Source organism: Bidens hawaiensis, unplaced genomic scaffold (genome assembly GCF_021521415.1).
Source record: "Bidens hawaiensis isolate Kalapana, Puna unplaced genomic scaffold, B.hawaiensis_p1.1 tig00006250_1, whole genome shotgun sequence".
Taxonomy (NCBI): domain Eukaryota; kingdom Viridiplantae; phylum Streptophyta; class Magnoliopsida; order Asterales; family Asteraceae; genus Bidens; species Bidens hawaiensis.
This window is the reverse complement of record NW_027491413.1, coordinates 410,198-482,286: the sequence shown is the minus strand read 5'-3', so window position 1 is coordinate 482,286 and position 72,089 is coordinate 410,198. Positions and strand designations below refer to the sequence as shown.

The following is a 72,089-nucleotide window of genomic DNA, read 5'->3' as shown; positions in this document are numbered from 1 at the left end:
TGTGGTGTTAGTGATATGGTGTAGACGGTGATGGTGTTTGTGTTTATGTCTGTATATATATATATATATATATATATATATATATATATATATATATATATATATATAGTAGTTGTTGTTGTTAGGTTTAACTTTTTTTTAAATAAGGTATTTTCCACATAAGATGGCATGATCTGTGCGTGCGGTGTTGTTAAAGATGAGGATTTAGTTTTCGCACAAGATTGTGTTTTAAATTGATAAAAATGATTTCTACTAAGACTAAACACACACAAAATAGGCAAGTGTATTATATATGTAGAATAGTATTGGTAAGAACCAAGTATCGATCCGTGAACACAAATGTGTCTAATAATAAATCTTTGTTTTACTTCAATCGGAGAGTTTAATCATTTTGAGGTTGATTCTTAAACTTTTTACAAATAACTTATATTTTAATATATAGGTGACGAGAAGAGAAATTCTAAATGAGTAAATCAATTATATGAAGGTTACCATCTAAGATCAAGAATCAACTCTATTCTTCCTTGATAATTAATAAGTAAACATGTGATAAACTTGCCTTAATAATATGTTGGAATCGGTCTGCCCAAGACACATATTATAATTGATGTGGCTAATACGTTATGATTTAAGTCGGGTCATACCCAATAACCAGCTAGACAAACACCATAATATTTATTGTAGATATGATCTAACAAATAAATATTAACAGTACTTATGATATTTAGAAAATGGGTTTCTAAATATTTGCAATTGAGGAATCGATAAATTATATGGATAATTTATTTAGAGAGATTATCTTATGACATTATTTAAGTTGGCTAAATAATATATATATATATATATATATATATATATATATATATATATATATATATATATATATATATATATGTGATAATGGTTATGATATATTGCATGAAACTTATGACATGTTAAAAGTGTTAAATGTCACAAAGTTTCAATACACCTGCGACTAGTACATGGAGTATTAGTCTCGCGGTAGTACATGGAATATTAGTCATGTGACTAGTACATTGAGTATTAGTGTGTTGCCAGGAAAGAAAGAGAAAATATTTCTGGGACCAGCCATTTTGTTGGGAAAATTCCTACCCTTTTGTTTAAATTTACTTTCTCTTTATATTATTTCTTGGGACACAACACATGGGATAACCCAATAATATTACATGCAATATTGAAGTCTCTCTCTCCTCTCTCTCTCTTCTCTCCCAAAATCGGTTCAAGGAAGAAGAAACACAAGAAGGGTTTTTGTGTGCAAAGTGTTATCAAATCCTAACAAGCAAGGTGTTTGTTGAAGGCTTTGAGGGGTATACAAGCTTGAGGCTCTTCTCCATTGAAGGCTAGGCGTTCAAACCATCATCTTCCTTGCATCTTGAAAGTTTGTATTACATAAACCCCCTATGGTTGTTGATTTGGTAAGCATGTAATTTCGTATATGGATCCGGGTCTTGGGTTTTACATATAAAATGGGTTTTATATTAATCTATATAACAAAATTTGAAACTAATTTATCCGCTGCGTTTTTCATATAAATGGGTTTATATTACTTTGATAATTTTGTTAAAACCCAACAATGGCATCAAGAGCCGCTTATACGGATACACGCTTCAATAGATCTAAAAATTTTCGGGTATTATGGTGTGGTTCGCCATATGGCCGAAATTTTTGGGGCTTTTGGTTACCCCTTGGTTTTTTCAAGATTATACTTTACATGCATGTTATAATCTTGATGAATTAAGTCATTCGGATGATTGGTTGTTTTGTTTGGACAAAACCCGAAACTTTTGGTTTTCCTTATCCTTGGCCGAAAGTTTGAGGTTCAAAAGGGGAACCATTTTAAACATGTAATACTTGCATATTTGGATGTGCATTTGGATGTTCATAACCTAGCTATGACCTTGTGTTTGGATGTTCGTTTGTGTTGTGATTTATTCTATATTCAAGTTGGTTGTAATATTCTTTTATTTGGGTTTGTAATCTATTTATTCATTTCATATTGGTTTGTAATAATAAGTAGATTAGTTGTATTTCTTTTACTAGAGAAAAATGTATTATGATATATTTTTTGTAAACGAAGAAGCAAAAAAGTTAGGGTTTTGGTTTTGGGCCTCAGTGGACCTCATAGTCCAAGATGGGATTCTAGCCTAATAACCAAAGCCCAAACTTGGAGGCCCATGGAAGCAAGGAGCTGAAGTTGGAGCCCAAAAGAAAACCCAAATAAAGTGGAGAAGTCACAACACAAAAGTGGACACTTGAGGCATTTAGATGCAGAATCAAGTGGGAGTTCACCGACACATGCCTTTGTTCACCTGGACATGACTTTGTTCACCTGGACATGCCTTTGTTCACCTGGACATGCCTTTGTGCATTTGGTCCCTAGGAGAGACTTTTGGCACACTTGTTTCGGTCAACAAGTGTGGCCAAGATTAGGAGGCTATGGTTATGAACTTGTGGTTGTTTATTTATGCTTGCACGGTTGATTTATATATTTTGTTTTATCTTATCTGGATAAGGATAATTAACAAACTTAATATCAACAACTAGCATAAAATTGGTTCCTTAGAAATCATTAGGTAATAAAATTGGTTTTACTAAAGGTTAATGATTTCACAATAAAGTGGGTTTTATTAAAAGGAACTTTGAAAATTGGTTTTCAAACAAAGTACCATACATTTGAATGCATGCGAATGCAAGGTACATAAATGGTTTTCCAATCTAGAATTTAGGAAACTTAAAATCCCTTTTAAAACAAGTTTAACACCATCCTTTTATACAACACTCGAATCACTTGGGAACTCAATGTGGGATAAAGGTCACCTAACCACATTGGAAAAAACTTGTGAGTTTGAGGTGGGTTTGCCATATTTGTGTGATAAAGGTCACCTAACCACTTGTATGTCAAATTCACATGTGTGTGTAAGTAGGACGACTTGATTTGGAAACCATGTGAATAGGGTTACCAAAGCATGGCGTATAAAGGTGTTGATGGGATTAAACATGCCAATTAAGCATATGATGTTTAAACGATCCCATAAAACTAGAAGTTGCAAATGGTTGCAATCGTCAAATGCTGACTACCTTGTTAACTCAATAGTAGGATACAGATCACCTAACTACTATGTGAATGTAACGTTGGGTTCTGGATTTTAATCATTAATTGTCTTAAAGACATAAATGGTATTAAAGATTTAAATTAATTTAATGATATAGAAAATACTCAAATTGAGCTTTGTTAAAATTATGTAGATGGCCGCAATCTACAATCCACCTAACACAATTATCCCGCCCGTGCATAACCTATCACTAAGACCTATAATTAATAAGGATCGTCTTAACTATAACAATTTTAAGGATTGGTATCGAAACTTGAGAATGGTTTTTAAGCAAGAAAAGAAATCCTATATATTAGATGATCCTATTCCCGATGAAGCAAACACTGACGATGTAGATGCCTATAACGATTGGTTGAAATACACCGAGGATTCGGTTCAAGTTTCTCGTCTCATGTTGGGAACTATGATTCCCGAAATTCAAAAGGATTTTGAAAATCATGGGGCATATGACATGATCACCCAACTAAAGGAAATGTTCCTTACTCAATTTAGGATGGAACGCTTTGAAAGGGTTCAAGCGCTTCAAGCATGTCATATAGAGGAAACACAATCGGTGAAGAGGCATCACCCGGAACCTAAAGCAAAGGTTGCTGAAGGTAAGGGACACGTCAAGGGTAAGTTCAAAGGAAAAGCTAAAGAGAAACCACCCAAACCAAAGGAAAAGAAGCTAAAGGTTAGCTTAGACGACCCGTGCTTTGGTTGTGGTGAGATAGGACATTGGAAGAGGGATTGTCCAACCTATCTTAAAGAGTTGAAAGACAAGAGGGATGCGGGGAAAACCTCGGGTACAACTTTCATGATCCATATTAATCTTAATGTTATTTCTTCTAATACATGGGTATAGGATACCAGATGTGGAACTCATATTTGCAATTTGTTGCAAGAGTTCAAAAGAAATAAGCATTTAAGAAAGGAGATACAAGTCTCTTCATGGGCAACAGAGCAAAGGTTGATGTCGAAGCCCAAGGAGACTATATTTTGAATCTTCCAAATGGTTTGGAAGTTGTTTTGAAAAACATTTTGTATGCTCCTAGTTTGACTAGGAACATTATCTTCGTTTCTCTTTTAAGACAATATGGTTATGATTTAAAGTTTGTGGACAATGGTATTTGTATTTTCATGAATAATGTCTTTTATTTTAAAACAATGTCATCTAGTGGAATTTATGAATTAGTTCATGATAACACATCCTTTGATAACACGTTGTACCAATCAAGCACCAAGAAACTCAAAATGGATTTGAGTAAGACTTATCTTTGGCATTGTCTCCTTGGTCACATAAACAAGGATCGCATAAGTACACTTCACAAGAATGGTCTTTTGGAATCAAATGATGATTCATTTGATAAGTGTGAAATCTTGTTTACCAGGAAATATGACCAAGGAACCCTTTAGTGGAACTAATGAAAGAGTAAAAGACTTATTAGATATCATACATTCGGATGTATGTGGTCCTTTTAAGGCAATGCCAAGGAATGGTGAAAGATACTTCATTACCTTTATCGATGATTATAGTCGTTATGGGTATGTGTACTTGTTAAGACACAAAGATGAAGCTTTTGAAATGTTCAAAGTCTTCCAAAATGAAGTAGGAAATCAACTCAATAAAACCATCAAAGTACTTCGTTCTGATAGAGGAGGTGAATACCTTAGTGATGCTTTTCAAGATCATCTTAGGAGTTGTGGAATCATCTCACAACTCACTCCACCCAGAACACCACAACATAATGGTGTGTCATAAAGGAGGAATCGAACTCTATTGGATATGGTTTGATCTATGATGTTTAGAAGCACATTGTCTCTATCATTTTGGGGTTTCGCATTGCTCTCGGCAGCCCGTATTCTAAATATGTCACCAACCAAGAAAGTGGACAAGACACCTTTTGAAATATGGCATGGAAGGGTTCCATCATTATCATATTTAAAGATATGGGGTTGTGAGGCTTATGTTAAGCACAACACCCAAAACAAACTTGAAAGCCTATCCACTAAGTGTATCTTTGTAGGATATCCCAAAGACTCTATGGGATATTATTTCTACAACCCAACCGAGCAAAACGTGTTCATTGCTCGAAAGGCCGAGTTCTTGAAAACTAAGTTCCTTATGGAAGGAACTAGTAGAACGGTGGAACTCGCGGAGGATCGAGAACCACAAGCCGATACACATTTGGTTGATACTAGCACTCAACAAGAGGTTGTTGAGAATGATCAAATGGTTTATCAAGACACACAAAACGTTCGAAAATCTGGTAGAATTAGTAATCCACCCGAAAGATACGGATTTTTCATGGATGGATTCTATGTGGTAGATTCGGATGAACCCACCACATACCACGATGCAATGTCGCAATCCGATTGTGACAAATGGCTTGAAGCAATGAACGTTTAGATGCAATCCATTCATGACAACCAAGTATGGGATTTGGCTGTACCACATCTTAACTCCAAACCGGTTGAAAGTAAGTGGGTTTTCAAAAGGAAAACTGATATGCATGGAAACTTGGATACTTATAAAGCAAGACTTGTAGCAAAAGGTTTTACTAAAACTCAAGGGGTTGATTATGATGAGACCTTTTCGCCTGTGGCAATGCTAAAGTCTATTAGGATATTATTTACCATAACCGCATATTATGACTATGAGATTCGGCAATGGATGTCAAAACCGCTTTTCTAAATGGACATCTTGAAGAAGATGTCTATATGGTTCAGCCTGAAGGTTTTTTCGATCCACAACATCCTAATAAAGTATGCAAGTTAAGGAAATCAATCAATGGATTGAAACAAGTATCTAGAAGTTGGAATCACCATTTTGATGAAGAGGTCAAGAAATTTGGATTCATCAAGAACGCTGATGAGGCTTGCGTGTATAAGAAAGCTAGTGGGAGCATCATTACTTTCCTAGTATTATATGTTGATTACATACTTTTGTTTGGAAATAACATTCCAACCATGGAAGGTGTAAAAGCATGGCTTGGGAGTTGTTTTTTCATCAAAGATCTTGGTGAAGCCGCCTATATTTTGGTAATAAAGATCTATAGGGATAGATCAATCCGGTTGATAGGTTTAACCCAAAGTGCATACATTAATAAAATCTTGAAAAGGTTCAAGATGGAAAACTCTAAGAAAGGATTTACATGTTCAAAGAGGAACGATATTGAGTGCGACTCAATGTCCAATCTCAAAGGATGAGCAAGAGAAAATGAAAGGAATCCCATACGTTTCGGCTATAGGATCCATCATGTATGCCATGATATGCACTAGACCAGATGTGTTATGCACTTTAAGCATGACAAGTCGATACCAACAAAATCAGGGAAGTAGCCATTGGATGGCGGTTAAGAGAATATTGAAATACCTTAGAAGGACTAAGGATATGTTTCTAATATATGGCTCTGGTGAGTGATGTGCAAAACACGGTCTATTAAAACCTAACCTAACTTAGACACTCTAGTTTTAAATTTATAAATCTAGACTCTCCTAATGCTAGACCACTAGACATGCAAGTGTACCTATCGACTGTAGTAAAGCCTAATGAAGTCCGGATATCGAACCCAAAGAACACTAGCGACACCTAAACTACACTCTGACTAATAACTTAAATAAATTGATTTAATTGATTTTTGTGTTTTTCTAATTATAACTATAAAATAAATGATACTTAAAATTAAACTGAAACAAGACATAGACAAATCGGTTAACAACTACCTAGGTAAGGAATCGTACTAGTCAACTCGTAAACTCTAGGAATTGGATTTATAATTGGTATCAAATTCTAAAAATATGAAACTTAATGAATAACTAAAGTATGCTAGATCACCTCCCGGTCTCACCAACAATACCTAAGAACCCTAAATATCATGTAAAGCTCAACGGTTTTATGGCTCAGTTCACCTCCCGTTCTCACCTAACCTAACTATGCTAAGGTACCCAAAGATTAAATTATCTCCTGGTCTCTCTAATCACAAAAAACCCTAAGGCGTAAAGGGGTATTCTATTTAATTCAGTTATAATTCGGATCTGTAAGAATATAAGGGAATCTAGGATAACTCACTTCCGTGCAATCACTACCCAAACCCGCTAAAGGCCAAAACAGGCGACACTTAATTACCTCGCGATCTCTCAAGTGATAGAATATAAGGTATCTCTAAACTCTCAATTACCGTTCCTATGGAATACGTTAACAATATACCATAAACTAGTTGTTAACACACAGTAAACAACCTAATACGCATCTATACATGAAAGACATTCACAAAGACGCATATGGAACAAAAACTGATCATAAATTAATACCAAATATGCATATGCATCACAACCATATAAAATAAAAACTTTACCAAAGCATGAACCAATCAATAAATAATCCAAAACCAAAAATAAAACGAGTCTAAAAGGTATTCATCCAAACCCAGACAGTATAATAGTTTAGCCAATCATAATAATCGATGAAACAAAGATAAAACAAGTATTACGGTTGTAAAGGGTTACACAAATGCAAGTTTCCAAACTGATTGAGATGATTCTCAATCACAATATGGATATGTTTTCGTTATGAATGTGGGGCTGTCTCTTGGAAGAGCGCAAAACAAGATGTGGTAGCATTGCCTACCACTGAATCGGAATACATCATCGCCTCATTGGCAGCTCAAGAATTTGCGTGGATAAGAAAGTTCATTGCCGATCTAGGGGGTGTCCTTACCATTCGGGACCCTCTAGAGATCTTTTGTGACAACGAGGGTGCGATTGCTCAAATCAAGGAACCTCGTGCGCATCAAAAGACAAGGCACATTGAGCGGAGATTCAACTACATAAGGGATGAAGTTGAAAAGAGAAAGATATGTATTCGCAAAGTTCAAACCAATCAAAACATTGCGGATCCACTCACGAAGCTCCTTGAAATGCCGAAGCATGAGGGTCATACTTGCGCCTTAGGACTTCGATATTCTAGTGATTGGATTTGATCTATTTTGTATTTGGATATCGGAAGAATTGTTATTTTGACTCATTCATATGATTATGGTTTATTATGAATTTTGAGTTATGTTCCATTTTAGCATGTTTAAATCTGTGAATAAGTTAATTATTCTAAATGTCCGTAGTCGTTCATATTTGTAGGAACATATATGAAGGTAAGACTATTATGAACTTGGATTGGTAGATATTCATAAGGTATGAATATAGAGCAAGGGTTTGCTGCCAAGGTTCATAGATATTTATGGGATATAAATGTTGGACTGCCCCGCCCTCAAATGAAACCGCTTGGAATCCTCGTGATTGGTGGTCATAAATAAATTTGAGTAAAGGCGAATATCATAGTATCCTCCGACCTGAGATACATAAGGCTAAGATTAGGTATGGTACGAGCTGATTATGAGAGACGTATGTAGTCAATAGGGGATTTGTCCCTATTATTCGTTGAGAGTAAGATGTCTAAGGCATGCTAAGTTAAATCAACAAAGAATGATCACTTTGTGTCTTTGAATTTGACATGACATCTGTGGCAAAAGGATAAATGATTAAATTCACCTAAATCATTTCAAGTAAGGGACTTGAAAGGGATGATGTTATTGAATGGCACTTCGTCATACGTATTAGGGGTAGTAAACCGTTGTTTGGAGGTATTTCCTACTTGCATCAATCTTCTATGTATCTTGTGCAAGTGGAAGATTGTTGGAATCGGTTTGCCCAAGACACATATTATAATTGATGTGGCTAGTACGATTTGATCCAAGTCGAGTCATACCCAATAACAAGCTAGACAAACACCATAATATTTATTGTAGATTTGATCTAACAAATAAATATTAACACTTATGATATTTAGAAAATGGGTTTCTAAATATTTGCACATGAGGAATCGATAAATTATATGGATTATTTATTTAGAGAGATTATCTTATGATATTATTTAAGTTGGTTAAATAATATATATATATGATAATGGTTATGATATATTGCATGAAACTTATGACATGTTAAAAGTGTTAAATGTCACAAAGTTTCAATACACTTGTGACTAGTACATTAAGTATTAGTGTGTTGTCAGGAAAGAAAGAGAAAATATTTCTAGTGGGACCAGCCATTTGTGGGGAAAATTCCCACCCTTTTGTTTAAATTTACTTTCTCTTTATATTATTTCTTAGGACACAACACATGAGATAACCCAATAATATTACATGCAATATTGAAGTCTCTCTCTCCTCTCTCTCTTCTCTCCCAAAATCGATTCAAGGAAGAAGAAACACAAGAAGGGTTTTTGTGTGCAAAGTGCTATCAAATCCTAACAAGCAAGGTGTTTATTGAAGGCTTGGAGGGGTATACAAGCTTGAGGCTCTTCTCCATTGAAGGCTAGCCGTTCAAACCATCATCTTCTTCATCTTCCTTGCATCTTGAAAGGTTGTATTACATAAACCCCATATGGTTGTTGATTTGGTAAGCATGTAATTTCGTATATGGATCCGGGGCTTGGGTTTTACATATAAAATGGGTTTTATATTAATCTATATATCAAGATTTAAAACTAATTTATCCGCTGCGTTTTTCATATAAATGGGTTTATATGACTTTGATAATCTTGTTAAAACCCAACATAATATACGATAGAAAGTAGCATGCATATTTTCAAGTCCATCCTTGCTTAATCTCATACTACCACGAGATTGTCAATTTAAGTAGGCAAGTAGTCTTGTAAAGTAGAAAGATTAGGATGACTTCGATTTCTAAAATACCAATTCTAACAACTTCGGGTGATTACAGTTAACTCACACAACCTCCCATTGGTTGATTTAATTATGTTATAATTACACATTCCATTAACATATGATTTCTTTAACTAGCATGATAACCTAAGCAATCGTGTTAACAATGTTATTTTAGAATTACCAAAACTAGAGAAATAGATCATAACTTATATCTCATCATTTATAAGTACAATATAAGGATCCATGTTTTATCTTAAATAAGTTATCAAGATATTCTTTTTACCATTTCTAGTCTCCAAGAACATGAGTGAATCATGAATGATTGTTAATCATCAACCTTGATGTATTGAGTTAAAGTGATAAAACATTTTCCATCAAAGGATAATTGCAAAAATAACCATGTACTTTACCAAACTAAATCACATATGTAATATAATCATCAAGTAAAACAAAGCTTCTTCATAGAAATTAGATGGTAAATGGAGTTTAGCTCATAATGAGCATAGTTATGAACATTAAAAAAGATTAAGATAACAAACACATGATCAAACTAGAACAATCTAACCAAATGGGGATGAATCTCCTTTCTTCAATGGTGATGGATGATGATGATGATGACCTCCAAGCCTTCAAGCCCTCCACAATATCTTCAATAAGAGTGCAATGTGGGTGTTTTTATAAGTGAAACTCGTATAGAATGTTTTCCTCAAGCACACCAAATGAGTGCAACATGCTCCTCTATTTATAGGTAGTCTGGAGGACCGGGCAGGGCCCGTGTAGGAGGAGGCATGCCCCCGTGTATAGGTGTCCAGCCTCATTTATGTTCTGTCAGATCGCACATGATGACTCACCATGGGCCATGCTTCAAGGGGCACGGCCCCATGTTTTTGGTGTCTTGTTATATTTGTTTTGTCTTTTCTAAAATGTGACCACGTCCTCGTGTTCAGCTGTCTAGTATTTTGTCTTTTCTTGCAGATTTTTATCTTTACTTTCACAGGAAATCATGGGGGCGTGTTTCATGAGGCATAGGGCGTGTTTTACTGTTTTCTTGGGTGTTCTTTGATTTTTCTTTGGCTTTTCATTTGTTTCTTTGTTTGAGGATTGGGTTTACCTGTAAATATATTTTAACATGATAAGTAGCTATTTGAAATGCATTATTTGATAGAAGTTGCAGTTTTTAGAGATTATTTGATGCTAAAAAGATGTATATTTTTATATACAAAATGGCACATCAACAAAACATGCCACGTCATCAAAAAACCTAACGATTTAGGGTCCGTTAAGTCCGGGATTGATATAAGAAAATAAGTTACAAACTGAGAGTGGTGAGAGACAAATCGTTAATTGGGAGTGTTATCGTCCAATGAGCGAAAGTTGGGAGTATTATAAACCAATATCACATATATGTAATAGATTACTAATTATTCGCTTTAATTTTACGCTCCATTTATATTATATCTATATGATTAAATTATTTACTTTTCTTTAATCTCTATTTATATTATATTTAGACTACTATACATTGTTAAAATATATTCTAAAACAAACTTGGTGAAATTCAAAAATCAACAACCTGTGTTTTTAAAGATTGAAAAGAATATAATTTTAAATGTTATAATTAACATATTATGTTTGAAGACTATAAATAAAAAAATATTAAAAACTCCAATATGCTTTCATTTTACGAAGCAATTTTTTTAATCATTAAATTATAAATATATGCGTAAAAGTTGATCCATTTTCTTGAATCAATCCGTTTATCTATTGATTTTTTTATACATTGTCATATAAATTTATAAATTATAAATATTTGTTTTCAAGCTATCCATTTATTTATTTTTGTTAATTTAGTAAACTATATATATGTTAAAATATAACGATAGTATATACCAATCACTTTCATATATAATAAAGTTTACCATATTTAGTTTCTTGGATTTCTTTTATCAAGGATTGTTTCTTGTTTTTTGTGGAACTTAAATTTGATTGTTAGAGGCCAAAAGTTGGTAAATATATTGTTTGGTACAAATTAATACATTTGCTTCAAAATTTGCTACAAATCAAAAATGGGTAATCTGAGTATTTTTAAAAGTTTGAGAATGCAAATAGATTTATCGTCAAACTTGTTACGGGTTCAAAGTTTTGACTTGAAAATGTCAAACAAATGAAAGTAGAATTTTTAAACGTGATTTGCGTTTCAAATTTATCTTCAATGACATATTTTTGGAAATAATCAAAAGATTCAAGATTTAGCAAATCGAGTATTTTTCCTATGACTATTAAAATTTAAGAAAATATGCGAACACTTTCGACATGTCACCTTCAGGTGTGACAATCGTCAATTTCAGGTTAACTCCGTTAACTCAACTCCGTCAATTCAAACTTAAAGATTACTGAATCTATAACGCACACCTCATTACATTTAAACTAGGGTTTAAATGACGCTTAACACTTACTACATGTGTAGTCTTTCGGAAATTGCACCGAAACGCAAACGAGTTGATGCAAACGATTGGTGAATAAACGAAAAACGTCAAAACAATAATTATGTGATAATTATGTGTTAGACTTATGTGTTATGTGATAACATTGTTATAAACGTTAACTCAATGTGCTAGAACTAGTTAATTAAGCTAGAAAAGTAACATTTGGAAGTTGAGGGACTAAAGTGTAACATGTTATTATTATTAATAACAATAAACCCTAACTCTCTCTTCTCCCTTTCACTCTACCCGACGGCAGCCCTCCCCCTCCCCTCTCTCGCGATTGGCAGCCTCACACACACACATATACACAAGATCTTTCAAGTTTGATCGAAGATTAAGGTGCTAGGAAGGTATAAACAACTATCCTATGCATTCTTCTTGCTTAATTTTGATTTTAATGGGTTAATTATAAACCCTAGGTCTGATTTTTATATGTGATGGTGTTCATGTGTCTTGTTTTGATTGAAAGATGTATTGATTGTTGAATTGATAGCTAGTATTGGTGCTATTGCATGTTAATTGTTGTGTCTTTGAGTTTGAGATCAAATAAAACCCTAACCATGTGTGTATGGTGTAATTGATATGCATGGATAGTGTTTATAGTGTCTAGAATGTTATATGAATGATTTGTGGTCCATAGATAGTTAATATGTTGAGTTTGGATGTAAACAGTTTCTGGACAGATTGTGTTATTGATGTTCAATTGACTGTAACGGGGTGTAAATGTAAAAATTGGTTGAGATAATTGATACTACAGTAAACTAGGTTGAGTCTAGTTTCTAAAGAATGTAAATTTGCAATTTTTGGACGTGTAAAAGTTAACCTTTATGATTTTACAAAAACGTTGTGCAAAGCTGAGTTGTTAGACCTGCTGTTAGGTTGTTTTGTAAATGTTATATCTCATGAACTACGAGACCAATTGGGTTGGTTCCACTTCTGAAAGTTGACTTGTTGAGTTAGGAACCTAACCCAAGTGGTCTTGCAATTATTGGATTTTTCGTTTAATGGGAATTTCAAATAACATTCTGTTGCGCATGAATTTGACTGTTATGAGCTTGCTGTAATGTTTTGATCATTATGAGAAATATATGTGGAATAAAAATAAAATAAAATATTTTCTGGAAACCTAACACATGCATTCTTTTGTGATGATTTTTGGTAAATTAATTGAGATGCTATGATTGATGGAATAGTACAATCTTTCAAGTAGAATTTCTGTCTCGGTGAAACTAGCTGCTGAATTTTGTGAAAATGCATGAAACATGATAATTGCTAGTTAATTATTTTGATTTGACCAAATTGCCCCTGTGGGGAATACTTGCTAAATAGTTGTCACGTTTTGACCAAATTGCCCTTGCGGGGAATAATTGCTAGTTAATTGTTATGTGTGACCAAATTGCCCTTACGGGGAGTAATTGCTAGTGATGTACATTATGAATACATGACACGTAAATAATTGCTCACACATGTAACGTATCACAAATACACTTGTTAAAGTCACACACGATTCACAAACGAAACACGAAACATGTTGTGTGCATAGGTATTATGTGCCGAGTCTAGAGACTCGATAATAGTTCCGACACTTAGAAAATCTCCTTGTTGTTTTAGAACGCTAGAGAGAGTTTTTCTGTGATGCGCATCTTGGTGAATTATTTTGGGAATACTTCGCAAACAGTGAGTTCACTTACCCCTTTTAAACTGTTTTCAAACGCTTTTCACTTGGGGGAGATAACATACTCCGAAAACGCATTTAAGATTTTGTTAATATAGATTATATATCACTTGTAAAGACTAAGTGGCAAACGCAATAACTAAAGTCCTTCATTCACATCGAACCGTTTAATATTGGATAATAGCGAGTCATTGTTGAGTAGTACTACTGGGTTTGACAAACCCCACCCAACGCTAAACTCGACTGGGGGTCGAGTGGGTGTAATCTTGGCTAAACACATACCATGGTCGGGATAGACCTGGTGGCAAGGCAAATGATAAACAGTCAGCTTCGGTGTCGAACACTTAGTAATACTTGTTTTATAGGCTAGCTACCTATAGATATATAATTGATTTAACACTATCTGGTAACGCAAAACGCTTAACGCAAAACGCTGAACGCAAACGCTAAACGCTTTATTTTATATAAACTTGTGAACTCACCAACCCCGTGTTGACACTTTTAGTATGTTATTCTCAGGTAGCCGAGGCGGGCGCGCGGTATAGGATCATGCATTGTTTGAAACGCTTTTGTTTATGCAACCTGATTTTAAACTGTTATTATGGGGTTTTGAGTCGTCCTGCGTGACGCAACTTTTATCTCTTGGTTTTTACGCTTCCGCACTTAATTTCATTTAAACGTTTTTATGGTTTGATTATAACTAATGATTCCGATCCTGTTAGTTCACACCTCTGACGGTAAAACTCCGTTAGTGGATTTTGAGGGTGTGACATCAGGCCTACCAATGATCTAACTTTTATCAAATTTGAAACATTTGTATCAGCATTTTTTTGTCTATCAGCATTGTTTTTTTCCATCAATGGTGATTAGAATGTTGTATGTGAATTGCCATACTCCAACCTACGACGGAACATATTGGGGCGCGACAATATTGTGTGATAGCTCAAAGACACTAAAGTAATTACACGTATCAGTATCTAAATTATTAATTTCATATATCAAGTACGCAAAATACAAACATTATCTCAAACAATACAATAAAAAACTTAAAAAAAAATAAAAATTGTTCTTTATTCATCTGCAACCTAAGGTATCATTTAAGCTTCAATCACTTGCTTCATCCCAAAAAGCTACATGCGTCATGCGTGAAAATATATAGTTTGTCAACATAAAGTTGAGCAAGTAATCACAATTTTTGTATATATATAATATTGAAAATGACAATTCCTTACGATAAATACGAATTACAACAGCTAGCTTAACAATAATAGATAAAAAAAAGTCATTTCTCTCGTCCCAAACGGTTTACCAACAACCATAACTCAGAATAAACACATAGCCACATTTGCACGTATAAACAAATTGAGCAATTGAATATCTACGCAAATAGTGGAATTGTAGTAAAAACCATAAAGCTATTTAATTTGTGAACACATAACGCCCCTAAAAATTTAAAACGGCAAAAGAAATAGGGGTTGTGATTACTAACCTTATAGAGTATGATAAGTGAAGACGAGGCGGCGATAGAAAATAAGTTAAATGCAACCGAGCATCTCGGGATACGTCGACAAAAGTCCCTAGATGTTAATGGTATTAATTATAGATGAAATAATAACAAGACTATGACGAATTTGGGATTCAATCGGGTTTTAAGTACTATTGTAAATTAAAATATTATTAATCTACTTATAATTATTATTATAAGTTTTAGGTTTTATAAAATAAAAAAATATAATGTATAATAAAGTATCTTTAACGGAATGTTAAACGAAAAATTATTTTGAACATCCAAGGTAGTTTGGTACATTAAGCGAGAGTGGAATATTATTATCATAGTTATTATATACATATATACATATTCATATATATATATATATATATATATATATATTTAAAAGAATAATAGAGAAATAAAAGTTCAAAGACAAGAAATCAATAAGTCGGAAGTTTGTTTCTCCATAAACACGTTTATTTAAGGTTATATACATGTAATACTATCAAAAATTGATTAAAAAGTATTTAGAAAAATAAAATTCTAAAAATCGGGCCTGGGAGACTCGAACATGCGCCCCAGGCCGATTTAGAGTATATGCATATGCACCTGCCACTAGGGCAGGTGTCTCCCTGTGAAAGAAATGGAAACATATATTTATATACACATCCTCGTCATGCTCTTTCCCAAATACAAAGTAAACCCTAGATTCCTAATTCGATTTAATTGTTTGTTGATTAAATTGATATGTAGTTATTTTTAATCTAATAAAAATGACCTGAAAGCACAAATTAATTACCGATTATGGGGTCGTCAAGGTGGAGAACAAAGAATAAGAAGGTTCATCTCAAATCAGTAACCAAAATGGACCTTGATGGCTTCGTATGATACAATTGAGTTACGGTTTTGATTCATGAGGTTATATGGAAGGTGTGTGCAAGTTTAATTGCAATAAGGTCGAGTATTCATAATGTAATTGGGTCTAGTAAGTCGCAGTTTGATATGGTTTTAAAAACGAGTCAATTTGTTGTCATATACCAATTTTAGAGTGTCAGTGGAGTGAGATTAAGGTAAGAAACGATCTAGAGATGCCAATTTCCTTGATTAATTCGTGAATTGAGGAGCAAAATAGAGGATGGGAAGGATTACGACTTTGGTGGTGACGATGAGGGTGGAGGGAAAACAAAAATTTTGTTTTAATTGCAGTATTGTCCTTGGTCTTTAGTTGTAGTTGCAAGAATGGTAAAATGTTAGCATAGGGGTCCTTATTGCACATACCTCATAGTCATTTACCAATTCTCATATAATACTCAAGATAATATAAAATTATAGAATTTTTATTGAGTTAAAATGTACTAATAAATCCGAGATTTTATTGATTGAATTACCCGAATGCGAATCGGGTCAAGTAATGATTACAAAATACACGAAAACGAAAAACCGAAATGTTAAAGCATTCCCTACTTTTGGAAATTCCGTCCTGAAATTAGAGATTAAGTCGTAATAAAGACGTGCGAGTACTTGGTCTTCATTTGGTCTTCTTGCTCCCAAGTGAACTCGGGGCCACGTTTAGATTCCCAACGAAATTTGACAAGCGGAATACAGCTACACTTGGTTTCTTTTTCCATACGATCTATGATTTCAACGGGTTTCTCAATAGCACGCATAGATTCATCTATTTGTACTTCGTCGAGGGGTATGTGGAGGTTCCCTTCGGCTAAGCACGTCTTGAGATTGGAAACGTGAAAAGTTGGGTGAACATAGCTCATCAGGGAGATCAAGTGGATACGCAACTCTACCAACCCTTTCAATGATATCAAACGGGCCAACGAAACGAGGAGATAGATTATTCATTTTACTAGAGCTAACTACCCCCTTCCTTGTAGATACTTTAAGGATAACTATATCACCAACATTGAACTCGAGAGATTTACAGTGCTTATCGGTGTAGCTCTTTTGATTGCTACGAGCGGCAAAAAGATTTTGACGAATAAGAGCGATCCGATCGGAAGTTTCTTGAACAAGCTCGGGACCAGTAATTTGCAATTCACCTATCTCATTCCAACAAATTGGGGAATGACGTTTTCGGCCATAGAGAGCTTCAAAGAGTGTCATGCCGATACTAGTGTGAAAACTAATATTATAGAAAAACTCTACAAGTGGTAAGTGAGTATCCCAATTTCCACCAAAATCTAGTATGCAAGAGCGCAGCATATCTTCGAAATTTTGAATAATTCGCTCGGGTAGACCATAGGTTTGCAGGTGATAAGCGGTGAGTAGATCAATACGGGTACCCAATGCGGTTTGCAACAAACTCCAAAAATGAGAGGTAAACCGACCATCGTGATCGGAGATAATGGTAAACGACGTTCCATGGCGGCAAATGATGTTCTTGATATAGAGTCAGGCTAATTCGCTTACGGGGCACTTTTATCGGAAAGGTATGTGAGCCGACTTGGTCAACCGATCAACAATCACCCAAACACTATCATTGAGACTTTGAGTAGTGGGGAATTTGGTAACGAAATCCATAGCTATGTCTTCCCATTTCCAAACAGGGATTGGAGGTTGCCCGAGCAAGCCAAATGGCTTTTGATGCTTGGGTTTAACCTTAACACAAGTGAGGCATTTAGATACGTATACCGCGATATATTTCTTCATTCTTGGCAACCAAAACATGGGACGAAGATAGGCAAACATTTTATCCACACCGGGATGAATATAGTATCGTGACTTATGAGCTTCATCAAGGATGAACATGCGAAGACCGTCACGATTGGGAACCCATAAACAATTCAATTAATAGAGTAAGCCATTACGTTTGGTTTCAATATGGAGTTCAGTGCCACACGACATCTCGTCGTATAAGCTACCTTCGGTGACGGAGATGTGTTGTGCGTCGAATATGTGGTATTGAATGTCGGAATGTATGGTGATTGGTGGCATAATGGAGCAAGACCGATTTTATATGACTCTTAAGGGCTAAGAGCATCGGCCACGAAATTCGCTTTCCTGGGTGGTAGCGGATTTTGCAATCGTAATCACTTAACAATCCGGCCCATCGTCTTTGTCTCATATTGAGGTCCACACATTCCGTGGTCGTAAGGCAGTGGTCCAAATTTTCAAGGCAAACACGACCACACCAAGTTCAAGATCGTCCGTCGTGTAATTTGTCTCTTGAACGTTGAGTTGACGCGAAGCGTAAGCAACGACTGTGTCTTGTTGCATAAGAACACAACCAAGACCTTGAATGGAAACGTCGCAAAAGACAACATAATCCGTGTTTCCCTCGGGAAGAGCAAGGATTGGAGTATTGCAAAGCATGTCATTTAGAGTTTGAAATGTTTCATCTTAATCGGAACCCCATTCTTAAACTTTCCCTTTATGGTTTAGTGTGGTAAGGGGTGAAGCAATATTCAAAAAGTTACGAATAAAATGACGGTAATACCCCGCTAAACCAAGAAATGTACGAACCTCCGATGGAGATGTGACATTCTGTAAATCAATTCGTTTTCCGTACAATTATTAAACATGATTTCTTTACTTTAATTCCCTTTAAATTAAATTAAGCTAAGTTTAATCAGATTGTGTCAAACATAAGTCTGTATATGCACAATACATTGCGTTTAAAGGATTTCATTTATTTAAATTACTTGAACTTATAGAATTTGTTCGATGAATGTGGTCGTTGGTGATATATATTTTTTATGACTGAAATAGATATTAAAATGAACCTGGAGGTTTAAATTATGTGTTATACAATTGCATTTTATAATTACTTTTATAGAATGTATCGACAACGAATACGAGACGATTTATGGGTGTGTATTATTTGTTTAAAATCCTACAGTGTGTTATATCTATCATTGATACGGAAATATTCGAACGTTTAAGATTAACATTTAACATCTAATTATGAAAGAAACCCAATCTTGTCTCCTCTCACTGCCATCGGCCATAACCCTACAACATATATACACACCTCATTTAGTCATTTTTCAAAGATCAATATTGCACTCAACCATACTTTTCATATTTTATCATGGTTAATTATTGTTTATAGTGTGAACCATTCAAATTACTCATCTTATAAACCAACATAGGACCAAAAGGAAACATACCAAAACTCCAAAACATAGCGTACGCATACACACCCCTTTGTTCTCTCCTTGCAACCGGCTCCACCACCCTACCCGCCACCAACACCCAATACCAGAACCAACCATCTCTGCTGCCGTCCTAACACTCACGAAAACTGCTCCATCTCTTCTATACCATAACGGACCCACCCGTAACATCACCATAACACCACCGTACGTACATGCATAACACGTCCATAATGACACCGCGATACACCATTGCTATCTAACGATCACCACTGGAAACCGTCACCACCCTAGAATGTACAACCTCTAGCGACCACCGTACACCACCCTAGAACCACCATCTTCATCTGCCACCTTTACTCTCTCTGGCTACGCTCTTTCTCTCCCTCTTAAGGTAAAATACACACATATACTCAAGCTAGTTCTATCTTTCCACAATACATATTTAAAAACACCCAAACATTCTACTAACATATATTATCTTGGGTTTAAGAATCAAGACGGTGTGGGAGGCCCTTCCGAAAGGTTAAACGAGCTCAAGGATCTCTCGTCTCTTTCTAAACCTTAATCCTATAACTGATCAGTGAGCTAAACCTCTTGAGCCTATCTTTGTATTTATACGTACAAAGTGTGTTTATGCTAGCTCTAACACCCAAGGATCAAAATACATGCAAGTTAATATTATGTTTAATAATGCTAATGCGTATGTTGAAACTTAATAAATATGAGTTTGGTTAAGATTTGAAAGTGTTATAAAATATGATTTAAAAACATGTGAAATATACAAGAATATTGTAAAAGATGATGTTTACATACTTGTTGAAAAGGTTTTTTTCATATTAATTAGTAATATGATGAGTATAAAAGATGAACTAAAATGGTTATTACAAAACTCTAAACATAACATATAAAGATGGAAAAAGATGGATTTTCGTTCAAAATAAATATCCATGTTAGCTTATTTGAAAGATGGAAAAATAAACTTATAGAAGTATTTATATTTAGATATACAAAGTTAAACGTGTAGAAACGAGGTTTGTTGGTTTATAACGTGATTCTTGAGAAAAATATATATTTCATGGATTTTAGTAAAATATAGACAGTTGAGAAAATATATAAAGTTGAGTATAAAAATGTGGCTTCTTGGACATATAAATAGAAAAATATGTTTCATTTGAAAATAAAAGAATTGTTGGTTTTTAAGATAGAAATAAACGTATTTTAGATTCAAAACGTGTTTCATAATTTCAAGTAAAAAAAATATATTTTTTATAATTCTTCATGTTCAAAACATGCTACATAAGTATTTTAAGCTTAAATTTGTTTACTGAATAAAGCTAAGTTTTATCTTCTAAAACGGAAAATAATAAATTTGATTTGTAATTACGGCACTTTGTCTCGAAACGTTGATTTTTACATCAATATATATATTGGAAAATATATATTAGACGAAAAGAAAATAATAACTTGTACAAGTCAAATGACCGAAACGGTATATAAAGTCAGTTCAGAGATTTCGAACGAAAATATAAATATATTATGTTTCACTAAAAACATCAATCGTAACTTAACAAAATATAAACTAGAATTAAATATAAAAATAATTTTTATATTTATTTAGTACTCGATCAAACGAATCAGTTATGCCTAAAAGCAACTGACACAAACAAACGAAATATTTGGTTGGTGAAAGAAACCGACACAAACAAACGAAACGTTTGGTTGGTGAATGCAACCGACAAAAACAAACGAAACGTTCAGTTGGTGAAAGCAACTGACACAAACGAATTAACGAAATGACTAGTTGGGTGAAAGCAACTAGCATAAATAGACTCGCTAGTCGATAACTAAAAATACATGACCTTTCGCGTTTAGGACACTAGAAGGTCACATGAACTGGATTTAATCGAAGTACTAGCATGTGCAAAACTAAACTCAACAGTTGAGTTTCATGACCCCCTTTTATTGTTTTATTAATCCTAGGGGGGGAACATATACAATTGCTTTTATATACGATAATTAGAAACAAAATACCCAATTGATGCGTGCGTGCGCGTCTTGTATTAAAATATGATAAGATGGAATGATTTGCTTTTGCACGAGATCGTGTTTTAAATTTATAAAAGTGATTTCTACAAAGACTAAACACACACAAAATAGGCAAGTGTACCTATCGTATATGTAGAATAGTATTGGTAAGAACCAAGTATCGATCCGTGGACACAAAGGTTTCTAATAATAATCGTTGTTTTACTTTAATCGGAGGTTTTAATCATTTTGGGGTTAATTTTTGAACCTTTTATAAAATGTAAATACTTATATATAATATATAGGTGACCAAGATAAGAAATTCTAAACGAGTTATTCAATTATGCGAAGGTTACCATCTAAGATCAAGAATCCACTCCATTTTAACATTGATAATTAATATTTAGACATGTGATAAACTTGCCATAGCAATATATGATAGATAGCTCCTTAAACCTTAAGTGAGCATCTTTGGCACTAAGAAGATAGCATGCGCATTTTAAAGTCCACCATTTCCTAATGTCATACCATCTCAATGATGTCAATTTAAGTTGGCAAGTAGTTTCGTAAAGTAGAAAGATTAGGATTGACTTCGATTTCTCAAATACCAATTCTAACAACTTCTAGTGGTTGTAGTTCATCACACAACCTCCCCTTGGTTGATTTATGTAGGTTATAATTACACATTCTGTTAACACATGGTTTCTTTAACTAATTTGATATCCTAAGCAAAGCCATTTTCGGATTACCAAGGTTTAGAAAAATACATCATAAATATATCATCATTTTTAAGTACAATATAAGGATCCATGTTTCGATAATGTATCAAAGTATTTCTATCTTTCAAGAACATGAACCGATCATGAACGATTGCCAATGAAATTGACAACCACCAACTTTGAATTAGTGATTTAAGATGGTGAAACATTTCTCATCAAAAGATAATTGTGATATAACCATGTACTTTACTAGACTACATCACATGTCTTAATTAATTATCAAGTAAAACAAAGGTTCTTCATAGATTTTAGATGGTAAAAGGAGTTTAGCTCATAATGAGCATGATGATAACCATTAAGATGATTGATAATAACAAATACATGATTAAACTTGGAACAATCTAACCAAATGTAGATGAATCTTTCTTCTTAATGATGGTAATGATGGTTGATGATGATGATTGATGGCGATGACCTCCAAGCCTTCAAACTCTTCACTATATCTTCAAAGTGAGTGTTAGTGTGTGTTTTTATAAGTGAAAACCGGATATAACTCTTTTCAAGGCACACCAAATGAGTTCAACATGAGCCACTATTTATAGGCAATCTGGATAGTGAGGCACGGCCCCGTGCTTGATGAGCATGCCCCCGTGCATTTTTATGACATGTGCCAGATTTGTTTTTTCTTTTCTGTGAGGTGGCAACGGCCCCGTGGTTGGTAGGCACGACCCCGTGTTTTTTAGTGACATGTGCTCAATTCTTCTTTGTCTTTTCTGTATTCTCGTCCACGGCCCTGTGCATGATGAGCACGGCCCCGTGCGTTTGCTTCTAGATTTTGTCTTTTCTTGTGTTAGAAGCATGGGAGCGTGTTTCTTGAGGCATGGGGGCGTGTTTCTTTGTTTTCTTGTGTTTTCTTCTGTTTTTCTTCGTCTTTTTGCTTGTTTCTTCGTTTGGGGCTTGGTTTCACCTGAAATTATGTTCTATATGATAAGTAGCCTTTTATGCTATGTTATTAGATAGAAATTGCAGTTTTTAGAGATTATTTGATGCCGAAAAGATGTATATTTCTATGTACATCACCAATCCTTATGCGAACAAGAGTTGAACTATGTAGTGTTATATGCCCCTTTCTTTCATACTATAACCATTAGCTAACTGATTTAGCCACAGGAATATACGTATAGTACTACTGACGTTGACATTTCCTCATATTGTTAGGTTAGTCGTGCTAACCTCCGATATCGCATCGAAACAGGGTGCATATATTCCATCTGTGAGATTTGAACAGGGCAAAAGGATATAAGTCGTGGTTTGGTAATAGGCTCAGGGTTCGTCATATTAATTCGTAGATTTAGCTAGCCTATGGAGGATCAATGTATTTGTTTCAACATATTATCGTATACTTGTTTGCGAATTGATTCAACGATTTATGAATATCGCATTTTCATACGAGTGTCAAAACCTGTGAACTCAGCAACCATTGTGTTGACTTTTTTTAAACGTATATTTTTCAGGTAATTAATAGCGCACATAAAGAATCATGAAGACGGGGCCTCAATGCATAATTAGGATACCATTTTGGAGGATTTTTCTTGTATAACCCTATCGATGTTTAGGGTCATATACGAGAAATCTCCTAATTGTTTTCAACAAATTCCGTTTGAAAGTAAGTTATGATTTGTAAACGCTTTTTAGTACTATTGGTATCCTAATACATGTATGTTGGCAATAATCATATGATTACGGTATACATGACGTCACTCGCTTGTTATTCCGTCTTGGCGGGGTGTGACAGGAGAGGACGGGGTCTTCAAATTTTTAACGGCTTCGATTTTAGCGGGATCAACGTGAATGTCCTTGTCGTTAATGATGTGGCCCAAGAATTGAACTTGCTTTAGCCAAAATTCTCATTTGGAGGATTTAGAGTAAAGTTGTTCCTTTCGTAACAATTCGATAATAGCATGCAAATCGTCTTTGTGTTTGGTCTCGGATTTAAAATATATTAAAATGTCGTCGATGAAAACAATCACGAATTTATCGAGGTACGGTTTACAAACACGATTCAAGGTTAATGAAAATGGCGGGAGCATTAGTTAACCCAAAAGGCATAACTTAGAACTCAAAGTGGCCATAAAGAGTACAGAAGGAGGTCTTGGGAATGACATCTTCGTGGACACGAAGTTCGTGATAACCCGAACGAAGATCAATCTTGGTGAAACATGCTGCTCCATGGAGTTGATCAAAAAGATCATCGATGCGCGGAAGGTGATAATGATTCTTGATAGTAAGCTTATTGAGCTCGCGGTAATCGATACACATATGCAGAGTACAGTCCTTCTTTTTGACAAACAAGACGGGTGCACCCCATGGAGACAAACTCGGGCGAGTGAGACCCTTGTCAGTGAGTTCCTGGATTTGGTTGGAGAGTTCTTGCATCTCGGAAGGTGCAAGGTGGTAAGGTGCTTTGGCTACGGGGTTTTCTCTGGGCATAAGATCAATACAAAACTCCACTTAACGAATGGAAGGGAGTCCGGAAATGTCATCAAGAAAGACTTCGGGGAAGTCGTAGACAATCGGGATGTCGAAAAGTTTATTTTCTTCTTGGGATTTGGTAGTGACATGGGCTAAGAAAATGACATACTTCTTGCGTAAATAACGTTGGCTTAGAGGCATGGCATGAGGTTTAAATTTGAGAAGGGTCTTTCTCCGGGAACGTTTAGAATCATGCCCCATCGATAGAGATTCGAATGAGTTTCTCGAAACATAGAATTTCGGCACGGTGGAGAGAGAGCCAATCCATACCAACGATGACGTTGAAGCTACCCATTTGCATAGGGATAAGGTTGATAGAGAACTTTTGCCCATTGATAGTAAGCGTACAATTATGAATAACATAGTCAATTATGATCAAACTACCGTTAGCTATCTCTACCGTGAAGATCTTAGATAATTTACTACGGGGCACATCAAGTATGTATTCAAAATTAAAAGAAATGAAGCTCTTATTGGCTCCCGAATCAAATTATACCCGAGGCATGATGCTTATTAACTATAAACGTACAGTTCACCACATCATTCGAGTTTCGGGCTTGATGAGCATTGATAGTGAAATCTCTCCCTTGAGTTCTTTGGGGTGCTTTAGTTTGAGAAGTTGAAGCTTGAGGGGTTGGAGCTTGGTAGGCTTGCATTACCATGGGTTAGGCTTGAGGAGTTGGAAGAACCATGAGTTGGGGTACTTGGGGTTGATAAGCTTAAACTTGATAGGCTTGGGAGGTGTAGTAGGGTTGTGGTGCAACATAGGCTTGGTGGACTTAAGTAAGTCGAGGACACACGTTAAGGAGGTGATTTGGGTCACCGTAGTTTTAGCAAGCCCTAACGGGGTTAATGATTGGAGCACAATATATATATATATATATATATATATATATATATATATATAGGGGGTGGTTCAGGAGAGAAATGATTTTATTGCGAGAAGTGCAAGAAGTAAATCATAACCATTGATTAAGTTTAATCTATGGCCTACATTTAACATGGCAATATTGTAATTATATGCTTTCTACTTTTTATTTATTTTAATACAAGAGGGTATTTTAGTATTTTAACTTATAGAAACCAGGTTTGAAACGTGATAAAATCTCAAATTTTTAGGCATCATGATCTCTCAATATCAAACATTCCAATATTAAAATAATATATTCATCGATCATTTTGGATCCAATTAATCAAGTAAATGCTTTTGACCATTCTAAATATGAATTGTTTCATCAATTTGGATTGGTCCAGATCAACTCCACAAATGGTGAAAATTCATCAATTTTTATTATAATATATATTGGTTTTAGAAATCTGGATTCGATTTTAGTATTTTTTTTCCCCCAATTTAACATACACTTATACAAATTTAATTCAAAAATGATTATTAAATGGGTTTAGAAATCAAATTGCTCCATTACACATCAATTTTGGAGAATTAAATGAGTACTTTTAAGGTATACATATAATTCATGGATGCTTAGGTTATTTGGGTATGCTCATGTATATAATCTTTTTATACTTATACATATTACGTTATATGTAAGTATAGTTTTATTCTATGTTTAATCTGGTTATGACCATACATTTAATCTGTGTGATTGTTAAAATTTTGTGTAGGTATATGTTTATTTCTTCAAATATATATAAATTGTGTAGGTTGTTAAAAGTTTGTGTGACGGTATATGTTATTTTGCAAATATATATATATAAATTGTGTAGGTTGTTAAAAGTTTTTGTGAAGGTATATTTTAATTTGGTTCCTTAAATATATATAAACTGTGTAGGTTGTTGAAAGTTTGTGTGAAGGTATATGTTAAATTGGCTCAAAATGTATCAACCGTGTAGGCTGTTAAAAATTTGTGTATGAGTATGTTGGTTGTGTATGAGTTTAATGGTTGTGTAGGGATACGTTTGCTGTGTAGGAATATGTTTGTTATGTAGGGACATGTTATTTAATCTTATAAGTATGTGGTGTATATGTTACGGTCTTTTAGCTACATAAAGATATGTTGACGTGATACAATTATATTTGTGTAGGTTATTTCGGATTAAGTGCATGTGTTGTATAAACCTGTTGTGTTGTGTAGAATATATGATTGTTATCTGTGTAGGTACAATTTGTTATTTATGTAGCTATTGTGTTTTACTTTATGTGGGACTTCATGTTTTTGTGTAGTCCGTAGAATATCATATGTGTTATATGTAGTCATCATGTATTTTTATGTAGGATATCATGATTTTTGTGTAAGAAAATTGTTTGTTGTTCAGGATTTTAAAACTTTTATGGTGTTTTAAAAACTAAATTATAAAATGTTACACTGTATATTTTTACTATTTATAACTGAATACAACAAATGTATATATATTGTGAATACTAATGAAAAGTTGGAAGGGATAACGACACGAAAATATATGTATAGGTTTTATTTTTGTTTATTACCATTTAATCAAAATAACAACATTGAATATGGTCTTTATTTTAATTTTATTAAAATATATTTTGACATCCATGAAATAAAAAAAAACAACATCAAGCTTTTTCTGGAAATTGGGAAAAAAAATAGTTAGGTTCATAAAAAAACCTAAGTCAAGATAATAACGATGAAAAGAAAACAAATTAAAATAACAAATATGATTTGTAACTTTCTATTATGATTATTAGTTACCAAAATAAACAAATCCACATAATTTACTACTATACCCTTATTTTAAAATAAATTGAAAACAAAAAGGAAAATCTATGATTGGCTAAAACAATTTCTCACACTTCTTGCAATAAAACAACTTCTCTCTTAAACTTAAACCTATATATATATATATGTATATATATGTATATGGTGAGGATCCTAAGAGAACTTTTTGAAAATTGAGAACCATTTTGGGCCACCTCTTAAAAAAATACAATAAAACATTATAAAATGAAAAAAAACGCAACTAATTATACACATATGTATCTTTTTATTTAATCTCAATTTATATAATGTACACATATGTACATTATCATTTATCTTAATTGTACTTATATGTATAAATGATAACATGTATATTATAGATATATGTATAATTTTGCTAAACCGATATTTTCTTTTATTTTTTTATGAAATCAGGATGAAATATATATATAGAAAAGGGTTCAAATAAAAATAAATAGTTTCCTAAGAATGGTAAGAACCAACATATTTTTGACATGTGACATTACAACCTACTGTGAAAGAACAATTCTAGAAAACTATGTCGGTTTTTTGTAATTTTAAATCTCAATAACTGATTAACATGATCCAATGACTATAATTTATTCCTAGTCAACCTAGGAAACTAGATGTTTGTAGGATAACCCTCTCCTATATATATATATATACAGGTAAAGGATGGAATACGAAAATCCTTTATCATACAATAGGTACGCGACTTTCTGAAACGTCCATCTTTAATAACCATCCTAACCTAAAATCACAATTACGCGAGTCTTCTCCCGTCGATTCCATCCACCTTCACCATCGCCATTCAATAATTCCGTCCACCATCCACCTTCGCGACCACCATCTTCTTCCGACACAACCATCGATCGTTGCTCACATGTCAGTTGATAAAATTGTCCAATTGAAATTGAAATTGTTGAAATAATTGATCAATTAAACTTTGAAATTGGTCCAATTAATCATCAATTTGAAGTTTCAATTAATCAATTTTGAGTTTTGCAGAAACCCAGTTACAGACGACCCATATTTTGTTCATATGATCGAATCAATAATCAAATTAATGGTCGATTGACGATTGTTTGATGATTATGAGATTATATGAAGTGATTTCAGTGTTTAATTTCATGTTTACAGATTGTTTAATTTTCTTTTGTTAGTTTTAGAAGTTCTGAACACCCAGAACTTCTTAGAACTTCTAAACTTTTTATCAGAACTTCTAAACTTTTTTATAAACCTAACTTCTAAATTTTATCATAACTTTTAAACTTTTTTAAACACCCTGAACTTCTTAGAACGTACTAGAATGTTTAAAGATGTTCATTTTTTTTTAACACCCAGATCTTCTTTGAATGTATTAGAACGTTAAAGATGTTCTTTTTTGGTCAGAACGTTTAAAGGTATTCAGTTTTGTTTCAGAACGTTTAAACATAATATTTTGAACCCTAATCAGAGCTCGATTGAGTGCGTTATTTCTGCAATTCCATAATTGATTGATGAATCTAAATACTTCTACACATCAATTCGATTGATTAAATCATCATTTTTTGTGTTTATTTTGGTCAGAACGTTTAAACATTAACCCTAATCAGAGCTCAATTAAGTGTGTTAATCTGTATTTTCATAATCGATTGATGATTCTAAAGCCTCTTACACATCAATTCGATTGATTATATCATCAATTTTTGATCAATTTGAAAATTTTTAATGTTCAGTGACGTATGATTTCAATTTTGGGTTTTGACTTTTAAGATTTCATACTATAAGTTGTGATTAGAGTTAGAAATTGGATGAGATAGATTAAGGAGTTCTGAATTTGGATCGGAATCGATTTTAAATCGATGAATTTGATTGCGAACTACTTTTTGGGTTATTTACCAAATTGCCACCGCGTGCAATTGAAATCGATGATCATGAGTGTCGCGTACGTAATGTACGATAACTCATTATTGTACAATAACTCACCCCTATATATATATATATATATATATACATATATGTGGGTGGGTTCTAATAAAAAGAAATAGTTTTCTACAAAAGAGTAAGAATAAATCTAGGCCGTTGGATCTATAATCTGGTGGTTGAGATTGGTAGTTCTTAAAATACCAAATAGTTTCCTAGGATTATGGATTTGTGCTATATAGTTTCCTAACTCTAAAGTTTATGTCATTCCTACTCTTCCTACAAACTATGTATTTTTATTTTAACCATTTTCTATATATATATATATATATATATGATTGATTTCTTTTGAGAACCACTTTGAGTTTTAAGAACTCGAAAGAACTCAACGTAACAAATTTTTTTAGACATGTGTATACGTAAGTGTAAGTGATGTACAAAAAATTACGGTATTTTTTACACACCGAATCGACTTTTTACACATGCATAACTAACGTTTAAACTTGTGTAATTATCAAAAATATTTATTCTCTCTCCTGCTTCATTTTTTTAATCAAATATAATCTCAGCCACATATTTCATATCATTTAATTAAATGTGTGGTTCAAAATTGAGTTCTTAAAGTTCTTAAAACTCACCATGGTTCTCAAAATAACCCTCCCCTATATATATATATATATATATATGTATATGGTTTGTTTCATTTAAGAACTCTAAAAAAGTTAAGAACTCTTAGGAACCCTTAAAAACCAAACAATTTTTTATTTTTTTATATATTAACATTATTTAAGAGTAGTTTTATCATATTTTATATAAAAAAATTGATTATATATATTAATCACAAGTTTACATATATGTAAAATTTATGCACTAACAAATTTACATAGGTGTAAAACAAAACATAGATATGTATAAAAACTAATTTTCAAAATTGAAATCGTAAATATAGATATAGAAAATGATAAAACTACTCTCAAAGAACGTTAACATACAAAAAATTTTTATAAAAAACGTTAGTTTTCAAGGGTTCCTTCAAGTTCTTAAATAATTTAACAGTTCTGTAATAACGTACAAATGAAATTAATGTGCTAAACGTGAGAATCAAGTAGAGTAATTATGTAATGTGCTAAACGTGAGAATCAAGTAGAGTAATTATACATAATTACTCTACTTGATTCTCACGTTTAGCACGTTAATTTCATTTGTTCGTTAACATTCCCCATATATGTGTGTATGTGTGTGTGTGTGTGTGAAAACATTAAATGAAAATTTTAAGTTAAAAAGTTTTGCGGGTATCAGTTCGTTAAACGAATGAAAACCATATCGATTATTTACAACAAATAATAATAATAATAATAAATAAATAAATAAAAGGAAATACGTAAAAAGGATGGAAAATAAAAATAACCCAAAAATAGGTCGCCCAGGGTTCGAAACTCCTGGCCGGTACAAATGTTAACATGTAAGTGACTCACCATGGTAATCTGCTCCATAATCTGCAGATTAACGAACTGATACCCGCAAGAAAATTATTATACATGTTTACAAATCGATCCCAATCCTATTAAAGCCTAAGTTTCAATTCAATCCCAATTGATCACCATCCGCCCTTTGTCAATTGAAATTGACAATTGAAGGGCTTTCGGTCCTCTACTAAGTCCGGCCTAGAAGCACAAAACACTTCCTTGATTTGGTTATGAATTGAGGGTGAACGAGAGTTAGGGTTTGCAGCTTGAAACCCGGAAACAAAATTGATCTTGGACAACTTGTATGTTGAAATTGATTTAGAATTTTGATTCGGACTGATGCAGAGATGGTGTATGAGGAGTTAATAGAATTATCGACGCGTATAAACAGTGATACAAGATCAATCGGTCCGCGGATTTGTTAGCGATTGATTATGGTGTCAATTGGTTGTCATATTCCATGAATAGATGATTATTTAACGCGTTTTTAATCACTTAACGATTTAGTGATATTAATTTCATGATGTTTTCGGCTTGAATTGTTGATCGTAGGTGACGAGGGAGAAGGATATATTACTTTATAATATATTAAAAGTTAAGTAGTTATAATGCAATTCAGTATTTGGTTTTAAAAGTCAAAACAATTATAATAAAATAAAATGGGATTCAGTTATTTCGATCAGTTTATGAACATGAACGAACAAGCATAAACATTTCTGTGCGTTCATGAACATAGATGAACGAACGCTACTCATTTACATGTTTGTTTGTTTTATGTAATTCATAAGGTATGTTATTATGTATATTATTAAATTCAACTTTTTTGTTGTATTTATTATTAATCATATGTGTATCACACGGGTTCTAACCTAGTTCATCACTAAAGAAAAGTTAAACATGTGAGATCAATCATTTGAGTTGGACGTTTAAATGGAAATATTATTAAATATAGGGGTGTGTGTGGTGCGGTTCAGTGCTGTTTTTTTGTTAAAACCGAACCAAAAACCAAAACTTCGGTTTTTGGAGTATTTGAAACCGTTCGGTTTCGGTTTCGGTTTTGGTTTTTCGGTTTTCATTCTGGTTTCGGTTCGGTTTCGGTTTTTGCCATTTGATCTTGAAAATTTTAGGTCAAAAAAAGTTTTCAAAAAAATAATTAATTTAGGTGTAAATAATTTTGTTAATCGTATAATAATATATTATTAAACATTTTAGCAAAAATATTTGAGTTACATGTTTGTTAAATTCTTATAAATTACTAAATATAAAATATAAAATAACAAATATTTAGGAATTCGGTTCGGTTTTTCGGTTTTTATTATATGCAAAACCAAAACCGAACCGTCCATTTTTGTTTCGGTTCGGTTTTTTTCGGTTTTTATTATATGCAAAACCAAAACCGAACCGTCCATTTTTGTTTCGGTTCGGTTTTTTCGATTTTTATTATATGCAAAACCAAAACCGAACCGTCGATTTTTGTTTCGATTCGGTTTTTCGGTTCCGGATTGGTTTTTTCGGTTTCTTGCACACCCCTAATTAAATAAATAAGACTTCATGGTAAGATCCTGCCCTAAAGGCGCTATAGCCTTTTCAAAAATGTTTTTAACGAAATAGGACACAAAAAGACCTTATGCATTTAAATGGAGGTTTCTCATGCATTTAACCCGAATTCGCAAGTGCGAGTCTCGCGAAACTAGGATAGTCTTTAAATGGGTTATAACATCCCATTTATTTATGAAACTCTTTCATAATCAAACAATAATTTTCGCGGGTAATGGGTCTCACCAAACCCGGATAACCCTTAAACTGGTTATAACATCTCATTTATTTGTGAAATAACCTCTTAATTATCAAAGAATAATTTTCGTGGGTTATGGGTTTTACCAAACCCTAATAGCCTTCAAATGGGGTTATAATATCGCATTTATTGTTAAAACACTTTTTATCATCAAACCCTAATTTAATTTATCTCCTTTAAATGTTCTCCGTTGCTAGCCTATCATCTCCTTCACCGGTTAACTTCCGATACTACTCACCATCGTCAACTACATCAATTGTTCGTTTATGTTTGTTCGTTAAAAAACTAAAAAAACTTACACAATTCAATTGAAAAAACCCAAACGCTAAAAAATATAATGAGTGAACAAACTAATATATATGCATTAAATTAAGGGGCATTTATATATATTCCCTTTCTAAATTCTCTTATTATATATTTGCCTAACCCTTAAACATCAATTACATATATCCCCTTTCTAAACCACATATATTACATATCTATCTATTTTATTAAAATTAACTATTTTACCCTTAATGAACTAATTAAACAACTACTTACATATATCCCCTTCCTAATAGCATCAATTACATATCTCCCAACTTAAACCAAAACGAGTCGTTGTTAAGATAAACAAATCAAAGCTAATAAATTCAGTTGGAGTCGGTTTTTTTAATTGTTAGCAAATATAAGAAGGTATTTTTAACATAGTTTATAGGTTATAATATTTCTAACCTGGAACATTTACAATAATAAATAACTAATGACCTAGGTAACAGTTGGCAACTAAAAAAATAAGAGCAACCAACAACACTCTGGATCAAAAAGATAATTCATCTAATGAGCTAAACTCCAGTTGATCTTCTAGAAGCCTTCTTTCGGCATTGTCCGCCATGAGGATTAGAATGAACAAAAACCTTGATTTTGATTTATTGGTTATGGAACCATTTAGGTCGTAAAGAAGGCTTCTTTTTTATTTTTTTTACTGTTAATTCATAAAGGCACAGATACTATCTTTTAACTCTTAAGTGTGCCCTGAATGGAAGCATGAGTATTATAAAATAAAAAGGGTAGAAGGGTAATTACATGTTATAAGGGGAAATATGCATTTATATTTTAACATCGGGAAATATGTGATTGAAACTTGAAAGGCTTAAGGAGAAGATATATGTAAAAATCCCTTAAATTAAAACAAAACTACGTTTAAAATATAATAAATCATCATAAAATTGCTAAACGATTAAAAACAAAAACTTAAATAAACTCCCGTAACACGGGAGGATCAAACTAGTATTTCTACATGACCCAATATGACAAAACCCGACTTGGTATAATGTTTTCTACATCAAATTCTAAAATAAAGTTGCAACAGAGATCATTAATACAAGTAAAAGAGCCCACGCGGACAAGGTTGGTTTGTTAAAGTGACCCATTTTTATGGTCGGTATAGTTAACTTTTGGTAATACGAATTTAAAGTGCAATTCTTTCCCTCAATTCGGTAGGATTTAGTTATCATGTTGACGATTACATTATGTATGTATTTGATTTTTTTTCTAGACAGTAAATCAAATTCTCAGAAGGGCTAAAAAATAAATAATTAAATATAGAGAATGCCGATCGATGGTAATGTTGGCATTTTGTTTATGAGTTGAACACACAATTTAGTAAGTTAACTATAAATTAACTATCAAAATCATGTCCAACTCGTCTTCCGTTAGCTTATCAATTGTTTTTAATCTAATGAAGAGACTTGTACAGCATGTATTATACTATCGATGACTAAAAACGAAGCATTACCGCAAACCTTTACCCTAAAAATATATAATTACTTGATGGCCAATAATATTAATAAAAAATCACTTCAAAAGTAAAAACACAAAAGAGAAGTTATCGAAAAATTGTAAAAGTACCTAATGGCCAATAATAACATGTGAATCTTAAAAAACGAAATTTCTTTAGAAATTTTGCTTATATGGGTCGGGTTGCTGTTAGAAGGAAGCTCCGGCTCAAAACACACGTCTGCATCCAGAAATAATAATATGCACACGGTTAAAATATGCAAGCAGGTCAAGTATGGGTCAACAATGTTATCTCTTGGTTAATATCAAACATTAACCAAACCGAATCCACCTGATCATCAAAAGGTTCTTCAGTTAAAAAGGTTTTTTTTTTCCCAAAGTTATCTTTAGTTCTTTTGATCCGTTTCCCTTTAAAGTCTAATCCTTTGGCCCCTTATATACAAAAGCATATACTGAATTCACCCTCGATCATCAAAATTGCAAGAAAATGGAAACCATTTTGTCTCGTGAAAAACCGACAAATTTACATTTTGAGATGATGGTGTTTTACTTTTTGTTTAAATCAAAAAGACCAAAGTGCCCATGATTCAGCATTAGACTCCTAAATTACTAAACGTCAGCATTTTTAATCTTTGTAAAAAGTCAACTGATATTACCTTCGGAAGGAGGTGGTCAAACCGCCCACCTTGGACTAGCGTTTGATATGGGCCCGGTAAACAAATGCTGCAACATGCCCTTTGTTTAAAGTCTCCCAAACTGAAATCCTTTATTAAAAAACAAACAAAAGAACGAAAAAATAATTAAATGTGGTTACATAAACATTAAAAATATGAAATGTCCAGTTGGGTACAAACCAAAATACTTGTAATTCCAAATGATTGATGTCTCGTGAAGCTCATAGTAAGATCGTGGAGTTCGTTCAGTGAAGTACTAAAAATCATGCTGCAGCTAGCATCAACTTTTAAGAACAAGTTGACAGATTTCAAGAAACTTCAGCAGGTAAAACTGGCCCAATTGACCAGTTACGCATTTGACCATAAACAAACATAAGCATGCACGTACCCTTAACGCCCTCGATCCAGTCAATATGTATATTAACAGTCAAGTTTCGAGACCATTTCTTGTCTTAAAAACACACCATGTTCGGCAGCAAGCCAAGTGTTGTAATCTTCAAAGTTCTGCAGAATCATTGAGTCAGCAAAAGTCAAACCGGAAAAAGAAGGGGAATATTAAATGCATTTGCAAAAAATAGTATGACTTTAATTGCCCCTGCACTTTGTGACATATACATGGCAGAGTTAGCCAAAAGAATACCTGTGCCCGTAAAAAAACGCAATAAAATATGTTCATCTTTGACTTTTATAAGTCAAACTGTCAACACGCGTATTAATATGATCACCTTTGAACTTTTTAAGTCATACCGTCAATATGCATTTAAATTTGATCAGTTTTGACTTTTAAAAGTCAAACAGTCCTAATGCAATTCAGTATTGGGTTTTAAAAGTCAAACAATTATAATGAAATAAAATGGGATTCGGTTATTTCGATTCAGTTTTTATATATTACTTAAAATAAAAAATGAAGATGAATGAACAAACATAAACGTAGACACGAATTAGCAATGTAGACACGAATTAGCAAAAGCGAGGATATCAAATATCTAGGTGTTTCTCTAAAAACACTTTTGTTACATGGTACTCGTGAATGAACCGGTGTCATAGGTGTTCATCTAATAGGTTAATGTGCACCATTTTTAGTTTGACAAGCCAAATGAAACTCGTTAAAAATATTTGCGTGGCTATTTTTGTAATCATCAGCTGATATTTTTTACGTATTCGTTTGTTCGGAATTTTTTATTTTTGAATTATTATATCTATTATTTAATTGAGATATGTAAGGCATAGATAGATCACAAAAATGCTACTAACAAAAAACGAAAAGAAGTACTTATATATCAACGAGAGAATTGCTAAACTGACAGAAAACCAGTATCGAATGGTAAACTGTCTCGGCCGCATCGTGCGGGTTTCTACTAGTTATTTAATATATTCAATATATATTTGTATAATAATAATTTTTATGAACAGAATTATAATAGAAATAACTAAATAATATATATTTTGTTATATATAAAATTGTAGTTAATAAATATATGAAAATAATTACAAATTTAGATAAATTAATAAATAAATAGTAAACGAGCTGAGGTTAAGCTCCATAAACAGAGCTTGAAACGAGCCCAGCTTGCTGTAAGTTAAACAAGCCGGGTTTGAGCCTATAGTCGAGCTATGGCTTGGCTCGTTTACACCCGTTAATAATAAGTGGGAAAATAAATATACCTTATTTGAAAATGCTTCTCGGACTTCTCATTTCCTGTCTCGGATTTCTTCTTCACGCCTTCTCTTTGCATCTTCTTGAGAAAGTAACGTATCTTCATCTCTTCTGTTTGCATTTAACGACTGGCAGCAGAGGCTGTGGCAGTGATAAACTTTGACCGCAAAACCGGTCTTCTCATTGTACCACCCTTTGTTTCTGTCGTCTTTATCAGAACCCCAATCAGCCGACCTCTCTCTGTTGTATCTCTCCATTGCAGATAATGAGTAAGGAATTTAGTAAAAGATGGCAAATGCGTAGGACCAGTAAAGGGTTAAATTTAGTGCAGATTGGGTCTACCAGAAAACACGTTTTTGTACAGTTTTTAAATATTTATACAACAAATGCTGCGTTAATTATGATCTGACTATTACGGTATGAATCTAAATAATAGAAAGGTTTAATAGACTAATAATATCTCAGGTGATTTTCAACCTGTTTTGACATATTTTCCCTTTCTATGTTCTTTTATTTTGACCAATTTGAGAGAGAGAAAAAGAACTGAATCGACCCATTTATAGACTAATAATCATCAACATCAGTAGCCAACATCGTGTAGCCAACATCGTGTCTTTCAGCCAACTTGAGCAGACGAAGCTGAGATGCAACAAGAAAAGTTTTCCCTTTTCCCAAGGCCATTTCTAATAACAGGAAAAAACATTTGTAAGCAAAACAAAAGGGTTTAGAATTTCCAGTAGATAGCAAATGACTATAGTTTACACGCTAACTATTAGGGTATTTGTAATTGACAGCAAATCCAGACATGTTTCCTTCCACATTCCGTCTCACTTAAGATAAATGTGGCTGGTTTCGTCCTACCATGGACTCATCAGGAGAGCGGCAACAGCTCCCGACCAGTGGTGCGTTCGACGTGTAAACATGTCTAGGCACCTACACTCTACAAATCACTGCGACCGACCATCCCCGATGAAATCCGTACTAGCCAAGCTTTCAAGCACAAACAAGCATCAAAGTGTTCTGGTTCAAACATTATGAAGAGTGCATCATTGTTTATTTATTTCCCTTTATTGAAACCCACCATAGGTTATTATTATTATTATTATTATAATTATTATTATTACTATTGTTATTATTAAGGGGAAGGATCATGAGAGAGCCCCCCTTCGTGAGAGAACTCGCGAGAACTCTATCTAACCATTACTAAACCCTAAAAGCTAAACCCCAAACCCTAAACCTTAAAACTAAACCCTAAACCTTAAAAACTAAACTAGACCCTAAACTCTAAAACTAAACTAGACCCTAAACTCTAAAAATTAAACCCTAAACCCTAGAAAAATATCTACACTTAAACCAATGGTTAGATAGAGCTCTCTCACGAAGGAGGAATTCTCTCATCATGCTTCCCCTAATACTTGGTGTATTATTTATTTAGAATAAAACCAACAAAACACCGGTATACTATGTTGTTTGGCTATCAGATAGACTCGTAACGGTTTCTAGGTAGGTATAGATCACAGTGTTAGCCCCCAAAAAAGGAACATGTAGAGATCTGGCCCACCTGCGGAAAAAAAGGAAAAAAACTAAAATCCCACTCCCTTTTTTTAGCTGATTTACTAGATGTTGGAATAGCCATTGATGGGTACTTGTTACACCTGCAAATAAGCATCTTGTAGTTTGTTATTCATATGGTTAATATCAATTAGAGTAAAGTAATACCAAAAAAAAAACTAAAACCTCAACACATGCTCACTGTTGCCGTATCATAAAGACTAACTTTGTTCGAAATCCACACTTGGTTCGAAGCACAACCATGGGAGCTAACTTTGCAACCATCATTCCAAGCTGCTTTAAGTTGTGTCCAACTGCAAGAAGAACATACAATAAACATGAGTATATAAATCTTAAAAAGTGGTTACTGCCCAAATCTACCAATGCAACAGTGCACACATATGTGATATCCTGAGTTCATTACTGCTACTATTTATAAGAACAAAAGTATAAAATGTATAAAACGTCTTTTTTTTGGTCAATTTATTTATTTGGTACCACCTTATCATGACATATTGCATCTTTATTACCCTGTTCTAAAGTTTATGCCTAAACATTATAATCACAAAGAAAAAAAGGCTTTTCTAAACTTTTAGAAGATGGATAATTTTTAGTAAATGAAAGCCTCGCAGCCTAATTCTCATAAAATTTTACTGCAGCTTTAAACTCACACACCGGCTCTAGCTCCGGTACACCATTATGATGCACAATACAGTAAGGTGTTTATAAGCAAAAAGAGGATCCATATGCCAAAAAATATATATTAATAATCTTTAACCTAAAGTTACCTGATTTAATGTTTCAGTAGGTTGTGGAGCCGCCACACGAGAGTTCAGAATATAACACGGTGACAATATGCTTTCTTGTTTGAAACGACTTTTCCCATGGCCGAGAGCTGCTTCTTCAATCTTCCTCATGCATATTGGAACTATAAAATACATATACAAAACATTTATAAGTATATCACTGCAATATCATATCAAACTTATGCTATTGACTTTACACATATAATGGAAATATAACTCATTTTAATGGGAAATAAAATTTATAATCATATAAAGGAAAGTGATTTTGCATCTAATTTATATTAAAAAAAGGTATAAAGATCAGATTTTAATATTAGTTTTATTTGTACTTATGTAGTGTGCTCACAATACAAAATCAACACATTTGCATTTCTTAAGACAAATTTTAGAGCGGCTATAGCCAGTGACTTACAATGTAGGAGACTCCTTTGGTACAGGTGTGTCTCGGTGGTGGTGTACCCTGGTTTCATCTCTACCATGCCAAAGTTAGAACTACAATCACGGAAAACCAGTTAAGAGGGTCCACGAGCTTAAAACCCGTAGACAGTCCGACACACAAGTCGGTCGGGGCCACCATTAATGTCATATGTATATGTCAATAACATGTACTGAGATGCCCGCACAAATGTGAGCAAAAACCTAACCCTAAGAACATACCTGATAGCTATTGGGACCATCACCAACTAATCCAAGTTCAGCCGTGTAGGGTCGAGCACAGCCATTAGGGCAACCTGTGACTCTTAACTACTATGGATTCATTATATGGGAGACCAACCTAATATTACAAAACAATTTAAAAACTTTAAGAACACCTAACAACTAATCATGATATTTATTTTATATATTTAATATTATTTGAAGGTAGTTTTGTCATCTATTATTTGTAACTTTGTGATTAGATATGCGCACACACACACACATATGGATAACTCAAGATGTTAAAATCCATTTCTCAAAGAAAATACCTTCTCAACTACAGCTCGGACACGCTTAAGAAGGTCGGGAATTCCTCGCTCGGTTATGGCGAGAGGGCAGAGCAAGGCATGCCATTGCAGTTATGTTAAGGGGGTCCACATAAGTAGGAGGCTACAAAAATAAACAATATATATAAATACACACACAAATAGGTGCTCCTCAAAACAAAACAAAACAAAACAAAACAAGATATGCATGACAGATGCGTGATTACCAAGAGACCGCCTTGTGCTAGAGCTACAGTGATGGGGCGTTTCCACGAAGGGCGGATATCACAAAGAACAATATTTTGGTTTGCGGTGATGCGTACATTCAAGTTATACTTCTCGACTATTTCTCGTAGCGTCTTCTTTGCTATTCCCTTAACCTTACCACTGTCAGCACGGAGCCCACAAAACAAATGATACAAATAAGCTTTGTTTAAGCAATCAACTCATAACTTAAAAGAATGAACCAAATTATGTGAAAAAAAATGTAATGAAACTTACTTGTTCATGCCAACCCAGAAGGCTTTTAAAACTCCCACTTGGGCAGGTTCAAACGTCTTTCCATAATACTGCTCAACAACCGACCTAAACTTTTCAATCCCCCATGAATCTATCAAACACTTCATTCTGCTGTACCTGCGATCATCTCGTCTACCATTTTCTCGTTGTATGACAACAATAGCCTTCACTGCATACAAAATATCCTCTTTAGGCACATAACCTATCAGCTCCGCCAAACGAGGAAAAGTGGTTTCCACCCTATGTGTCCTTCCCATCCCACCACCAACCTGAAAAACATAAATAAATACTCAAATATACAACAAACCGACAATATTAAACGAGTATGTATAATGCTTATTAGAAGTGACATACGTATGTATATATTGAAACCCTGTGGTTCTCCATTTTCATCAGAAACAACCACCACACCAATGCCGTTTGTGAAAAGATCAACCGAGTTAAAAGTAGGCACATTAAAAACTGCTCTCTTGAACTTTCTTGGAAAGAACTGAGTTCCATAAATTGGTTCAGCAGAGTCGGGAAAATGCGTCCCATGTGAATTATCATTGCGGGCTTTCACAACTTCAGGAAGTTCTGAAGTCATAAATTTCTCCCCATCAACCCACATGTCATAATAAAATCCAGATTGTGGAGTTAATAGTGCTGCAATGTTGTCTGTTGTTTATTGTGCAAAAAGGTAATCTTTTTTCATAAACGGGGCAGCAGGAGCAAGAACGTTTTTGTTGAGATCCCATGTTTTTGATGATGGTGCTCGTAACTGTTTTAGGGTCCTTTTTGAGAGCTCCATGAAGCTGAAATGTTTGTCGGGTGGTCAACCGAAGGGTTCCAATACCAAACTGATCAGCAAGATCATCCATTACAAGGTACATTTGATTGGAAACTTTTCCACACGCGTTATTGTACGAAGCATAAACGAGCTCGATTTAGCACCTTTTTCATCTCTGTCATATTGCTGGTAACTTCCATGGAACTTATCAGTTGTGTAGCAGCCTCATTGATCTTAGGTGCATCAGTTAACAACTCTTCATTCAAAGTTAGAACTACACTCACAGAAAACCCGTTAAGAGGGTCCACGAGCTTAAAACCCGTAGACACTCCGACGCACAAATCAGTCGGAGCCACAATTAATGTCAGGTGTATATGTAAATATCATGTATTGAGATGCCCACGCAAATGTGAGAAAAAACCTAACCCTGAGAACATGTATATTAAAATTACCTGATTGTTTTAGTGTTTTGATAGGTTCTAAAGCATACATTTGTCTCTGCAACACTTCTTTGTCACTCTCTTAATTTCCCATCTACAAATACAAAACAAAATACATAATTGAACTTCTTTAGGCAGTAAGATATTACAACTAACATACAAAACATGCCTCGTTACTTAACTTTTTAGGAGTCTTCTAGCATACACTTGATGTCAGCGAGCTTCAGCATTTTCTCCAATAATCACAAGAACCAACATTTTCTACGCAATACAAAAACAAAAACAAGGAACACAATGATTCAATACAAATGTTGAAAAGTGTAAGAATACCTGAGCATAATCCTCCAGACACACATAAGCAGGTAGTGTGACAGAATATATGAAACATCAAAACTTCCACCGAGAAGCAGGCGCTTTAAGTTTAGCAACCTAAAAGAGAGAATATAAATTAACAAACAAGAGATTATACAAACAACAACAACAAGAAGCTAACTATTAACGAGAATTCTTACACAATCTTTTTTTGGTTTAGCTTCAGTTTTTACAAGGCTTCGTTTCGGTTGCTTTGCCACAGATGCAGTACAACCGGATCTTTTCACACCTTTTGTGAGATTCCTAGAATCATCGATCCGCTTTTGAGTTCGGGATGATGCAGCGACCACCGATGAAGGCTGTATGGCATAACGAAACAGCATAAATATGTAAGCAAACATCATGCAGGTATATAAATTGAGAAAAAAAAATTTATGAAAAATATATCAATCAATCAAGCCCTGTATATCCCACCGCATAGCACGCTATCGGTAGGGTCAGGGGAGGGTGGGATGTAGGCAAGTCTTTCCTCTATCCGAGAGAATAGAGAGGCTGCTTCCAGAGAGACCCCCGGCTCATAAAGCTACATACAGGTAATCATAGTAAACATACATCCTACAAGCAAAAGACACTTAGCAATACATAGATAACAAACTACCAAAAAAGCAAGGAATCTGTAACCTACTAAGAAAAGGGCATAAGAAACAAAAAGCAGCATCAAAACAAAAAAATATTCATAAACAAGGATCAAGAAAACTGTCAATTTAAAATATGAAGCTCTCAAAAAAAACTGTCAATTTAAAAACATTATTTTCAAGCTCTCAAAATTGAAAAACACAAAGACAGAAGTAACACTAATGAGAATTCTTACCGTAGGAGGATCTTGATTTTCTGTGATATATGATCTTATTGGAGTAAACGTAATCGCGTCAAGCTCCTTTTGTAGAGCATTTAAGCGGCGGATTGCGTCCTCGCGAAACTTTTCAAATTGTTCATTATGAGCAACCTAAAAGAGAGAATAGAAATTAATAAACAAGCGATTAAACAAACAACAACCGGATGATGCTAATTATTTACCACATAACAGAACATAATTTTAATAATATTAACGAGAATTCTCACACAATCTTTTTTTGGTTTAGCTTCAGTTTTTACAAGGCTTCGTTTCGGTGGCTTTGTCACAGATGCAATAGGACCAGAGCTTTTCACACCTTTTGTGGCATTCTTAGAATCATTGATGTGCTTTTGAGCTTGGGATGATCCAGTGACCACCGATGAAGGCTGTATGGTTATAACGAAACCACATTAGTATATCAGTATGTAAAAAATATCATGTGAATTTATAATTTAAGAAACAAAAGAACATTTATAAAAAATATAAAAAAAGGCATCACCTTTCGAGCAGTAGGCAGCAGCTTTACATCTTTTCTTTTATCACATTTAAGTTTAGCAACCTAAAAGAAAACATACAAAAGATTAAACAAACAACAGGATGATGCTAATTATTATACCACATAACAGAACATAATTTTAATAATAATAATGAGAATTCTTACAAAATCCTTTTTTGGTTTAGTTTCAGTTTTCACAAGGCTTTGTTTCGGTTGCTTTGTCACAGATGCAATAGGACCAGATCTTTTCACACCTTTTGTGGCATTCTTAGAATCATCGATCCGCTTTTGAGTTTGGGATGATGCAGCGACTACCCATGAAGGCTGTATGGTTATAACGAAACCACATCAGTATATCAGTATGTAAAAAATATCATGCGGATTTATAATTTAAGAAAAAAAAGAACACTTATAAAAAATATGAAAAAAGGCATTACCTTTCGAGTAGTAGGCAGCAGCTTTACATCTTCTCTTTTATCACATTTAAGTTTAGCAACCTAAAAGAAAACATACAAAAGATTAAACAAACAACAGGATGATGCTAATTATTATACCACATAACAGAACATAATTTTAATAATATTAACGAGAATTCTTACACAATCTTTTTTTGGTTTAGCTTCAGTTTTTACAAGGCTTCGTTTCGGTTGCTTTGTCACAGATGAAATAGGACCAGATCTTTTCACACCTTTTGTGGCATTCTTAGAATCATTGATGTGCTTTTGAGCTTGGGATGATCCAGTGACCACCGATGAAGGCTGTATGGTTATAACGAAACCACATTAGTATATCAGTATGTAAAAAATATCATGTGAATTTATAATTTAAGAAAAAAAAGAACATTTATAAAAAATATAAAAAAAGGCATCACCTTTCGAGCAGTAGGCAGCAGCTTTACATCTTTTCTTTTATCACATTTAAGTTTAGCAACCTAAAAGAAAACATACAAAAGATTAAACAAACAACAGGATGATGCTAATTAATATACCACATAACAGAACATAATTTTAATAATAATAATGAGAATTCTTACAAAATCCTTTTTTGGTTTAGTTTCAGTTTTCACAAGGCTTTGTTTCGGTTGCTTTGTCACAGATGCAACAGGACCAGATCTTTTCACACCTTTTGTGGCATTCTTAGAATCATCGATCCGCTTTTGAGTTTGGGATGATGCAGCGACTACCCATGAAGGCTGTATGGTTATAACGAAACCACATCAGTATATCAGTATGTAAAAAATATCAGGCGGATTTATAATTTAAGAAAAAAAAGAACACTTATAAAAAATATGAAAAAAGGCATTACCTTTCGAGTAGTAGGCAGCAGCTTTACATCTTCTCTTTTATCACATTTAAGTTTAGCAACCTAAAAGAAAACATACAAAAGATTAAACAAACAACAGGATGATGCTAATTATTATACCACATAACAGAACATAATTTTAATAATATTAACGAGAATTGTTACACAATCTTTTTTTGGTTTAGCTTCAGTTTTTACAAGGCTTCGTTTCGGTTGCTTTGTCACAGATGAAATAGGACCAGATCTTTTCACACCTTTTGTGGCATTCTTAGAATCATTGATGTGCTTTTGAGCTTGGGATGATCCAGCGACCGCCCATGAAGGCTGTATGGTTATATCGAAACCACATTAGTATATCAGTATGTAAAAAATATCATGCGGATTTATAATTATAGAAAAAAAGAACATTTATAAAAAAATGAAAAAGGCATCACCTTTCGAGCAGTAGGCAGCAGCTTTACAACTTCTCTTTTATCACATTTAAGTTTAGCAACCTAAAAGAAAACATACAAAAGATTAACCAAACAACAGGATGATGCTAATTATTATACCACATAACAGAAAATTATTAATAATAATAATGAGAATTCTTACAAAATCATTTTTTGGTTTAGTTTCAGTTTTCACAAGGCTTTGTTTCGGTTGCTTTGTCACAAATACAGTACGACCAGATCTTTTCACACCTTTTGTGGGATTCCTAGAATCATCGATCCGCTTTTGAGTTCGGGATGATGCAGCGACCACCCATGAAGGCTGTTGGCATAATGAAACCGCATCAATATATGTAAACAAGTATCAAGCAGATATATAATTTGAGAAAAAAAAAACATTAAAAAAATGAATAAAGTCATATATCACCTTTCGAGCAGTAGGCACTAGCTTTACATCTTCTCTTATGTCACTTTTAAGTTTAGCAGCCTAAAAGAGAGAATAGAGCATAACAAACAGGAGGTTAAACAAACAACAACGACGATGCTAATTAGTCTACCACATAATAGAACAGAACACAACATAACATTAATAATGAGAATTCTTACAGGATCTCGTTTTAGTTTAGTTTCGGTTTTCACAGGATCTTGTTTTGGTCGTTTTGGCACAGATGCAAAAGGAGCGGATCTTTTCACAGCTTTTGTGGGATTCTCGATCTGCTTTTGAGTTTGGGATGATCCAGATAACAAGGAAGAATCTGCCGTTGATGTGTTGGAACCATGATGTTGAAGTGAAGCAGCGTTTGCAGCTTCGATTGTAAGAATTGGTGGAGTAACATAAGCAGATTTTGAAGATACTGATGATGATGACTTCATATCAGATTCCTCTTGTTCAGTTACCTCCCATGAAGGGTGTATGGAATAACGAAAACCGGATTCTTTTTCTTCTTCAGTGACCACCAATGAAGGCTGTAACGAAAGCGCATCAGCAAACAAATAAATAATATCATGCAGATTGGAAAAACATTTACAAAAACGATGAATAAAGTCGTCATTTACCTTTGGAGCAGTATCTTCGGGCAGCATTAAATCTTGCCTTTGATCACTCTTAAGTTTAGCAATATAAGCAGCAGCCGATACTGATGATTGTGCGGTGTTCAAATCAAGACAGCCCATTCCATATTCTTCTTCTGATTCTTCTTCTACGGTGACCACCTGTATGATTGGCATAATGAAATATATTATTTTCAAGAAAAGTGTTGATTTCAAGAAAACTGTTGAATACATTATTATTTTCAAGCTCTCAAAACTGTACGATTAATGAAACATTAATCTTGACAACAGTTGTTTTAAAAATTAATCTTGAAAGTTCTTGTTTTAAATAATAATAATAGTAATAATAATAATAATAAAGATGAATAAAGTTCATACCTTTGGAGCAGGAAGCAGCATTAATTCACTACCAGTTTGAAGTGGTTTCTGAAAAAGAAAGAAAGATATTAAAACACACCAAGAATCATCATAATATAATAATAATAATAATAATAATAATAAAGTTCATACCTTTGGAGCCGGAAGCAGCATTAATTCACTACCAGTTTGAAGTGGTTTCTGAACAAGAAAGAAAGAAGGATATTAAAACACAACAAGAATCATCATATAATAATAATAATAATAATAATAATAATAATAATCTTACTACAGTGGAAGAAGAAGAAATTGAAGATCTTGGATGTGAAATAGTAAATGTTGATGAAACCCTTGAATTCCTCCTGCAAAAAAGACAACAAAAATACGTAAAGAAAGTCGCAGCAGCAGTACGCGCCATGTGCATCAGCATCATCATCATCATCGTTGAAGAAGAAGACGCCGTTGAATAAGAAGAAGAAGAAGACGATTGTTTTGTTTGATTGCAGAAAAAAAGAACGTTTAAAACGAAAGAATGAATTGCGCGAGAGAGAGAATGAGAGATTTGCGAATTGTTAAGAAAGAAAACGATAACCCTAACACCCCCTTTTATACATTTCGACTATTATTATTATTAATTACATTTCAATTATATTATTTCTCTTCCGCCTTTTCTAAATTAAAACGATTTTATCGGTGGATTTCAGATTTGCCTGAAATGGTTCCGTTGTTATCCTTCCTTATCCAAATAAGCAATAAGTACGGTTTATTCGGCAATTCTTGATCTTTGTGGTCAAGTTACAGATTTTGCAGCTCGATCTTTGTAATCTTAAATCCTACTTCGCTCAACTAAATCTATACTCGGTAAATATAAGATACTTTGGAGGTTAAGTGTTCTTAATTATTTCTAAAAATGTCATACATCGAATTAGGTATTATTTTAAAGTCTGCATCAATGGAATAGCTAGGCAAGCAGCTGAGAGGAGCATAATTGCTTGGCTAAGGATTAACGTGGTATGGTATCCATTCACCTTTGGAAGGTACTACACAATACATAACGCACCTAGACTGCCAGTAACCTAGCTTTCAATTCGCATAGATTGGTATTCCAAGAGATTATGAGGGATGCACGATCAACGAAGAAGAAATCGATTGTTTTCTCAACATCGGTTATTAAACTATTCAAGAATAATAGTAAAAAAATTATAATATTTTATGTTCATCCGATATTAAAAATACAAAGTTTGAATAAATAGTCAAGTATGTATGCTATAAACATATATACAACATTAAAATAATATGGTGAAGCCAACTTTATAATTATATAACATGGGAGTTAGTACATTAACAATTTATAAAATTATAAAACCACTAGCAGTTTTAACATCCATTTAATTAAAATTTGAGTGGAATATTACATACTTCCATTTAATATTATTTTTGTCTTTTTCTTTAAAAACTCATCCGTGTAAGTTTATACTTATTTTAAAGTTTATAAAATCTTTACCTACTCATTGTATATTTTATAAAATTATAACACAATCCTAGTAACACTTGGGAATTTATTTAAAGATACCATCCATGTAGAATTTTACTTTTATAAAAAGTTATATATTATGACCTAACCAAAATATATGTTTTCTATATGCATCATTTTATAAAAAGCTCCGTAAAGTAACCAAACCACACCCTTATATTAGCATTTTTATAAAAACACTTAAAATATAATTTCTAAATTTTGTGTTTTACAAAGTGTTGAGATTAAGTATCACTAATTCTCATTTATTGTTTTTAAATGCTAGTAACTATTTTTTTCTTATCATAATGTTCCCCTGGCCTCCTCCTCCCTCATCTCATTTCCTTCATATTTGTTCTTGAGTTTTTTAACCAAGGAAATAAAAGAAAAGGAGAGGCAGGGATAAGAAAGGGAAGGGAAGGGAAATTTTTTTTTTAATTAGGTGTGTTATTGAGTTGGAAGAAAATTAGAGGAAATGAAAGGATAACTATGTTATCCTTAGTAATCAGCCCATTTTTAGAGGATAATTTATTGGAAAAAAAAAACATCAGTTTAATCCCTCTTAACTCCTCCTAAAAAAACTCAAGAACACTTATTTTTTAACTATCATTAGTTTTCCTTTCCTTTCTCTCCCTTAAAAAACTCAAGAACAGGGCGTTAAGGTTCTCGTATACAACATGCAATCCTGTCTCCTATCAACTCTTGTATATCAGAAACCAGTCATTTTAACATTTGATTTTAAGAATCAAAACAACACTTTGAGGAGCTCTTGCAATTTCTTGGAGGATTCAAGCTCAAATCATCATCATTTTCTTATACTTTAAGTTTTTATGCATTGTCATGCTAAAATTCCCATGTTTAAAGCTACTTTATTACAAATTCATATTATATATAAACCTTTTTATGATGTAAGTTATACAACAAAACTTAGATTGTATCATGAATTTATAAACCCTAGTTGTTAAAATGCTCAAAACCCACCTTAAATAATGTTACTTTCAAACCTTAAATTAGTGCATATCCGTGGGTATTTTTGTATAAATGATGATTCTACCTTAAAACATGTTTATTACAAATCCTAATAACATATGAAAATTGAACCTCATAAAACATTAGCAACTTGAAACATGGATTCCCTAATTAAAGAACTTAGCTTAAACACCACAATCATTCACTAAACTAAGCATTTTGTTACTTTTTGTGAAAGATTATGTTATGAGCAACCCAAAGGCCAAAACCCTAATTTTTGTAATATTACAGTAACCTGACCATATATACTTGGTGAGAAAATGGATTTGTATTACTTAAACTTAGACCTTAGTTTGTTAACGGTAAAATCGAGCTTATGAGCGTTAAACTTAGAATTACCGTCATAACAAGTCAAAACAGAATGAATCTTTTTTTTGTTTTTAATATGGGAAAGTATGACTAAAACCAAATTTTATAATTTCCAGGCGTTCATAACTTTTTGTTTGAATATAAGTGTATTTTTAGCATTAAATTTGTAATATTTTAAGAAAATTACAAAAATCCAAAACACAACAAGGTAAAAAACTTGAAAATGTTGTTTTTGATTAATATAAACTTAAATAAAATGATTTTGGTGATTTGGGATAGAAAAATCAGATTATTTTTATAGTAACATAAACATATTTCATATAAAAATTCCTTGAAAAGTTTTGGAATTTAGTTTGATAAAATGTATCTTGCTTTTGTAGAAATTTAACAATCATGACTGGCGAACGAAACGAACGTTGTACAAAAACTTGTTTCTATACACAAGACGTTTTGTAGGTACATATACGAATAGATAACATTTAAAATCTCAAGGTTTTGCTGTATAATGCAATAGTATGATTAGTTAGGGATTCACTTAAAGGAACAAATGAGAAGTTAGAATCTACACCTATACAAATTAGCAAGTGCGAGTAAACACTTGATCAAGATTAATATTTAAAGCTCACCGAACAATGCCAACAAGGGCAACGCCACCGGTAGTTATGGCAGTTATATAACTACCAACCATTCAACCCCTATACTAGAATTATTTCCGGTCTGATTTTATTACCGAATTACGCACTTTGAAATTCACATGGAAGAAATTATTGTTTGTTTATAAAGTTTTGGTCTTATCCGATTATTGATTTCATAATACGTGATTTACTTTAGTTTGAAAACCAATTGTTAGTGATTCGCAGTCACCTATAAAATCTAAAAATACCATAGGGGTGCTTGACGCGCAAAAAAACTCACATAATTAAATACTAACTAAAGAATCCAAATGTTGTCCATCTCATAATTACATAATGCAATAGCATCAACATGTGCCAAATTCACACAATTTGAATCCAAATAAAATTACTATGTTAACTATAATAATAATCACAGTTCTTAATATCAAGTTTGTAAAGATCATGGTTCTCAATAATAACAGACTTTGTGTAATTAAAATGGAAACTATCTAATTCAATAGCAATTAGCTAGGCTTACATAAACTTATTATCACTCAACACCGGTAACAAAATTAGCCACTATGTATATAATCGAAACATTATCAAGTTTATTATTCAAATATTCAGATATAGGCTTTATGTATACCTTATTTTTTCAAAATTATGTTGTGATCTAGTAAACTTATTTCCAAATTTCATGTACAACCTAATGCCAAATCTCAAACTTTTCATATGCAAGAGTCTGTCACTATGGCGGCAGTGACCGCTACTTCACAGCCACCTCCACCACGTCATCAGATAAGCTGCTTCACTGTATCAAGTTAACCCAAAACTGCCCTGAAAAGTTAATAAAATATTATCATGTCTTGCCTACTGGTGTCTGTTTTATTAGTTATGTTGTACTTAATTTCATAGAATATTTGAGTGTACGGTGTAAGGGGCTGTTTGGGATTCCTTATTTTTGCTTCTTATATCTTATAATTTAAGGTGTTTGGGAAAGTTATATTTTGTGAGTGTATAAAGTATAAGTTACAACTTTGTAACTTATATAGCTTATGCCTTAAAAATAAGTTATAAGGAGGTAAAATAAGGCTTCCCAAACACCCCTTAAGAAAGAGTTGCTTGATTATGGATGTAGGTCCCAACTATACAAGTTTTTGTGCCCATGATACTTGTAACAATACACGGAAGCATTGAGCGTCATATCAGTAAATTGTAGAAGCGTCTTGTATATAGTTAATTTGCATCATGATACATATTTCAAAACGACATGTATGTACTTAATAGGCTAAAGCTGCATGATCTTTCTTAAGAGTAAAATTGACATTTAGCTATCACTCTTCACATTAATTATCTTTTTGTCTAAAATGTTATGTGTTTTGATCCCACTCGACGATTTGCTTCCGATGGACCCACCATGCTCTCAATGGTAATGCTACCGTTTGAAAAAAGTATTTATTATATATATTAAAAAAATATTTATTATTTGATTTCTTATTGTTTCACACCAATCTCTCTCAAAAAATTATAATTATCACTAGAATTAATGAAATGTTATTCTTGGATCCATTACAAAAGAGAACCTCTACAAAGCCTTTCAAAATGGCATTACCAGATCAGTTAACCCTCTTCGTATTGTAGAAAAAGTGTCATCTGTACCCGAAAATGTCACCGATCATCCCCCCCCCCCCCTATTTTTTGAAAGGAACATAAAAAATGTTTAAAAATGGAAATTGTTACATTTTACATTTTCTTTTTGGCATCCAAAACCCTCTTTTACGGTTTTTACTCATTTAACAAATTGCTCGACATTAATTTTGGCATACAAGAGCTTTTGTCGCCAATGGAGAAGCATTGTTATAGGAGAAGCTAGATAAGCATCTACTTGATAAAGACAAGAAAGAAGACAAGGATTACAACTGGAAAAGTATTGTCCTTGGACGTGGTTAGCCATTAGGAATACTAGTACGATTGTAGATGCTATATTATGCTTATAAATAGCCTGTATGCTTGTAACAATGCCAGGATTATTATTCGTATCAATAAGCAAACACTCTTAACTGTGTGTTTTAATCTCTCTCAAATATCACCCATAAACCCACCCACTAGAGTGGATCTCATCCCAATAATCGATCCGGATAGGATTTGCTTTAACACATATCAAAACATATATATAATACAATTAATCAAGGATTCTTGGGGGTACACAAAATAACAAATTGGTGTTTTTATTTTTGACACCAAATGACAAAAGAATCATGAAAAGAGAAGAAACGGAGGATATACAAATAGGGTTAACTTCTTTTAGGGATCTTCCGGTCGGGTTGTTGTTTATATGCAAAATCTTGTGACGAGGTTGCGTAGCTTAAGTCTAAATTGTGAAGTTGTTCCATGAGCTGAGAACGCCTTTCCTTGAAGAAATCAAGACGGGTTGTTAATTCTACTAATGTCGATGATGATGATGCTGCCAACGGATTTCTTGCATGATCAATCACCTACACATTTAAAACCTTTACTTTAGTAACCAAACGCTATTTTACTGCAGCTAACGATGAATATTTCACCTAATAGTAACCAAATTTCTTCACTATTCCATTCAAGTCACTCAAAACTTTTTTCTAACTCAAGTTTGAATATTGTTTCACTGTTGTGAATTTTTTTATAAATGTTAAATGGAACATATACGAAACTAGTTACTATGTAATGATTATACATTTCATGTTTTAACTTGAAGTAGGAGGTAACTGTAAAGAACAAAAGTCACTAAATAATAACCTCACTTTATAATTGTTCCATCAAGGTCATTTAGTTTTAACAATGGAACAATATTAAAAATCGAGTGGTTTTATGGTTAGAAAAAAGTATGAGTGACTTGATTAAAACAATTCAAAACCTGTTACAGTTTCATGATTTTATCCGTATTAAACAAAGTAAAATTTAAATAAGTCATTTGCATCAAGTCTAACCTCGGTTGGTCCAGATGTAGATGCTAAATTTGCATAATCAACGAGCCCAAATTCATCCACGGAAAAACTTGTAGATGTTTTGGTAGTTTTAGAATCACTTAATCTTGTCGGGTCTAGAAACTGAACGCGAGTAGGCTGTCTACTCTTGTTTCCATTCATTAAGGTTTGCCCTTTTATGTTTCTCGGTTCTGCGCCCAGTGAAGTTTCCTGCTAATTATGTAAAAAACAGATACATGACTTATTCAAATGAGCAAAACATATCTCAAGAGGTGGCAAAAAGGGTCGGGTCTAGGGGTGTGAATTTCGGAAATGAAACAAACCTAACACGAAATTTGCGGGTTTGGGTTTAGTCTAAAGGGTTTGGGTCAACCTGTAAACACGTTTGGGTATCAGTTCGTTAAACGAATGAAAACCATATCGATTATTTACAACAAATAATAATAATAATAATAATAAATAAATAAATAAAAGGAAATACGTAAAAAGGATGGAAAATAAAAATAACCCAAAAATAGGTCGCCCAGGGTTCGAAACTCCTGGCCGGTACAAATGTTAACATGTAAGTGACTCACCATGGTAATCTGCTCCATAATCTGCAGATTAACGAACTGATACCCGCAAGAAAATTATTATACATGTTTACAAATCGATCCCAATCCTATTAAAGCCTAAGTTTCAATTCAATCCCAATTGATCACCATCCGCCCTTTGTCAATTGAAATTGACAATTGAAGGGCTTTCGGTCCTCTACTAAGTCCGGCCTAGAAGCACAAAACACTTCCTTGATTTGGTTATGAATTGAGGGTGAACGAGAGTTAGGGTTTGCAGCTTGAAACCCGGAAACAAAATTGATCTTGGACAACTTGTATGTTGAAATTGATTTAGAATTTTGATTCGGACTGATGCAGAGATGGTGTATGAGGAGTTAATAGAATTATCGACGCGTATAAACAGTGATACAAGATCAATCCGTCCGCGGATTTGTTAGCGATTGGTTATCGTGTCAATTGGTTGTCATATTCCATGAATAGATGATTATTTAACGCGTTTTTAATCACTTAACGATTTAGTGATATTAATTTCATGATGTTTAAGGCTTGAATTGTTGATCGTAGGTGACGAGGGAGAAGGATATATTACTTTATAATATATTAAAAGTTAAGTAGTTATAATGCAATTCAGTATTTGGTTTTAAAAGTCAAAACAATTATAATAAAATAAAATGGGATTCAGTTATTTCGATCAATTTATGAACATGAACGAACAAGCATAAACATTTCTGTGCGTTCATGAACATAGATGAACGAACGCTACTCATTTACATGTTTGTTTGTTTTATTTAATTCATAAGGTATGTTATTATGTATATTATTAAATTCAACTTTTTTGTTGTATTTATTATTAATCATCTGTGTATCACACGGGTTCTAACCTAGTTCATCACTAAAGAAAAGTTAAACATGTGAGATCAATCATTTGAGTTGGACGTTTAAATGGAAATATTATTAAATATAGGGGTGTGTGTGGTGCGGTTCAGTGCTGTTTTTTTGTTAAAACCGAACCAAAAACCAAAACTTCGGTTTTTGGAGTATTTGAAACCGTTCGGTTTCGGTTTCGGTTTTGGTTTTTCGGTTTTCATTCTGGTTTCGGTTTTTGCCATTTGATCTTGAAAATTTTAGGTCAAAAAAAGTTTTCAAAAAAATAATTAATTTAGGTGTAAATAATTTTGTTAATCGTATAATAATATATTATTAAACATTTTAGCAAAAATATTTGAGTTACATGTTTGTTAAATTCTTATAAATTACTAAATATAAAATATAAAATAACAAATATTTAGGAATTCGGTTCGGTTTTTTCGGTTTTTATTATATGCAAAACCAAAACCGAACCGTCCATTTTTGTTTCGGTTCGGTTTTTTCGGTTTTTATTATATGCAAAACCAAAACCGAACCGTCCATTTTTGTTTCGGTTCGGTTTTTTCGATTTTTATTATATGCAAAACAAAAACCGAACCGTCGATTTTTGTTTCGATTCGGTTTTTCGGTTCCGGATTGGTTTTTTCGGTTTCTTGCACACCCCTAATTAAATAAATAAGACTTCATGGTAAGATCCTGCCCTAAAGGCGCTATAGCCTTTTCAAAAATGTTTTTAACGAAATAGGACACAAAAAGACCTTATGCATTTAAATGGAGGTTTCTCATGCATTTAACCCGAATTCGCAAGTACGAGTCTCGCGAAACTCGGATAGTCTTTAAATGGGTTATAACATCCCATTTATTTATGAAACTCTTTCATAATCAAACAATAATTTTCGCGGGTAATGGGTCTCACCAAACCCGGATAACCCTTAAACTGGTTATAACATCTCATTTATTTGTGAAATAACCTCTTAATTATCAAAGAATAATTTTCGTGGGTTATGGGTTTTACCAAACCCTAATAGCCTTCAAATGGGGTTATAATATCGCATTTATTGTTAAAACACTTTTTATCATCAAACCCTAATTTAATTTATCTCCTTTAAATGTTCTCCGTTGCTAGCCTATCATCTCCTTCATTGGTTAACTTCCGATACTACTCACCATCGTCAACTACATCAATTGTTCGTTTATGTTTGTTATTTAAAAAACTAAAAAAACCTACACAATTCAATTGAAAAAACCCAAACGCTAAAAAATATAATGAGTGTAACAAACTAATATATATGCATTAAATTAAGGGGCATTTATATATATTCCCTTATTATATATTTGCCTAACCCTTAAACATCAATTACATATATCCCCTTTCTAAACCACATATATTACATATCTATCTATTTTATTAAAATTAACTATTTTACCCTTAATGAACTAATTAAACAACTACTTACATATATCCCCTTCCTAATAGCATCAATTACATATCTCCCAACTTAAACCAAAACGAGTCGTTGTTAAGATAAACAAATCAAAGCTAATAAATTCAGTTGGAGTCGGTTTTTTTAATTGTTAGCAAATATAAGAAGGTATTTTTAACATAGTTTATAGGTTATAATATTTCTAACCTGGAACATTTACAATAATAAATAACTAATGACCTAGGTAACAGTTGGCAATTAAAAAAATAAGAGCAACCAACAACACTCTGGATCAAAAAGATAATTCATCTAATGAGCTAAACTCCAGTTGATCTTCTAGAAGCCTTCTTTCGGCATTGTCCGCCATGAGGATTAGAATGAACAAAAACCTTGATTTTGATTTATTGGTTATGGAACCATTTAGGTCGTAAAGAAGGCTTCTTTTTTATTTTTTTTACTGTTAATTCATAAAGGCACAGATACTATCTTTTAACTCTTAAGTGTGCCCTGAATGGAAGCATGAGTATTATAAAATAAAAAGGGTAGAAGGGTAATTACATGTTATAAGGGGAAATATGCATTTATATTTTAACATCGGGAAATATGTGATTGAAACTTGAAAGGCTTAAGGAGAAGATATATGTAAAAATCCCTTAAATTAAAACAAAACTACGTTTAAAATATAATAAATCATCATAAAATTGCTAAACGATTAAAAACAAAAACTTAAATAAACTCCCGTAACACGGGAGGATCAAACTAGTATTTCTACATGACCCAATATGACAAAACCCGACTTGGTATAATGTTTTCTACATCAAATTCTAAAATAAAGTTGCAACAGAGATCATTAATACAAGTAAAAGAGCCCACGCGGACAAGGTTGGTTTGTTAAAGTGACCCATTTTTATGGTCGGTATAGTTAACTTTTGGTAATACGAATTTAAAGTGCAATTCTTTCCCTCAATTCGGTAGGATTTAGTTATCATGTTGACGATTACATTATGTATGTATTTGATTTTTTTTCTAGACAGTAAATCAAATTCTCAGAAGGGCTAAAAAATAAATAATTAAATATAGAGAATGCCGATCGATGGTAATGTTGGCATTTTGTTTATGAGTTGAACACACAATTTAGTAAGTTAACTATAAATTAACTATCAAAATCATGTCCAACTCGTCTTCCGTTAGCTTATCAATTGTTTTTAATCTAATGAAGAGACTTGTACAGCATGTATTATACTATCGATGACTAAAAACGAAGCATTACCGCAAACCTTTACCCTAAAAATATATAATTACTTGATGGCCAATAATATTAATAAAAAATCACTTCAAAAGTAAAAACACAAAAGAGAAGTTATCGAAAAATTGTAAAAGTACCTAATGGCCAATAATAACATGTGAATCTTAAAAAACGAAATTTCTTTAGAAATTTTGCTTATATGGGTCGGGTTGCTGTTAGAAGGAAGCTCCGGCTCAAAACACACGTCTGCATCCAGAAATAATAATATGCACACGGTTAAAATATGCAAGCAGGTCAAGTATGGGTCAACAATGTTATCTCTTGGTTAATATCAAACATTAACCAAACCGAATCCACCTGATCATCAAAAGGTTCTTCAGTTAAAAAGGTTTTTTTTTTCCCAAAGTTATCTTTAGTTCTTTTGATCCGTTTCCCTTTAAAGTCTAATCCTTTGGCCCCTTATATACAAAAGCATATACTGAATTCACCCTCGATCATCAAAATTGCAAGAAAATGGAAACCATTTTGTCTCGTGAAAAACCGACAAATTTACATTTTGAGATGATGGTGTTTTACTTTTTGTTTAAATCAAAAAGACCAAAGTGCCCATGATTCAGCATTAGACTCCTAAATTACTAAACGTCAGCATTTTTAATCTTTGTAAAAAGTCAACTGATATTACCTTCGGAAGGAGGTGGTCAAACCGCCCACCTTGGACTAGCGTTTGATATGGGCCCGGTAAACAAATGCTGCAACATGCCCTTTGTTTAAAGTCTCCCAAACTGAAATCCTTTATTAAAAAACAAACAAAAGAACGAAAAAATAATTAAATGTGGTTACATAAACATTAAAAATATGAAATGTCCAGTTGGGTACAAACCAAAATACTTGTAATTCCAAATGATTGATGTCTCGTGAAGCTCATAGTAAGATCGTGGAGTTCGTTCAGTGAAGTACTAAAAATCATGCTGCAGCTAGCATCAACTTTTAAGAACAAGTTGACAGATTTCAAGAAACTTCAGCAGGTAAAACTGGCCCAATTGACCAGTTACGCATTTGACCATAAACAAACATAAGCATGCACGTACCCTTAACGCCCTCGATCCAGTCAATATGTATATTAACAGTCAAGTTTCGAGACCATTTCTTGTCTTAAAAACACACCATGTTCGGCAGCAAGCCAAGTGTTGTAATCTTCAAAGTTCTGCAGAATCATTGAGTCAGCAAAAGTCAAACCGGAAAAAGAAGGGGAATATTAAATGCATTTGCAAAAAATAGTATGACTTTAATTGCCCCTGCACTTTGTGACATATACATGGCAGAGTTAGCCAAAAGAATACCTGTGCCCGTAAAAAAACGCAATAAAATATGTTCATCTTTGACTTTTATAAGTCAAACTGTCAACACGCGTATTAATATGATCACCTTTGAACTTTTTAAGTCATACCGTCAATATGCATTTAAATTTGATCAGTTTTGACTTTTAAAAGTCAAACAGTCCTAATGCAATTCAGTATTGGGTTTTAAAAGTCAAACAATTATAATGAAATAAAATGGGATTCGGTTATTTCGATTCAGTTTTTATATATTACTTAAAATAAAAAATGAAGATGAATGAACAAACATAAACGTAGACACGAATTAGCAATGTAGACACGAATTAGCAAAAGCGAGGATATCAAATATCTAGGTGTTTCTCTAAAAACACTTTTGTTACATGGTACTCGTGAATGAACCGGTGTCATAGGTGTTCATCTAATAGGTTAATGTGCACCATTTTTAGTTTGACAAGCCAAATGAAACTCGTTAAAAATATTTGCGTGGCTATTTTTGTAATCATCAGCTGATATTTTTTACGTATTCGTTTGTTCGGAATTTTTTATTTTTGAATTATTATATCTATTATTTAATTGAGATATGTAAGGCATAGATAGATCACAAAAATGCTACTAACAAAAAACGAAAAGAAGTACTTATATATCAACGAGAGAATTGCTAAACTGACAGAAAACCAGTATCGAATGGTAAACTGTCTCGGCCGCATCGTGCGGGTTTCTACTAGTTATTTAATATATTCAATATATATTTGTATAATAATAATTTTTATGAACAGAATTATAATAGAAATAACTAAATAATATATATTTTGTTATATATAAAATTGTAGTTAATAAATATATGAAAATAATTACAAATTTAGATAAATTAATAAATAAATAGTAAACGAGCTGAGGTTAAGCTCCATAAACAGAGCTTGAAACGAGCCCAGCTTGCTGTAAGTTAAACAAGCCGGGTTTGAGCCTATAGTCGAGCTATGGCTTGGCTCGTTTACACCCGTTAATAATAAGTGGGAAAATAAATATACCTTATTTGAAAATGCTTCTCGGACTTCTCATTTCCTGTCTCGGATTTCTTCTTCACGCCTTCTCTTTGCATCTTCTTGAGAAAGTAACGTATCTTCATCTCTTCTGTTTGCATTTAACGACTGGCAGCAGAGGCTGTGGCAGTGATAAACTTTGACCGCAAAACCGGTCTTCTCATTGTACCACCCTTTGTTTCTGTCGTCTTTATCAGAACCCCAATCAGCCGACCTCTCTCTGTTGTATCTCTCCATTGCAGATAATGAGTAAGGAATTTAGTAAAAGATGGCAAATGCGTAGGACCAGTAAAGGGTTAAATTTAGTGCAGATTGGGTCTACCAGAAAACACGTTTTTGTACAGTTTTTAAATATTTATACAACAAATGCTGCGTTAATTATGATCTGACTATTACGGTATGAATCTAAATAATAGAAAGGTTTAATAGACTAATAATATCTCAGGTGATTTTCAACCTGTTTTGACATATTTTCCCTTTCTTTGTTCTTTTATTTTGACCAATTTGAGAGAGAGAAAAAGAACTGAATCGACCCATTTATAGACTAATAATCATCAACATCAGTAGCCAACATCGTGTAGCCAACATCGTGTCTTTCAGCCAACTTGAGCAGACGAAGCTGAGATGCAACAAGAAAAGTTTTCCCTTTTCCCAAGGCCATTTCTAATAACAGGAAAAAACATTTGTAAGCAAAACAAAAGGGTTTAGAATTTCCAGTAGATAGCAAATGACTATAGTTTACACGCTAACTATTAGGGTATTTGTAATTGACAGCAAATCCAGACATGTTTCCTTCCACATTCCGTCTCACTTAAGATAAATGTGGCTGGTTTCGTCCTACCATGGACTCATCAGGAGAGCGGCAACAGCTCCCGACCAGTGGTGCGTTCGACGTGTAAACACGTCTAGGCACCTACACTCTACAAATCACTGCGACCGACCATCCCCGATGAAATCCGTACTAGCCAAGCTTTCAAGCACAAACAAGCATCAAAGTGTTCTGGTTCAAACATTATGAAGAGTGCATCATTGTTTATTTATTTCCCTTTATTGAAACCCACCATAGGTTATTATTATTATTATTATTATAATTATTATTACTATTGTTATTATTAAGGGGAAGGATCATGAGAGAGCCCCCCTTCGTGAGAGAACTCGCGAGAACTCTATCTAACCATTACTAAACCCTAAAAGCTAAACCCCAAACCCTAAACCTTAAAACTAAACCCTAAACCTTAAAAACTAAACTAGACCCTAAACTCTAAAACTAAACTAGACCCTAAACTCTAAAAATTAAACCCTAAACCCTAGAAAAATATCTACACTTAAACCAATGGTTAGATAGAGCTCTCTCACGAAGGAGGAATTCTCTCATCATGCTTCCCCTAATACTTGGTGTATTATTTATTTAGAATAAAACCAACAAAACACCGGTATACTATGTTGTTTGGCTATCAGATAGACTCGTAACGGTTTCTAGGTAGGTATAGATCACAGTGTTAGCCCCCAAAAAAGGAACATGTAGAGATCTGGCCCACCTGCGGAAAAAAAGGAAAAAAACTAAAATCCCACTCCCTTTTTTTAGCTGATTTACTAGATGTTGGAATAGCCATTGATGGGTACTTGTTACACCTGCAAATAAGCATCTTGTAGTTTGTTATTCATATGGTTAATATCAATTAGAGTAAAGTAATACCAAAAAAAAACTAAAACCTCAACACATGCTCACTGTTGCCGTATCATAAAGACTAACTTTGTTCGAAATCCACACTTGGTTCGAAGCACAACCATGGGAGCTAACTTTGCAACCATCATTCCAAGCTGCTTTAAGTTGTGTCCAACTGCAAGAAGAACATACAATAAACATGAGTATATAAATCTTAAAAAGTGGTTACTGCCCAAATCTACCAATGCAACAGTGCACACATATGTGCTATCCTGAGTTCATTACTGCTACTATTTATAAGAACAAAAGTATAAAATGTATAAAACGTCTTTTTTTTGGTCAATTTATTTATTTGGTACCACCTTATCATGACATATTGCATCTTTATTACCCTGTTCTAAAGTTTATGCCTAAACATTATAATCACAAAGAAAAAAAGGCTTTTCTAAACTTTTAGAAGATGGATAATTTTTAGTAAATGAAAGCCTCGCAGCCTAATTCTCATAAAATTTTACTGCAGCTTTAAACTCACACACCGGCTCTAGCTCCGGTACACCATTATGATGCACAATACAGTAAGGTGTTTATAAGCAAAAAGAGGATCCATATGCCAAAAAATATATATTAATAATCTTTAACCTAAAGTTACCTGATTTAATGTTTCAGTAGGTTGTGGAGCCGCCACACGAGAGTTCAGAATATAACACGGTGACAATATGCTTTCTTGTTTGAAACGACTTTTCCCATGGCCGAGAGCTGCTTCTTCAATCTTCCTCATGCATATTGGAACTATAAAATACATATACAAAACATTTATAAGTATATCACTGCAATATCATATCAAACTTATGCTATTGACTTTACACATATAATGGAAATATAACTCATTTTAATGGGAAATAAAATTTATAATCATATAAAGGAAAGTGATTTTGCATCTAATTTATATTAAAAAAGGTATAAAGATCAGATTTTAATATTAGTTTTATTTGTACTTATGTAGTGTGCTCACAATACAAAATCAACACATTTGCATTTCTTAAAACAAATTTTAGAGCGGCTATAGCCAGTGACTTACAATGTAGGAGACTCCTTTGGTACAGGTGTGTCTCGGTGGTGGTGTACCCTGGTTTCATCTCTACCATGCCAAAGTTAGAACTACAATCACGGAAAACCAGTTAAGAGGGTCCACGAGCTTAAAACCCGTAGACAGTCCGACACACAAGTCGGTCGGGGCCACCATTAATGTCATATGTATATGTCAATAACATGTACTGAGATGCCCGCACAAATGTGAGCAAAAACCTAACCCTAAGAACATACCTGATAGCTATTGGGACCATCACCAACTAATCCAAGTTCAGCCGTGTAGGGTCGAGCACAGCCATTAGGGCAACCTGTGACTCTTAACTACTATGGATTCATTATATGGGAGACCAACCTAATATTACAAAACAATTTAAAAACTTTAAGAACACCTAACAACTAATCATGATATTTATTTTATATATTTAATATTATTTGAAGGTAGTTTTGTCATCTATTATTTGTAACTTTGTGATTAGATATGCGCACACACACACACATATGGATAACTCAAGATGTTAAAATCCATTTCTCAAAGAAAATACCTTCTCAACTACAGCTCGGACACGCTTAAGAAGGTCGGGAATTCCTCGCTCGGTTATGGCGAGAGGGCAGAGCAAGGCATGCCATTGCAGTTATGTTAAGGGGGTCCACATAAGTAGGAGGCTACAAAAATAAACAATATATATAAATACACACACAAATAGGTGCTCCTCAAAACAAAACAAAACAAAACAAAACAAGATATGCATGACAGATGCGTGATTACCAAGAGACCGCCTTGTGCTAGAGCTACAGTGATGGGGCGTTTCCACGAAGGGCGGATATCACAAAGAACAATATTTTGGTTTGCGGTGATGCGTACATTCAAGTTATACTTCTCGACTATTTCTCGTAGCGTCTTCTTTGCTATTCCCTTAACCTTACCACTGTCAGCACGGAGCCCACAAAACAAATGATACAAATAAGCTTTGTTTAAGCAATCAACTCATAACTTAAAAGAATGAACCAAATTATGTGAAAAAAAAATGTAATGAAACTTACTTGTTCATGCCAACCCAGAAGGCTTTTAAAACTCCCACTTGGGCAGGTTCAAACGTCTTTCCATAATACTGCTCAACAACCGACCTAAACTTTTCAATCCCCCATGAATCTATCAAACACTTCATTCTGCTGTACCTGCGATCATCTCGTCTACCATTTTCTCGTTGTATGACAACAATAGCCTTCACTGCATACAAAATATCCTCTTTAGGCACATAACCTATCAGCTCCGCCAAACGAGGAAAAGTGGTTTCCACCCTATGTGTCCTTCCCATCCCACCACCAACCTGAAAAACATAAATAAATACTCAAATATACAACAAACCGACAATATTAAACGAGTATGTATAATGCTTATTAGAAGTGACATACGTATGTATATATTGAAACCCTGTGGTTCTCCATTTTCATCAGAAACAACCACCACACCAATGCCGTTTGTGAAAAGATCAACCGAGTTAAAAGTAGGCACATTAAAAACTGCTCTCTTGAACTTTCTTGGAAAGAACTGAGTTCCATAAATTGGTTCAGCAGAGTCGGGAAAATGCGTCCCATGTGAATTATCATTGCGGGCTTTCACAACTTCAGGAAGTTCTGAAGTCATAAATTTCTCCCCATCAACCCACATGTCATAATAAAATCCAGATTGTGGAGTTAATAGTGCTGCAATGTTGTCTGTTGTTTATTGTGCAAAAAGGTAATCTTTTTTCATAAACGGGGCAGCAGGAGCAAGAACGTTTTTGTTGAGATCCCATGTTTTTGATGATGGTGCTCGTAACTGTTTTAGGGTCCTTTTTGAGAGCTCCATGAAGCTGAAATGTTTGTCGGGTGGTCAACCGAAGGGTTCCAATACCAAACTGATCAGCAAGATCATCCATTACAAGGTACATTTGATTGGAAACTTTTCCACACGCGTTATTGTACGAAGCATAAACGAGCTCGATTTAGCACCTTTTTCATCTCTGTCATATTGCTGGTAACTTCCATGGAACTTATCAGTTGTGTAGCAGCCTCATTGATCTTAGGTGCATCAGTTAACAACTCTTCATTCAAAGTTAGAACTACACTCACAGAAAACCCGTTAAGAGGGTCCACGAGCTTAAAACCCGTAGACACTCCGACGCACAAATCAGTCGGAGCCACAATTAATGTCAGGTGTATATGTAAATATCATGTATTGAGATGCCCACGCAAATGTGAGAAAAAACCTAACCCTGAGAACATGTATATTAAAATTACCTGATTGTTTTAGTGTTTTGATAGGTTCTAAAGCATACATTTGTCTCTGCAACACTTCTTTGTCACTCTCTTAATTTCCCATCTACAAATACAAAACAAAATACATAATTGAACTTCTTTAGGCAGTAAGATATTACAACTAACATACAAAACATGCCTCGTTACTTAACTTTTTAGGAGTCTTCTAGCATACACTTGATGTCAGCGAGCTTCAGCATTTTCTCCAATAATCACAAGAACCAACATTTTCTACGCAATACAAAAACAAAAACAAGGAACACAATGATTCAATACAAATGTTGAAAAGTGTAAGAATACCTGAGCATAATCCTCCAGACACACATAAGCAGGTAGTGTGACAGAATATATGAAACATCAAAACTTCCACCGAGAAGCAGGCGCTTTAAGTTTAGCAACCTAAAAGAGAGAATATAAATTAACAAACAAGAGATTATACAAACAACAACAACAAGAAGCTAACTATTAACGAGAATTCTTACACAATCTTTTTTTGGTTTAGCTTCAGTTTTTACAAGGCTTCGTTTCGGTTGCTTTGCCACAGATGCAGTACAACCGGATCTTTTCACACCTTTTGTGAGATTCCTAGAATCATCGATCCGCTTTTGAGTTCGGGATGATGCAGCGACCACCGATGAAGGCTGTATGGCATAACGAAACAGCATAAATATGTAAGCAAACATCATGCAGGTATATAAATTGAGAAAAAAAAATTTATGAAAAATATATCAATCAATCAAGCCCTGTATATCCCACCGCATAGCACGCTATCGGTAGGGTCAGGGGAGGGTGGGATGTAGGCAAGTCTTTCCTCTATCCGAGAGAATAGAGAGGCTGCTTCCAGAGAGACCCCCGGCTCATAAAGCTACATACAGGTAATCATAGTAAACATACATCCTACAAGCAAAAGACACTTAGCAATACATAGATAACAAACTACCAAAAAAGCAAGGAATCTGTAACCTACTAAGAAAAGGGCATAAGAAACAAAAAGCAGCATCAAAACAAAAAAATATTCATAAACAAGGATCAAGAAAACTGTCAATTTAAAATATGAAGCTCTCAAAAAAAACTGTCAATTTAAAAACATTATTTTCAAGCTCTCAAAATTGAAAAACACAAAGACAGAAGTAACACTAATGAGAATTCTTACCGTAGGAGGATCTTGATTTTCTGTGATATATGATCTTATTGGAGTAAACGTAATCGCGTCAAGCTCCTTTTGTAGAGCATTTAAGCGGCGGATTGCGTCCTCGCGAAACTTTTCAAATTGTTCATTATGAGCAACCTAAAAGAGAGAATAGAAATTAATAAACAAGCGATTAAACAAACAACAACCGGATGATGCTAATTATTTACCACATAACAGAACATAATTTTAATAATATTAACGAGAATTCTCACACAATCTTTTTTTGGTTTAGCTTCAGTTTTTACAAGGCTTCGTTTCGGTGGCTTTGTCACAGATGCAATAGGACCAGAGCTTTTCACACCTTTTGTGGCATTCTTAGAATCATTGATGTGCTTTTGAGCTTGGGATGATCCAGTGACCACCGATGAAGGCTGTATGGTTATAACGAAACCACATTAGTATATCAGTATGTAAAAAATATCATGTGAATTTATAATTTAAGAAAAAAAAGAACATTTATAAAAAATATAAAAAAAGGCATCACCTTTCGAGCAGTAGGCAGCAGCTTTACATCTTTTCTTTTATCACATTTAAGTTTAGCAACCTAAAAGAAAACATACAAAAGATTAAACAAACAACAGGATGATGCTAATTATTATACCACATAACAGAACATAATTTTAATAATAATAATGAGAATTCTTACAAAATCCTTTTTTGGTTTAGTTTCAGTTTTCACAAGGCTTTGTTTCGGTTGCTTTGTCACAGATGCAATAGGACCAGATCTTTTCACACCTTTTGTGGCATTCTTAGAATCATCGATCCGCTTTTGAGTTTGGGATGATGCAGCGACTACCCATGAAGGCTGTATGGTTATAACGAAACCACATCAGTATATCAGTATGTAAAAAATATCATGCGGATTTATAATTTAAGAAAAAAAAGAACACTTATAAAAAATATGAAAAAAGGCATTACCTTTCGAGTAGTAGGCAGCAGCTTTACATCTTCTCTTTTATCACATTTAAGTTTAGCAACCTAAAAGAAAACATACAAAAGATTAAACAAACAACAGGATGATGCTAATTATTATACCACATAACAGAACATAATTTTAATAATATTAACGAGAATTCTTACACAATCTTTTTTTGGTTTAGCTTCAGTTTTTACAAGGCTTCGTTTCGGTTGCTTTGTCACAGATGAAATAGGACCAGATCTTTTCACACCTTTTGTGGCATTCTTAGAATCATTGATGTGCTTTTGAGCTTGGGATGATCCAGTGACCACCGATGAAGGCTGTATGGTTATAACGAAACCACATTAGTATATCAGTATGTAAAAAATATCATGTGAATTTATAATTTAAGAAAAAAAAGAACATTTATAAAAAATATAAAAAAAGGCATCACCTTTCGAGCAGTAGGCAGCAGCTTTACATCTTTTCTTTTATCACATTTAAGTTTAGCAACCTAAAAGAAAACATACAAAAGATTAAACAAACAACAGGATGATGCTAATTAATATACCACATAACAGAACATAATTTTAATAATAATAATGAGAATTCTTACAAAATCCTTTTTTGGTTTAGTTTCAGTTTTCACAAGGCTTTGTTTCGGTTGCTTTGTCACAGATGCAACAGGACCAGATCTTTTCACACCTTTTGTGGCATTCTTAGAATCATCGATCCGCTTTTGAGTTTGGGATGATGCAGCGACTACCCATGAAGGCTGTATGGTTATAACGAAACCACATCAGTATATCAGTATGTAAAAAATATCAGGCGGATTTATAATTTAAGAAAAAAAAGAACACTTATAAAAAATATGAAAAAAGGCATTACCTTTCGAGTAGTAGGCAGCAGCTTTACATCTTCTCTTTTATCACATTTAAGTTTAGCAACCTAAAAGAAAACATACAAAAGATTAAACAAACAACAGGATGATGCTAATTATTATACCACATAACAGAACATAATTTTAATAATATTAACGAGAATTGTTACACAATCTTTTTTTGGTTTAGCTTCAGTTTTTACAAGGCTTCGTTTCGGTTGCTTTGTCACAGATGAAATAGGACCAGATCTTTTCACACCTTTTGTGGCATTCTTAGAATCATTGATGTGCTTTTGAGCTTGGGATGATCCAGCGACCGCCCATGAAGGCTGTATGGTTATATCGAAACCACATTAGTATATCAGTATGTAAAAAATATCATGCGGATTTATAATTATAGAAAAAAAGAACATTTATAAAAAAATGAAAAAGGCATCACCTTTCGAGCAGTAGGCAGCAGCTTTACAACTTCTCTTTTATCACATTTAAGTTTAGCAACCTAAAAGAAAACATACAAAAGATTAACCAAACAACAGGATGATGCTAATTATTATACCACATAACAGAAAATTATTAATAATAATAATGAGAATTCTTACAAAATCATTTTTTGGTTTAGTTTCAGTTTTCACAAGGCTTTGTTTCGGTTGCTTTGTCACAAATACAGTACGACCAGATCTTTTCACACCTTTTGTGGGATTCCTAGAATCATCGATCCGCTTTTGAGTTCGGGATGATGCAGCGACCACCCATGAAGGCTGTTGGCATAATGAAACCGCATCAATATATGTAAACAAGTATCAAGCAGATATATAATTTGAGAAAAAAAAACATTAAAAAAATGAATAAAGTCATATATCACCTTTCGAGCAGTAGGCACTAGCTTTACATCTTCTCTTATGTCACTTTTAAGTTTAGCAGCCTAAAAGAGAGAATAGAGCATAACAAACAGGAGGTTAAACAAACAACAACGACGATGCTAATTAGTCTACCACATAATAGAACAGAACACAACATAACATTAATAATGAGAATTCTTACAGGATCTCGTTTTAGTTTAGTTTCGGTTTTCACAGGATCTTGTTTTGGTCGTTTTGGCACAGATGCAAAAGGAGCGGATCTTTTCACAGCTTTTGTGGGATTCTCGATCTGCTTTTGAGTTTGGGATGATCCAGATAACAAGGAAGAATCTGCCGTTGATGTGTTGGAACCATGATGTTGAAGTGAAGCAGCGTTTGCAGCTTCGATTGTAAGAATTGGTGGAGTAACATAAGCAGATTTTGAAGATACTGATGATGATGACTTCATATCAGATTCCTCTTGTTCAGTTACCTCCCATGAAGGGTGTATGGAATAACGAAAACCGGATTCTTTTTCTTCTTCAGTGACCACCAATGAAGGCTGTAACGAAAGCGCATCAGCAAACAAATAAATAATATCATGCAGATTGGAAAAACATTTACAAAAACGATGAATAAAGTCGTCATTTACCTTTGGAGCAGTATCTTCGGGCAGCATTAAATCTTGCCTTTGATCACTCTTAAGTTTAGCAATATAAGCAGCAGCCGATACTGATGATTGTGCGGTGTTCAAATCAAGACAGCCCATTCCATATTCTTCTTCTGATTCTTCTTCTACGGTGACCACCTGTATGATTGGCATAATGAAATATATTATTTTCAAGAAAAGTGTTGATTTCAAGAAAACTGTTGAATACATTATTATTTTCAAGCTCTCAAAACTGTACGATTAATGAAACATTAATCTTGACAACAGTTGTTTTAAAAATTAATCTTGAAAGTTCTTGTTTTAAATAATAATAATAGTAATAATAATAATAATAAAGATGAATAAAGTTCATACCTTTGGAGCAGGAAGCAGCATTAATTCACTACCAGTTTGAAGTGGTTTCTGAAAAAGAAAGAAAGATATTAAAACACACCAAGAATCATCATAATATAATAATAATAATAATAATAATAATAAAGTTCATACCTTTGGAGCCGGAAGCAGCATTAATTCACTACCAGTTTGAAGTGGTTTCTGAACAAGAAAGAAAGAAGGATATTAAAACACAACAAGAATCATCATATAATAATAATAATAATAATAATAATAATAATCTTACTACAGTGGAAGAAGAAGAAATTGAAGATCTTGGATGTGAAATAGTAAATGTTGATGAAACCCTTGAATTCCTCCTGCAAAAAAGACAACAAAAATACGTAAAGAAAGTCGCAGCAGCAGTACGCGCCATGTGCATCAGCATCATCATCATCATCGTTGAAGAAGAAGACGCCGTTGAATAAGAAGAAGAAGAAGACGATTGTTTTGTTTGATTGCAGAAAAAAAGAACGTTTAAAACGAAAGAATGAATTGCGCGAGAGAGAGAATGAGAGATTTGCGAATTGTTAAGAAAGAAAACGATAACCCTAACACCCCCTTTTATACATTTCGACTATTATTATTATTAATTACATTTCAATTATATTATTTCTCTTCCGCCTTTTCTAAATTAAAACGATTTTATCGGTGGATTTCAGATTTGCCTGAAATGGTTCCGTTGTTATCCTTCCTTATCCAAATAAGCAATAAGTACGGTTTATTCGGCAATTCTTGATCTTTGTGGTCAAGTTACAGATTTTGCAGCTCGATCTTTGTAATCTTAAATCCTACTTCGCTCAACTAAATCTATACTCGGTAAATATAAGATACTTTGGAGGTTAAGTGTTCTTAATTATTTCTAAAAATGTCATACATCGAATTAGGTATTATTTTAAAGTCTGCATCAATGGAATAGCTAGGCAAGCAGCTGAGAGGAGCATAATTGCTTGGCTAAGGATTAACGTGGTATGGTATCCATTCACCTTTGGAAGGTACTACACAATACATAACGCACCTAGACTGCCAGTAACCTAGCTTTCAATTCGCATAGATTGGTATTCCAAGAGATTATGAGGGATGCACGATCAACGAAGAAGAAATCGATATCACCACGTCTGTTGTTTTCTCAACATCGGTTATTAAACTATTCAAGAATAATAGTAAAAAAATTATAATATTTTATGTTCATCCGATATTAAAAATACAAAGTTTGAATAAATAGTCAAGTATGTATGCTATAAACATATATACAACATTAAAATAATATGGTGAAGCCAACTTTATAATTATATAACATGGGAGTTAGTACATTAACAATTTATAAAATTATAAAACCACTAGCAGTTTTTACCATCCATTTAATTAAAATTTGAGTGGAATATTACATACTTCCATTTAATATTATTTTTGTCTTTTTCTTTAAAAACTCATCCGTGTAAGTTTATACTTATTTTAAAGTTTATAAAATCTTTACCTACTCATTGTATATTTTATAAAATTATAACACAATCCTAGTAACACTTGGGAATTTATTTAAAGATACCATCCATGTAGAATTTTACTTTTATAAAAAGTTATATATTATGACCTAACCAAAATATATGTTTTCTATATGCATCATTTTATAAAAAGCTCCGTAAAGTAACCAAACCACACCCTTATATTAGCATTTTTATAAAAACACTTAAAATATAATTTCTAAATTTTGTGTTTTACAAAGTGTTGAGATTAAGTATCACTAATTCTCATTTATTGTTTTTAAATGCTAGTAACTATTTTTTTCTTATCATAATGTTCCCCTGGCCTCCTCCTCCCTCATCTCATTTCCTTCATATTTGTTCTTGAGTTTTTTAACCAAGGAAATAAAAGAAAAGGAGAGGCAGGGATAAGAAAGGGAAGGGAAGGGAAATTTTTTTTTTAATTAGGTGTGTTATTGAGTTGGAAGAAAATTAGAGGAAATGAAAGGATAACTATGTTATCCTTAGTAATCAGCCCATTTTTAGAGGATAATTTATTGGAAAAAAAAAACATCAGTTTAATCCCTCTTAACTCCTCCTAAAAAAACTCAAGAACACTTATTTTTTAACTATCATTAGTTTTCCTTTCCTTTCTCTCCCTTAAAAAACTCAAGAACAGGGCGTTAAGGTTCTCGTATACAACATGCAATCTTGTCTCCTATCAACTCTTGTATATCAGAAACCAGTCATTTTAACATTTGATTTTAAGAATCAAAACAACACTTTGAGGAGCTCTTGCAATTTCTTGGAGGATTCAAGCTCAAATCATCATCATTTTCTTATACTTTAAGTTTTTATGCATTGTCATGCTAAAATTCCCATGTTTAAAGCTACTTTATTACAAATTCATATTATATATAAACCTTTTTATGATGTAAGTTATACAACAAAACTTAGATTGTATCATGAATTTATAAACCCTAGTTGTTAAAATGCTCAAAACCCACCTTAAATAATGTTACTTTCAAACCTTAAATTAGTGCATATCCGTGGGTATTTTTGTATAAATGATGATTCTACCTTAAAACATG

At 33.4% G+C, this 72,089-nt stretch overlaps 1 protein-coding gene, 4 long non-coding RNA genes and 2 pseudogenes across 5 annotated transcripts; all 7 read right to left on the bottom strand.

The window, feature by feature from the left end:
- Positions 1–38,816: 38,816 nt before the first annotated feature.
- On the bottom strand, positions 38,817–41,817 carry LOC143631706 (sulfite reductase 1 [ferredoxin], chloroplastic-like; annotated as a pseudogene).
- Positions 41,818–43,790: 1,973 nt separating this feature from the next.
- On the bottom strand, positions 43,791–44,323 carry LOC143631730 (uncharacterized). Its single transcript, XR_013153417.1, has 3 exons — positions 44,198–44,323; positions 44,036–44,095; positions 43,791–43,922 (listed from the first exon to the last, which is right to left on the bottom strand). It is a non-coding gene; the product is annotated as an uncharacterized LOC143631730 (long non-coding RNA).
- A 387-nt stretch (positions 44,324–44,710) lies between these two features.
- On the bottom strand, positions 44,711–67,363 carry LOC143631705 (uncharacterized). Its single transcript, XM_077100381.1, has 7 exons — positions 67,349–67,363; positions 67,232–67,291; positions 66,960–67,118; positions 66,798–66,857; positions 45,584–45,653; positions 45,066–45,154; positions 44,711–44,963 (listed from the first exon to the last, which is right to left on the bottom strand). The coding sequence occupies exons 1-7, from the start codon at positions 67,361–67,363 to the stop codon at positions 44,850–44,852; spliced, it is 567 nt and encodes a 188-aa protein (XP_076956496.1). The 3' UTR covers positions 44,711–44,849.
- LOC143631719 (uncharacterized) lies at positions 46,377–46,853 on the bottom strand. The gene is made up of 2 exons (XR_013153412.1): positions 46,760–46,853; positions 46,377–46,543 (listed from the first exon to the last, which is right to left on the bottom strand). It is a non-coding gene; the product is annotated as an uncharacterized LOC143631719 (long non-coding RNA).
- On the bottom strand, positions 61,198–64,579 carry LOC143631733 (sulfite reductase 1 [ferredoxin], chloroplastic-like; annotated as a pseudogene).
- Positions 67,364–67,472: 109 nt separating the features above from the next.
- On the bottom strand, positions 67,473–68,771 carry LOC143631729 (uncharacterized). The gene is made up of 5 exons (XR_013153416.1): positions 68,699–68,771; positions 68,520–68,579; positions 68,346–68,415; positions 67,828–67,916; positions 67,473–67,725 (listed from the first exon to the last, which is right to left on the bottom strand). It is a non-coding gene; the product is annotated as an uncharacterized LOC143631729 (long non-coding RNA).
- Positions 68,772–69,137: 366 nt separating this feature from the next.
- On the bottom strand, positions 69,138–69,614 carry LOC143631718 (uncharacterized). The gene is made up of 2 exons (XR_013153411.1): positions 69,521–69,614; positions 69,138–69,304 (listed from the first exon to the last, which is right to left on the bottom strand). It is a non-coding gene; the product is annotated as an uncharacterized LOC143631718 (long non-coding RNA).
- Positions 69,615–72,089: the final 2,475 nt, after the last annotated feature.

Bases quoted from the DNA above. Each gene is read 5' to 3' on its own strand.
- LOC143631705 (XM_077100381.1), bottom strand. The intron at 66,858-66,959 runs GTAAGAATTCTC...GTTTTCTTTTAG, and splicing joins CTAAACCAAAAAAAGATTGT to GTTGCTAAACTTAAATGTGA. The intron at 45,654-66,797 runs GTAATGCCTTTT...TTATGCCAACAG, and splicing joins TGCTGCCTACTACTCGAAAG to CCTTCATGGGTGGTCGCTGC.